At 35.1% G+C, this 72,089-nt stretch overlaps 4 protein-coding genes and 2 non-coding genes across 6 annotated transcripts; 4 read left to right on the top strand and 2 right to left on the bottom strand.

Annotated features, from left to right (window-relative positions):
• Nucleotides 1-16,035: 16,035 nt before the first annotated feature.
• On the bottom strand, nt 16,036-16,142 carry LOC141703982 (small nucleolar RNA R71). Its single transcript, XR_012567775.1, has one exon. It is a non-coding gene; the product is annotated as a small nucleolar RNA R71 (small nucleolar RNA).
• Nucleotides 16,143-38,054: 21,912 nt separating this feature from the next.
• On the top strand, nt 38,055-39,777 carry LOC141703979 (protein VAPYRIN-LIKE-like). The gene has a single exon (XM_074507347.1). The coding sequence runs from the start codon at nt 38,200-38,202 to the stop codon at nt 39,607-39,609; it is 1,410 nt and encodes a 469-aa protein (XP_074363448.1). The 5' UTR covers nt 38,055-38,199; the 3' UTR covers nt 39,610-39,777.
• A 7,944-nt stretch (nt 39,778-47,721) lies between these two features.
• On the top strand, nt 47,722-48,459 carry LOC141703980 (putative histone H2AXa). The gene is made up of 2 exons (XM_074507348.1): nt 47,722-47,988; nt 48,062-48,459. The coding sequence occupies exons 1-2, from the start codon at nt 47,779-47,781 to the stop codon at nt 48,281-48,283; spliced, it is 432 nt and encodes a 143-aa protein (XP_074363449.1). The 5' UTR covers nt 47,722-47,778; the 3' UTR covers nt 48,284-48,459.
• Nucleotides 48,460-52,634: 4,175 nt separating this feature from the next.
• Nucleotides 52,635-54,304, bottom strand: LOC141703978 (uncharacterized). Its single transcript, XM_074507346.1, has 3 exons — nt 54,073-54,304; nt 53,428-54,003; nt 52,635-53,341 (listed from the first exon to the last, which is right to left on the bottom strand). The coding sequence occupies exons 1-2, from the start codon at nt 54,226-54,228 to the stop codon at nt 53,707-53,709; spliced, it is 453 nt and encodes a 150-aa protein (XP_074363447.1). The 5' UTR covers nt 54,229-54,304; the 3' UTR covers nt 52,635-53,341; nt 53,428-53,706.
• Nucleotides 54,305-58,781: 4,477 nt separating this feature from the next.
• TRNAA-UGC (transfer RNA alanine (anticodon UGC)) lies at nt 58,782-58,854 on the top strand. The gene has a single exon. It is a non-coding gene; the product is annotated as a tRNA-Ala (tRNA).
• Nucleotides 58,855-60,410: 1,556 nt separating this feature from the next.
• Nucleotides 60,411-68,945, top strand: LOC141703977 (serine/threonine-protein phosphatase BSL1-like). Its single transcript, XM_074507345.1, has 21 exons — nt 60,411-60,615; nt 60,711-60,771; nt 61,384-61,462; nt 61,570-61,649; nt 61,730-61,824; nt 62,279-62,378; nt 62,676-62,745; nt 63,487-63,588; nt 63,779-63,860; nt 63,960-64,124; nt 64,435-64,609; nt 65,242-65,404; nt 65,483-65,635; nt 65,743-65,981; nt 66,845-66,929; nt 67,092-67,190; nt 67,265-67,464; nt 67,537-67,612; nt 68,054-68,189; nt 68,269-68,408; nt 68,517-68,945. The coding sequence occupies exons 1-21, from the start codon at nt 60,411-60,413 to the stop codon at nt 68,598-68,600; spliced, it is 2,589 nt and encodes an 862-aa protein (XP_074363446.1). The 3' UTR covers nt 68,601-68,945.
• The last annotated feature ends 3,144 nt before the right edge of the window (nt 68,946-72,089 follow it).

Below are 72,089 nucleotides of genomic sequence, written 5' to 3'. Positions count from 1 at the left end.
GAAACTACCTCCTAAACTTAAAGATCCAGGAAGCTTCACGATACCTTGTACCATTGGAAATCTGTCCTTCGACAAGTTTTTATGTGACTTGAGAGCTAGCATCAATCTGATTCCCTTATCTGTCTTCAAGAAACTTGGTTTGCCTGAGCCAAAACTATAACACCCTCCAAATCCGGGGTATAGATTTGGGGTATTATTAATAACAACTACAAACTAAACCTGCACAAGCGGAATATAAATATAATAATTACCCCGAACTACTACTACTCAGGATCTTTTAAGGTTAAGAGTTGAAAACAAGAACAACATACTAACTTTATTACAAACCCAAATAAAAACAATCTGTCTCAAGAACTCTCTTTGTTACAAAACTTTATTCTATCTACATCCTCACCACACAACTTTTATTCAAACCACACAAAACTTTTATTCAACCCAACATTACTACTTATCCTATTACACCTGATCTGGTAACTCAAAGCTCTCTTCGGGAATAGGAAGGAACACTCTTGGTATAAGAGAGTCCCACTGCTTGACTCGCTTCTTGACTACGCGGGTCCTGATGGGTTTCATTCTCTACCTTAACTGTAAAACAATAGGAATAACAATAAAAGGGGATGAGCCAAAATTGCTCAACAAGCCTGTAACAATATATATATATATATATAGTATAAAGAGAGAAGAATAAGTGAACCAATAAGCTGCTGGTTTGAACAACCATCTGTATCTGTATAGGATCATAATTTGCCAACACTGGCGAGTGCTAAATGAACAAGACAAGAAACAAGAACCAACATATGTACTATAACCTGCTGAGCAGTCAGGATACAGTGCAGATCTATACCCAACTGCATAGACCCAACCAACATAAGGAGTACTCAGGCAACTATGGCCTATTAATTAAAGGTCTGGGTAAAACCCAGCCCGTATCGTAACCATCCAGTCCCAAGCTGAGCATCCGGAACAATCGGAATGCTTTTGATGTATCCCAACATCAGGATATATCTGAGTATATGTAACAAGGGTAAAAGTATAGGAATATGAATAAAGGATTCAATAAATTGGGAAAAATCAAGAATCGAAATGAAATAGAAACAAGATTCAATAATTGTGTAACAGTGTATATGAACAAGAATTATCAAAGGTAACTGATATAGGAAAATGGGATATAATTCACTATCTTGAATTTAGAATAGGGGAAAAACTTGTCTTGCGCGTACTTAACCTGGTTCAACTCACCGCCTTCTATCTCTAGCTTGATCGGCCTTGCTGACACTGAACCAATCATAGAAAGATAGTTGTTTAGATAACTTACTACATACACGTATCTCGAATTGATACTACGCAACCCTATCAATCTACCCATGTGTTTCTATCTGACTCGCATATATACACATATAATTACATAGCACGTATGGTTCACATAATCACGTAAAGCACATAGTACATAAGGCACATAATTAATTTTTTGACTTATAAATATTTTTAGAATCGATACTAGACTTATACCTGTATTAACTAACCCTATCTGATTTTATTACAATTTTTCGGGATTTATTTGACTCGATTATACCCCTATTAGGGTCTATAAACAATTAACTAACACAAGACAACTCTATTTTGGAAGAAATTATGACTTAAAATTATTTTTATTAGATTCGTTTCATTTTTCAGAGTCTAGGGGTCTTCGTTTCGCTCAAATCAGACTAACGGTTTAATTATTATGAATTAAACAAGATTTAATTAATTAATAATTAATTATAATTAAATAATTATAATTAAATAATCCTTAATTATATTTTTAAATAATTAATTAATAATTATTATATTTTAAATTAATTAATCCCTAATTATTAGGATTAATTACAATTTATTACAATTATTTACAAATTATTATTACTTACTCGATTAGATTGATTATTTATAAATAACCAATCGATATAATTAACTGATACGCTATTTATCGAATAAATACTTATTACTCGAATTATAATCTGACTCAGGATCACTTACTCGTATAAATATGAGCTACTCGCGATTCTCGAATAACTATCGAACTGCTATTATTATTATAGCTTATACGATTTATTAATCAATTTACGATCAGTATTTAATTATTCGAAACGAATAATTAGTACGATATTCTTCGAATAAATTATCGCTCGAATAATAATTCTAATTATCGAACCACTACTCGTATAGATACGAGTTACCCGTAATATTCAACTAATTATCGAGTTATTAATCATATTATTTAATCCTTATTTATTAATTAATTACCTAATTATTAATTAATTACCTAATTATTTATTAATTAGATAACTAATAAATAATTAGATAAATAATTAAATAATTAAATAAATAATTAAATTCGAATTTCTAAATTAATAAAATAATTTAGAAATTAATTATAATATTTTTCAGAATTTAAAACTAATTTTTATTTACTTTTTAGAATTACTAAAATAATTTTCTGATTTTAGAAAAATAAAATAAATACTAAAAAAAATTAGAAACACAAAAACAAAAAGAGTTTTCAGGTTTGGGGGATCAAACTCGGGTCGATTTCCGGGTTGGAACCAGGTCGAACCCGGGTCACGAAGAACAGCCACCGGCAACGACGTCGGTGGTTTTTCCGGTGGACGAAACGGCGACCAACGACGTGATTCCAAGCCCGTTTCTCTTCGATCGTACTCCCCACATGCCCATCCACGAACCCCCCTCCTTCCTTCGTCCTCCTTTCGTCGAAACGCGGCCGGAAACGCGAAGAACACGGCGGCGACGTCCAAACTCCGGCGACCTCAAAAACGACCCCAAACTCGATGAAACCGGTGTCGTTCGACTCGCAACACGATGATCTACAAGCCTGTACTAACAGAATCATCTAACAAACAACGAATCGAACAACCCGAATTCAAGAAATTAAATCCGAAAATACAAATCAAAAATCGATTAAACTACGCATGAAATTGATAACAGAAATTGATAGAGGATTGAAAGAGTTTCACAACGAGTATTCACATGATCAAATCGGTGCACAGAAACACGTTCAAACTTCGGTTTGATTCCAAGAACTCCAAACCCTAATTTCAGAGAATTGGGGATTTTCTTGATTTTTCTGATTTTTTAATGATTAATTAACTAATTAATTACTAATAATTAGCTATTTATATATATACAAAATAATACCCCCAAATAAAATTAAGGGGCTAATTACACTCCTAATTAAAATATTTGGCCCCAATTTTTATAATTTTTGGGTATTAATTATGAATTTTTAAATATCCAATAAATATAAAATAAATGCTAAAAATTCCCAAAAATTGTGAATATTAGAAAAATGTAAAGAAAAATGATGTATGATAATTTCATGATCATATAAAAATAAAAATGTGATTTTTGTGGGGGTTTTGGTACCCGAAGGGGTCCAGAAAAGTCATTTTTCGCGAAAAAAGTAAATTTGTAAAACGTCTAGGGGTTCAAAATAGCGATATGGTATAGGTTGTTTTTGGCAAAATAGGGCCAATGATTTTGTTTGAAATACGGGCTTTTAAAACACTGTTTGAGCTGTACGGGTTTTGATATAAAATATATAACTTGCGATAAAACATTCAATAAAAATCCAAAACACGTCCGGATCAAAATAGACAACACGTAACACATAGCAGTTAAGGTTTAATGACTCAACACATTTAATCACATAATAATACACATAATTTATCTTTATTATGATATAATACAAGCGTAATTTCTCGATCGTTACAAAAACCGACAAACATGTCCTTACAGTTGGCCGATCGGACCATCACATATCCACGAGGTATAGTGGAGGTTGTCTTGGTCAAGGTGGACAAACTCATCTTCCCTGCTGATTTCGTCATTCTGGATTTCGAGGAAGATAAGAAGATTCCCATCATCTTGGGAAGACCATTCTTGGCTACAAGCCGAACTATGATCGGTATGCAAAAAGGAGAGCTTACGATGAAGGTTCAAAATCAGAAGGTCACTTTTAATGTGTTCAAGGCAATAAAGTTATCCACAGATAAAGAGCAGTGCTTTAAAGTAGAGCGGGTCGACTCTGTCGTGAATACGGAGCTTGAGCAATTTCCAAATTCAGATACCTTAGCGAGATCCTTAATAAGGGAATCAGTTATTAATCAGTTATAGTTGTGGTTCACCCCAAATATCGGATGCATCCTTGTCCCCCGGATAAGGAGCCCCTACCAGATTGCAGGACAAGTGATCTCAGGCTTTCGGGTGCAAAGTGCCGGATACTCCGAAATCTCTAACAAAGACACACATTGACTACAAAGATAGAGTTCCCAAAGTACACACCGCTGTCCACCCCATATCTTCAATGAGGACACTCATTGACTATAGGAGGAGACATTCCGTCCAGCCATACTTTTGGAGGTTTCTGACCACAGACACCTCCTTCCTGTGGTTGCATTACAGAAAGGAGTTTTTCAATAAAGTGCATGCGATAAATTTGTTAGTAATAATAATCTTCTCCTTTTTAGAACATACAAAGAATTCGTCCAAGTAATATGTTGAAGTTCCATTATGTGTCATGTTAACCATTAGGGCGCGCTCTTAGACTCTCAAATATTGGTGCCACCCGATATCATCAACCAAAATATTTCTTCTTTATAACTCGAGGACGCACCTTTTCTTCTAGGAAAGTGAGGGTTTTCCCTACTTTTAAGGCATTGTGGGTGCGCCCTTACTCCTTAAAGACATGGCTTATTCTGACTTCATTATTCTGATGGCGCGCCTTATAGTTTTAAGGCGTCCTTATTCCGTTCATCATATAGGCGCACCCTTTCTTTTTCAGGAAAGTGTACTTACCTTTTCTTTATTTGTACTTAACTTTCTTCCCCTAGTTTTGTTCAATTGACTACCAAATTTTGGGCATAACAACTTGTTTAGAATAAAAGTAAAGCACATAATGGTGATTGTAACTTAAATTTATTTTCAAAATATAGATCAAAATTTTATAAGTTTCTAACATCTATTTTCACCAAATGAATAGTTTCTGTCAAATTTCTACGTATTGCTAAGTAAATACTCTCTCCGTTCCATTCATTATTTAGAAGAATTTTTTTAAAAAATAATCAATTACACTTTATAAAAAATTTAAAGTGCGTACAAAGTTCGTGTCCCCAATATAAAAAATTGAATAGGAGTGAGAAAGTAAATATAAACACAACTCAAATAATATGTTTCCTTTTTTTGCAATTCAATATATTGCTCGACTTTTATCCTTTTCAAATTTTAACCGCCTCACGCAAGATCCCCGAATCATAATTTTAGCACAATTATAAAGATGAACATCCACTTGAAAGAATTTACAACTGACATGATCATCGAAGCAATTTCTGAATCGATATATAGTATTAGCATCAATTCGTACAACTTTTTACAACTCTTCTGCAAATGCAATATGCAATTATTGGTTTTTTAGGCTGAGATTCCAGCATGTAAATATCTATTTTAATGATGTAAATATATATTTGGGCATATGTTTAGGATCAAAAATGTCTAACTTGTCATGTTATCAAATAATTAATAAAGATGTGTAAGAAAATTTAATTTAAAATAAAGTGAATGAGTAGAATAAAATTTAAGGTAAATATGAAATTATTTAATTATAAAATTTAAGTAGTATTATAATGTAAGTGTTATTTTAATGCTAAAAATTATTATTTTGATGTCATATTATAACAATTGGTATAATTATTTTAAATTTAGTATTAGACTTGTTCAAATTTACTCTGTTTTATACAAGAAAAAGAAATGGGTCCGAACTGTGATGGATTATTACATTATTAACATTTGTAATATGTGAGGGTTCTAATTGAGTTTTAGAAATTTTGATAAATTATATCAACATTATTTACTTAAAAACTTTCCAAACCAGGGAAAGTAATTAATACGATTTATAGTCGAATAATTCATCATAAAAGTCATGTGAAATACATGTGCATGAACATAGGTCATAGCAGGCCGGTACTGAAAATTTCCAAACACTAAATGAATGAAAATTTTGCACCCATCTATACTATCTATCTATATTTTATATTATAATAAACGAATTTTAACTTACTCTATTACTTTACCAATTTCAACTGTATCACTATAATTTATATTAAATTTAACTTCTTCTACCAATTTAAATTTTAATTCATATCGAGTTGTATATCATTCTAATTTGTTATTTCGGGCTAAATTAAATTTATACAAACTAAATATAATTCTTAAGATTTGGTTGATATATAATGTGACTTGGGTTAAGATAAAATAATAATACTATCAATCCTCCTAAAAAATTACACTAATGAACTTGGATCCAGGATAAAAAAATACAATATACAATTGATTTAGACTACCACAAAACTAAAATAAAAATACAATTCGACCAACAAAAAAAACAAATATACTAATTATTCAATCTAAAACAAAATTATCTTATTGATCCGGCATTTAAAAAAAAATAAAATTATTAGTTTGATTTGGTCAGTGTATTGGGAATTTAGCTAAAATAAAATAATGTAAACCACTTATCCGAGATAAATCAAATTAGTATTACACTAAGTATAATTCGTATTCTATTGATATGAACAAAAAAATTAAATTTTAATTAAAACATAATACTTTTTTTAAATACACATAGAATTATCAATAAAACTATATCGTTCAATGAGTAATATTGTTTTTTCAAATATCTTTTATAGAGTTATAGTTAATAAACTAATATTTTTTAAGGTCCTAACATAATATTGACATTATATTTTTACCCTCGATAATATAATAATTTCTTTATAATAATATTTCCCCTATACCAATGCTATCACTTTAAATAAGTTTAAATGTTCTAAAGAGTTATGAACATATACGTTTACTAATATAATTATCATGTAGACATATTTTTTAAAATTTTAAATAAACAAAATTAAGAATTGAATTCAATATATTTTTAAAAAATATATATAATATTAAAAAAAAAAATCTGTGCAATCCGTTAAGCTAGTAAATAATACAAATCAAACATATACTAATCCGAATAGTTATTCTTGTAACAATTTTCTAGCAAGATCATTTATGGTAATTTATTCAACCTTTGAAATAAAAGTTGATCAACTTCTAGTTGAGAAAACTTATTTCGCAAGAAGTCCCCCCTAAATAAAAATTTAAAAGAATAACGTCACAAATTTGACGTTTTGTAATATGTTAATTCGACAATGTCACCCACTTGTCTCCCAACATACTTAGAAACATAAGTTGTCAAACTTTTAAAGAGTTTTATGAAGTCTCGTATATATAAACAAGTTTTTGATGCAATATTTAAACATAATAGTAAGATAGTACATAAATAAGGAATCATGAATGTCGATTATATTGACATTTTAGGTGGATTTGCAGTTTGTACCGCCACTAAGCTGACTTTAGTAGTGGATGAATATTAAACAGTAGGTGTATTATTATTATCGAAACTGACACCTGACAGGGGTAAGTTTACAGGTACAATGAATGTGATTGTTTTGTTGATTAACTGTGTCGATTATGCTAATTGGTCTCGTGGTGTTTATTAAGGACATAATTACATTTATTTGACAAGTTACAACATTAAAGACAAAGAAAAGGACATGGTATAGACACAAACACGTATTTATTCTTCCCCCACCGCCACCGCCACCGCCACCGCCCATTGTACGACACCATGGTGCGTAACTGTAACCGGATTCCCTTGCTTCTTTTTTGTTTAAGATGTCCAAGTGTGATTAAGATATAAGATTACACGATAAGTTTCATTATTTCTGTTAACCTTTTAATTTTATTATCTTTACAATTTTTTTATTTCTTTTAGCTTATTTGATTTTTTATCATCAATTTTGATCATATATATAACAAATATTATATAAATTAGAGTAATTATAAAATTTATACGGTCAGGGTATTGTATATCTTTTAAATGTTTAAATATAGAATAAAATTAATTATTGTAATTTGTACAGGCAGGTAAACTTGATTAAAAAAAAACAAATCAAGAATTACGAAAAACCTAGTTGTAAGCTGGTATCAGAATCGAGCGAGCATAAAGCAATGAATCAATTTAACAAAGAATTTACTAGCCAATGACCCAAAAATGAATGAAAAAGACTATAGCGATTATGACTTGGGTTCCTTTTTAAGGAGATCAAATTATTTCAAGCTTTTGATTTTGGAACAAAGACTTTTGAGTTTTGAACGATTTAAGTTATTTACAAACTTTTACTTTGTTAAGTAAGTGCAGTTTGAACAATTTAACACAGTTATTTATATTTACATATTGTATATGAGATTTTGGAGGAGAAACTGTGAATATTTTATCTGAATTTTGCAAATACAATTTTCTTATTTTTACTTATATATATAAAAAAAAAATCTTTCTTCACAAATTTGGATCTCCAGGAGTCAACAAACCGACCAATGCATCATCCAACCCTTTTTGGCATACATTAGCTTACTTTGTGACACACTTCAAAAAAAAAATCATTAATAAATCATAAATGATTATAATATTCATAATAATTAAGTCCAAAATTCAAATACCAGTAAAAATTTATATGTTTAATAATATATAAATAAAGGCAATATTAAAATTACAATATTTTCCACCGGATTTAAAAGGATACCAAGTAATTAGCAAATTTAACGAGATTAACTTATTTAACTTGTACTTCTTAATTATAGGGGACCAATGCATGCATACACCACAACCAAAATACCTAAATATACCACCATATTTCAAAGGACAGGACTAATAGTAAATTTAATAAGTTTAACTTATTTGACTTGTACTTCAACTAGAGGTGGCCAAATGTGCGGGTTTGAACCGGACATTCGGGACCGGTTCGTACGGGCCGGTTCAAACCCGCACAATTCGTTAAATTAACCGAGCCGATTACGAATCCAATATTGGAAAACCGAGCCCGAACCGCACAACACTGACCCGGCACGGCTGCAACCCGCGCGAGCTGCACAAGCTGCACAACCCCCACAGCCCGCACGGCCCGCGGGTGAGCACGCACAGATTGCACAGCAGCAGATCTGGAAATTAGCTTATAAATACATACATACATTTACAAATCTTCACTGACTCTCTTACTCTCTATTATGTTTCTCTCTAATCTCTCTCTAACTCTCGACTCTCGACTCTGCCTCTCTCAATCTCTCAGGTCTCAATTAATTTATATTTTTTTCTTTTGTTTCCGAAATTCACAGACGCACACTCATCACAATTTACAGACACAGACAGTGACACAAGCCAGTGGCAGTTAGGTTAGGAAGAAAAAAAAACAATTCAACCCGGAGCCCTCATCAACCGGCAGCCCGCATTAACCCGCGGCCCGCACAACTCGCTCACGAGCTCAGTGTCGGGTACCAGTTTGCTTCTGTCGGTTCAAGCTCAGTCCGGCCCGATTCGTTTAATTAAAGTGTCGGTTCAGTATTCGTTGTTTCCGGGTTCAACCCGCTTCCGGCCCGGTCCGGACCGCATGGCCCGCACTACTGGCCACCTCTAAATTCAAGCAATGCATACACAACAAACAAAATAACAACAAAAATACTCAAATTTATAAATTCTTTGCGAACCCACACTTTTTTATAAATATTTAAAAAACTGATTGACAATTATTTATTTTATTTTATTCAACTATAAAACTATAAATAAAAAAATATTAGAATATAAAAATAGTTCTCAAAATAATTATAAAATAGCACCTGTCAAATTTTTATTAGAAACTGACATCCCACATTCATATTAATAGCACAATAATTAAATTATTCTATATTGTCACGTCATTATAAATTTTATAACTTTTCTTTTGTATTTTTAGCATTATAATAACAACCATATTTTTTGTAAGAATTATTTTTTTTGTAATTTTTAATAATAAACTTGGGTGCACAAAAGTACAATAAGAAGGGGACGGAGCATCGAAATTTCAAACCGAAATCGAAAGAAACGCAGGTAATGCTGGTTCCTGACTAGAACACGTATAGCGAGCTACACATATAACTTACATTGTTTAGTTGGAAATTCGTCGTCGTGTTCAAACTTATAATTATGGAAGCGGGAGTTTCATGGTAGCGTATATAGAAAACATCAAAGTTTATATATATATATATATATATATATATATATATATAATCGTGTATAATACGAGTCTGAGGGGGCAGACTTCCTACGACATTTTCTGAATTTTGTAAAACTTTTGATGGACAGGAAAACTAAAATCCAGGTTTCAGAAATCCGGATAATACAGAAAGCAAAATATTATAAATGCTTTATAATTCACTAATTAGATTTTCCTCACAAACAAAAAAAAATGGTTGTGCATGGAACCTTAGATATAGTACCAACGATATGCAATAAACTCAATCAATTTGTTGTGCTATATTAGCTTCTTGTAAGATGGTTATTAAACTGGAATATGGAGTCATAGTAGAACCTTAAGGCCTCATCTTTTAACAGTAGAACCTTTTAAAAAAGAGAATTCAGTAGGCTTCAAATTTAAATCATGGTAAAATAATCAATGGTGTGTGTATCAGGAGCTAGGAGACCCAAAAATATTCATGTGGGTTGGAGCTTTTGAAAAATCAGATGTGCTATAGCAATTACCGAGTCTATGGATAGAAATTGTAGGGTCATGAAAAGAAAAGCAAAGGAGTTGGACTTTTCTCATATGTTCTTGCGCATTATTATCAAGTCATCAAGGGTTATATTAATAAGGGGGCATACAAAGTTCAATGATGCTATGTTATAAATTTATGCAGAATCTGAGAAATGGTACATCATACATGTACGGAATTACATATGTTATTTAGGCAACACCGGTGGAATAAAAATATCCATACAATTCTTTAAGTCCTCATTTCAATTTAGTAGTATCATGCATGTATCTTAGAGTAAGTGTGCATCAGTGCATGTCTGCAGAAAGCTTACTTTCGAGCATCTTCTACATAGTGTGTTTTCGAGAATGTACGGGTTTAGGTCTTCGTGGTCCACAAGATAATTAAAAAACCGGTTTCTTGCTCAATAAGAGTCTCCTCAACTCCAGACATTATAATCTATTTCTTGGGTTTGTGTAATCTATTAATTAAACTCATAAAAATAAACTATTCAGATTTAGATATATTAATTTATGGATTAATTTATTTTTTAGATTTGGACTATAATTTGATTTAGACATAGTTTCTTCTATTATTTATACTCATATAATTGTAAATCATAACACAACAAATTGTGAGAGATCAATATAAAATTAGTGCGGCTTGTGGAGTAGAAATTTCTGAATCACGTAATTTTTTTTCCTGTGTAATTGTCATTTATTTTCTTGTTCTTATTTATTCGCTTTGGATTCTGCTTTCGTTGTTGTATACTCAACAACTGGTATCATAACCTAAGTTTTCAGGCGAGTGGGAGCGATGGCAGAAGACGGAAAGGTAAAGATCGAAAAATTTGATGGAAAAGATTATGGGTTTTGGAAGATGCAAATTGAGGATTATTTGTATTAGAAAAAACTACACGAATCATTGAAATAGAAGAAACAGCTTTATTGAAGGATGAAGACTAGAAACTATTGGACAGACAAGCTCTGGGTGTTGTCAGGTTGACTTTGGCGGAGAACGTTGCTTACAATATCGTCAAGGAAATGACAATTGATGGTTTGATCAAGGCTTTGTCAAACATGTATGAGAAGCTAGCTGCTTCAAATAAGGTGTATTTGATTCGCTTGTTAGTTATCGTTAGATTGAATGAAGTCGATTGTGTTGCTGATCATGTGAACAAATTTAATTCTATCCTAGCAAGATTAGCATCGGTGGATATTAAATTCAATGATGAAGTACATGCCTTGTTGTTGGCATCCTCATTACCAGACACTTGGTCAGGTTTTGTCACAACTATAAGTAATTCATCCGGGAGCGGTAAGATGACTTTTGATGAAGTTCAAGATTCGATTCTTGGAGAAGATATTCGTAGGAGAAATTCAGGAGAGTCGCCAGGTAGAGGCAGATGGTTCGAAAAGGGGCTGAAAAAGGGACGTATCAGATTGAAGTCACGGATTGGGGACAATTCAAATATCGTAAGGATATTGTTTGTTGGAATTGTCAGAATAAGGGTCACTTCAGGAATCAGTGCACTACTCCCACAGCTCCTAAAGGAAAGGATAAAGAGGATAATTCAGCTAACGTAGTTGAAGAAGTGGTGGATGACGATACTTTGATTTGTTGTGTTGAATGTTCGGTTGAATCATGGGTTATGGATTCTGGGGCATCGTTCCATGCTACCCCTCGCAAGGATTTGATGTTAAATTTCAGAGTTGAAAATTTTGGTAAAATCCGTCTTGCTGATGATGAGACTTTGGATATTTCGGGTATGGGAGATATTAATCTCAGAACTTCGTTGGGAACTAGTTGGACGTTGAAAGATGTAAGTTACATTCCTGGACTAAAGGAGATGTTGCTATTTGTGGGTCAGTTAGATAAGGAAGGGTATCGGTTACTTTCGGAGACGGACAATGGAAGGTTATGAAGGGGAATCTAATTATTGCTCATGAAGGGAAAAATGGGACTTTGTACATTGTTGAACAATCTAGCTATGAAGCAAATGTAGTTGCTGATGAGATTTAGTCTTCAACTTTGTGGCACCAAAGGCTTGGTCATATGAGTGAAAAAAGGTATGAAATTGTTAACTTCGAAGCGGAAGATTCCAGAGTTGAAGAATGTGGAAGTTGGGTTATGTGAGCTATGTGTTCTTGGAAAGCAGAAACGTGTTATTTTTGCAAAATCAGGGAGGACCCCCAAGGCTAAGAAGTTAGAGCTAGTTCATACAGACGTATATGGTCCAACAGCAGTTGCGTCGTTGGGCGAATCTCGCTACAATTTCACTTTTATTGGCGATTCCACTACAAAGGTATGGGTTTATTTTTTGAAGAATAAATCAGATGTATTTTCTACTTTCAAGAAGTGGAAGACTGAAGTTAAAAATCAGACCGGTTTGAAGGTGAAGAGTTTGATGTCAGATAATGGAGCTGAATACAGTGGTGATGAATTTAAAAGTTATTGCTTGAAATTCAGGATTATAATGATTAAAACTATTTCGGGGACGCAACAACAAAATGGTGTTGCATAGTGCATGAATAGAACCTTGAAGGAGAGGGCCAAGAATATGAGATAACATACAGGGTTGCCAAGATGTTTTGGGCAGATGCAGTTAGCACAGTAGCGTATCTCTTAAATAGAGGACCTTCAAGTCCTTTGGGGTTCAAGATTCCTGAAGAATAGTGGCAGGAAAAATAGGTAAATCTTTCACACTTGCGAGTTTTTGGTTATGTTTCTTATGTGCATGTTAAAGATTCCGACAGGGACAAGTTTGATCTGAAAGCAAAGAAGTGTATCTTTATTGGTTATGGCTCAAATGATATGGGTTACCGTTTCTGGGAGACTAAAAAGGTCGTTAGAAGTAGAGATGTTACTTTTAATGAGAATGCAATGTATAAGGATAAGCTTGTAGTTAATTCTAAGTTTATAAAGAAACAACTTGAGAAAAAGGAAGAAGTGCTTGAAGATATTACATAAACAGATCTAGAAGGAAATAGTGAGAGTTTGGAGAATGTTGATGATAGGGTTCCAGTAACTCCACGGACTGAAGTAAGAAAATCTAGCAGAATTGTTAGGCCTCCACAAAAATATTCTCCTTCAGCATATTATATGTTATTGACCGAGTACGGAGAGTCTTAGTATTATTCAGAGGCAGTACAGGTGGATGATTCAGTTCACTGGATATCAACCATGTTTGAAGAGATGAGATCTCTTGAGAAGAATGAGACTTCTGTTGAGTGGCATTTATGACACTTTATTACGCTCCGTAAAGCTTTGAATTGGTGTATTTATACTCAAGTTATTGGTGTTTTAACGTGTTTTCTAGTGTTTTTGCATTTCAGGCATTAATCTGAGAATCAGGTGAAGTAGCATTGATTTGATACTAATATGGTGTTAGGATGGTGTCCAAGAAATTAAGCTTGCGAAGACCGGCTCAAACCTGCAAGGAAAAGAAGAAGTCAAAGTTTTAGAAGAAGCCCAGCGCGCCCGCGCTGATCAAGCGCGCGTCCACGTCAGCGCGCGCCCACGCTGATCAAGCGCGCGCACGCGCCCAAACATCAGAAAGCCAGCGCGCCCGCGCTGATCAAGCGCGCGCCCGCGCCGTGTCGGGATAGCAGAATCTTGTTTCTACTAGGCTTTTGAGAGAAAGACTTCTACATTGCATGGGGCTGCTATATAAATAACTTTAGGTCATTTTTCATAATATATCAAGTCAGAGACATATCAGAGCTAAGGAGAAGACGACAAGAGACCTATAGCACAAATCAACAAAGGCGAAGACGATCTAGTTTATTCTTGTGAATCTTTGTTTTGAGTTGTAATCTTGGATGCTCATTTCTTGTTTTGTTGAACCTATACTCTTGTGTTAACTTTGTTTAATTATTCGTTATAAAGACTACATTTATTATACCATGCTTTCATCGGAACCCACGTTGATGATGAGTCCGATTATGGGCTAATCGTTATCGTGGGGTTCTAGCGGATTTATTTATGGCTTTCTTTAGTTAAATTGTTTCGACGCCTTAGTGTATGGTGATTGTATGATAACCTAGTATTGGTTGTGCGTATCCGTCTTATGAGCGTCGCGAACTTATAAGATAGTGTGTTAATTCTTAATGAAGCAAAAGTGAATTTAAGGATTTAGAACTTGCCATGCTAGTGTAGGTTCATTTTGTTTGTTATGCATGATGTGTGGCTAATTTTAACCATCTTACTTGCCCTATGTAATCAACATAGATAACTTGTGCTTAAACCGTTATGTTGTCAAATTCTATAGACATATAGGGTCTCAATATAATTGGTGTCTATTCAGCTTATATCTCTTTTGTGGATGTCTGGTAGTATGGTATTCGTGCAATGAAAGTTGGTGTTTATCAGTTTCGTGTTATCTGATTAGTCTCATCACCATTACATGCTAAGGTTAAGAACGAAAAGGCTATTGAATGAAGTATTTAATGAAGTTAGAATCCCATGTTTGTCATATATATTAATTCAATCAATCTTATTCCCTTAGTTATAATTGTTAGTTTAATTCTTAGTTATAAACAACCTCAACTTGTTATCATCTTAGCATTGAATAATAACCATACATTGTTGTTTAAGTTCATAAATTTATTAGTTAGCCAAGCCATTCTCTGTGGGAACGAATCTGATTTACATCTTATACTACTTGCGAACGCGTATACTTGCGTGTATTATTAGCGCGTGTTTAGCGACTAACAAGTTGTTGGCTCCCCTATCGGGGACTGTAGTGTTAATTTTTAGTTTATGTGTTTTCCATCAGTGGTCGTTAAAGTTCATTGACTCGAACATTGTCACTTATTTGTTTCCTTGTCTTATTTCAGGTACTCTAGCGAGGGTGTAGGCATACGCGTTCACGTACTCGTAAGAGAACACTGGATAAAGCCGAGTAAGAAGTTGTGGTGGTTCGAAAGGAAGTTTTTGAAGAAGAAAAGAAGGTAGAAGAAGAAGAGAAAGTCAAGGAACCAGTTTTAGTAGAGATGGGAGATCAAGCAGAAAATCCTAAGGCTTTGATGGACTATTCTCAGCCTAAGATCAATGATATTCAGTCAAGTATCATCAGGCCAGCCATCAGGGCTAACACTTTTGAGATCGTCAAGTACAATTTAGATGATACAAAACTCAGTTAAGTTTGGGGGTTCTCCTACTGAAGACCCCAACATGCACATCAGGGATTTCATCGAGATCTGCGACATTTTCAAGTTCAATGATGTGACTGCAGATGCTATCAAGCTGTAACTCTTCCCATTCTCTCTGAGGGACAAAGCTAAGTGTTGGTTACATTCTCTACCAGCAGGGTCTATCACCACTTGGGAAGATCTTGCTCAAAAGTTTCTCACTAAATTCTTCCCTATGGCGAAAACTGCTGCAATCAGGAATGCTCTTACTCAGTTTGCTCAGCAAACTGGAGAATCTCTGTGTGAGGCTTGGGATCGATATAAGGAGATGCTAAGGAAGTGCCCACACCATGGCATGCCTGATTGGATGATTATTAATTATTTCTACAATGGATTGGCTGCTACTTCTAGACCCATGCTCGATGCAGCATCAGGAGGAGCCTTGTGGGCTAAGAGCTACGATGAAGCTTATGAATTGATTGAACTGATGGCTGCTAATGAATACCAGAATCCTTCTCAGAGACTGACTCAGGGAAAAGTAGCAGGAATTCTGGAGTTGGATGCAGCAACTGCTATAGCTGCCCAACTAAAGGCTTTGACGATTAAGGTGGACACTTTGGCTAATTATGGAGTTAATCAAATCCCCAGTGTCTGTGAGCTTTGTGTTGGTGCCCATGAGACTGATCAGTGCATAATTTCTAGTGAATAAGCTCAGTTCGTGAGCAACTTTCAGCGTTCGCAGCAACCTGTGCCAGCCACTTATCATCCCAACAACCGCAATCATCCTAATTTCAGTTGGAGCAACGCTCAGAATGCGGTTAAACAGCCTTATCAGCAATATCCAGCTAAGCAATACAACCCCCCTGGTTTTCAGCAACCATAATATGCACCAAGACAACAACTTCAGCTGCAACAAGCTAATGAAAAGTCTGAATTAGAGGAGTTGAAGCTTATGTGCAAGAGTCAAGTTGTTTCTATCAAGACCTTGGAAAATCAAATTGGGCAAATTACCAATGCCTTGCTAAATCGTCAGCCTGGTACACTACCTAGTGATACTGAAGTTCCAGGAAAGAGGGAAGCTAAGGAGCAGGTAAAGGCAATCACTTTGAGGTCTGGAAAGGTTGCGAATCCTGAACAAACTCAAATGTTGACTGAAGAAGCTGGGGCTGAGAAAGAAGTAGAGCAGCAGGAAATAGAAGTGGAACCAAAGAAGACTACTGTTCAGCACACTCATCCTGAGGGTAATACATGGGAGAAACAGATCAATCCTCCACCGCCTTTTCCTAAGCGGCTGCAGAAGAAAAAGCTAGACAAGCAATTTGTGAAGTTTCTGGAGGTGTTCAAGAAACTTCATATCAATATACCTTTCGCTGAGGCTCTTGAGCAGATGCCTAGTTACGTAAAATTTATGAAAGGTATTCTCTGTCGGAAAGTGAAGCTAGATAATTTAGAGACAGTCGCTCTCACGGAGGAATGCAGTGTTGTGCTGCAACAGAAGTTGCCTCCGAAGCTTAAGGATCCAGGAAGCTTCACTATTCGGTGTACTATTGGAAAAATGTCTTTTGACAGATGCTTATGTGACTTGGGAACTAGCATCAATCTGATGCCTTTGTCAATCTTCAAGCAGTTGGACTTACCTGATCCAAAACCAACTTATATGACTTTGCAATTGGCCGGACGTTCTATTACATATCCGCGAGGTATTGTGGAGGATGTCTTGGTCAAGGTTGATAAACTCGTCTTCCCTTCTAATTTCGTCATTCTTGATTTCGAGAAGGATAAAAAGATTCCCATAATTTTGGGAAGACCTTTCTTGGTGACTGGCCGAACCTTGATAGATGTGCAGAAGGGTGAGCTCACAATGCGAGTGCTAGATCAGGATGTAACTTTTAATGTGTTCAATGCTATGAAATTTCCTACGGAAAATGATGAGTGCTTAAAGGTGGAGTTGGTCGATTCTGTGATTACTTCAGAACTTGATCAATTGTTAAGGTCCGATGCCTTAGAAAAAGCCTTATTAAAAAATTCAGATAGTGAAGATGACGATGGTGAAGAACAATTACAATACTTGAATGCTTCTCCCTGGAAGAGGAAGATTAATATGCCTTTTGAATCTCTTGGAATGGAGGAATTGAACAAAGCTCCTAAACGCCTCAAGCCATATATTGAGGAAGCTCCCACTCTTGAGCTTAAGCCTTTACCTGAGAATTTGAGGTATGTATTTTTAGGTGATGCATCTACTTTGCCTGTTATTATTGCATCTAACCTTTCAGGTAGTGACGAGGAAAAGCTTATGAGGATTCTGAGAGAGTTCAAATCGGCAATCGGTTGGACTATAACAGATATCAAGGGAATCGACCCTTCTTATTGCATGCATAAAATTCTGCTAGAGGAAGGTAGCAAGCCTACGGTCGAGCAGCAAAGAAGACTTAATCCGATCATGAAGGAAGTAGTGAAGAAGGAAATTCTTAAGTGGCTAGATGCAGGAATCGTCTATCCTATCTATGACAGTTCATGGGTGAGCCCAGTTCAATGTGTGCCAAAGAAAGGTGGAATTACTGTGGTAGCAAATGAGAAGAATAAGCTTATTCCTACAATAACAGTCACGGAGTGGAGAGTTTGCATGGACTACAGGAAGCTGAACAAGGCTACTAGGAAGGATCACTTCCCTTTTCCCTTCATTGACCATATGCTTGATAGATTGGCTGGTCATGAGTACTACTGTCTTCTAGATGGCTATTCGGGGTACAATCAAATTTGTATTGCTACAGAAGATCAGGAGAAGACTACCTTCACTTGTCCATTTGGTACTTTCGCCTTCAGACGAGTTTCTTTTGGTCTGTGCGGTGCACCAGCCACATTCCAGAGATGTATGATGGCCATATTTTCCGATATGATTGGTCAGAATATGGAGGTGTTCATGGACGATTTCTCTGTATTTGGCGATTCTTTTGATGAATGCTTGCAAAATCTTGGACACGTTCTTAAGAGTGTGTTGAGACCAATCGAGTTCTCAATTGGGAAAAATGTCACTTTATGGTGCGACAAGGCATTATTTTTTAGGCACAAGGTTTCTAGTAAGGGTCTTGAGGTGGACAAAGCCAAGGTGGGGGCATTGAGAATCTTCCTCTATCTATTTTTTGTTAAGGGAATTCGCAGTTTTCTCAGTCATGCGGGTTTCTATAAGCGTTTCATCAAAGAATTCTCTAAGATTTTGAAGCCGTTATGCAGTTTGCTAGAGAAAGATGTCCCTTTCAAGTTTAATGACGAGTGTCTTGCAGCTTTTGAGATATTGAAGAAGAGTTTAATCACGACACCTGTCATAACTACACCTGATTGGAATGAACCTTTTGAGATGATGTGCGATGCAAGTGACTATGCAGTTGGAGCATATCTTGGGCAAAGGAAGAACAACATATTTCATATGGTCTATTATGCTAGCAAGACCCTAAATGGTGCTCAACTGAATTATACTACTACGGAGAAAGAACTTTTGGCTATTGTCTATGGTTTCAAAAAATTTCAATCCTATCTACTTGGGACTAAGGTGACAGTTTTCACTAATCACGCTGCAATTTGTTATCTCGTCTCAAAGGACTCAAAGCCTAGATTGATTAGATAGTTTCTTTTGCTTCAAGAATTCGAACTAGAGATCAAGGACATAAAGGGGACTGAAAATCAAGTCGTTGATCATCTCTCGCGTCTAGAGAACCCTAATGCTACTTCATTAGATAAGACATTGATAAAAGAGTCTTTTCCCGATGAGTAGCTGTTTAGAGTGCAAGAAGAAGAACCGTGATTTGCAGATATTGTGAACTACCTTGTGAGTAATATCATGCCTCCCGACTTATCTTATGCTCACAGGAAGAAGTTTCTACATGAAGTGAAGTGGTATATGTGGGATGAGCCATTTCTTTTTTGGCAAGGAGCTGTCCAAATCATCCGGAGATGTATTCCTTACAGCTAAATGGGGGGGATCTTTCGAGATTGCCACTCAACGGCTTATGGAGGATATTATGATGGAGAAAAGACAACAGCTCGTATTCTTCAAGCAGGTTTCTTTTGGCCAACCTTGTTTAAAGTTGCTCATCAGTTCGTTTTGAAATGTGATCGATGTCAAGATGTGGGTAATATGTCTAAGAGGGATGAGATGTCTCTTAATGTGGTTCTCGAGGTTGAGGTCTTCGATGTTTGGGGAATTGACTTCATGGGGCCATTTGTCTCATCTTGTAACAATCAGTACATCTATTATGTTTATATTATGAAACATTTGGATTATTAATTCTGATTATATGGATTATTCTTTAGTAATTTATTATATCTTTATTTTCTGCGATAAGATGTTAGATTAATAAATGTCCTTGGAATATGATATGTAACTTTATATCTCTAAGTACGTGACTTAGAAATGAGATTATGAGAATAATATCGATATTCCTAAAGATCCCTAGTCGAGTATTATTATTAAGGGACAATAATAATGCATTAAGACTAGTGTGAATGTTGATTGATGATCACATCTCATTGATCATAGGTATAGTGATACTAAAGTTAAAACACAGGCACATGTATTATATACATGGTGCTGGAAGACCCAATGTGGGATTCTACATGTATGTTATGTCATAAGTAATTCTCACAGTGGTACTGATGTATTGGTCCTTAGACTTGAAATCATTATATTTCTATATGAGAATTAATATACTTTGGTTGCATTAAAAATTACCTTTGACCGGGTGATGCTAAAAGTGTATATTGGGTATATTATGAATCATATGAGAAATATGAATGATCTAGAAATGATTTAACCCTCCTATTTTAGGAGTGATATTATTGGCCTCTTGTTTGAGTTAGACTATGAAATGCATGGCCATGCTCAAATGTTGATTTGATATTATAGTCTACTCATCGATCAAGGAAACATGGATTAAATTATGAAGAGGATGACACATAACATGCCTCGAGTTTAATCTATAATATATAGTTAAAAGGATTATAGTACATTGTACATTATACACAAAAGGTTTAATCGATCACCGATTTAATTATTATTACTTGGATAACAATGATGTATTACTAGATGCCGCTCATTGTTTATGATTTTAAATTAGATTTAAAATTGTTGCCAACGTAATAATAACCTAAAGGGTCACACAAAGAATGATTGGAGGATAATTTAATTTAAATTCGGATTTAACTTAAATGTAAGTAATTCGAATTATTTGTTATTAATTAAGTGCGACTTAATGAATTAAATAAATAGGAAATTCGAATTTAATATTAAATCCGAAATTAAGTTATTGGATGATTAAGTGAGACTTAATAATACAATAATTAGAATTTTGAATTTAATAATAATAATAACTCTAAAATTAAGTTTAGGGTTGGAGGCTCATTAGCTCTTGCCTATATAATATCTTTTTCTAATAGAATTAGGGTTACATGTTTTATTTGATAAAATATAAACCCTAGCAGCTTGAAGAGAGATAGAGAGAGTAAGAAGGCGGCCTCAAGAACGTGCTAGTACACACCCATCCTCCGGGCGATTATTCGTGTGGATACCTTCAAGGCGTAGATCGTTCCAGCGACGGGCTATGGTGATCATTCAAGACCTCCATATTTCCATTAATGTAAAGCTTCTTAAGGTAAACATACTGAACTACGAATTAAATATTATTTTTCGCATGGATCCTGCGGAGGGTTTCGATTTTTTAAGAATTAAACTTACGTTTTCGTTGCGTTTATATGCTAAAAACCCGTCAATGTCATCAGAGTTACTTGCGAAAAGTTTTTAATTCGTTTATGTGTTTAACCGTTTTCGATATATGAGCATGTACGTGATTCGCCATGATTTGATGTTGATATAATATGCTTGTATATGTATGGTTTTGAATATATGATATTCATGTGAGTTGTATAATTATAAGATGATTATGTAATCTGTATATATACTGATATATACATAATTTATGTTTGTTCTAATTATGAGAATCATATTAGATACGGATTCTAAATTGGCTGCTACAGATTTGCTGAAATCTGGGTCTAGTGTCCGATTTACGCAAACGAATACCATATTCCATAGGTAAACGAGCGTATGAACAAAACTGATAGCTAAAGCTATCAACGACTCGTCTGTGAGGCGTTTGACGTCGTTTACTGCCCGTAAACAGTGATTCTTGTTTTTCTGATTTGATTCTGATTTTTCTGATTTTTGTCATATTTTTTTTATGATTAGATCATGGATAATATGACATGTTAAGATCAGATTATGTGTTTTAACATGCTTTTATGTGTTGTAGAGCATGGTGGATGGTTATGGCCTTTCGACCTTAGTGTAATGGTTTTGGTTTTGGTTTTGAATATGACTTGCATGTCGTCAATCTTTGTAATCATAAATCTCGAATGTAACTCGAGTTATTCTTGTAAGTTCATTAGATTAGTTTTACTTTCAATCATATAATGTAATTGAAGACTCAAGAAGGCTATCCAATGGAGGTGATTCAAAGAAGAAGACAAGGCATACAAGAAGTCTAAACAAAGAAGAAGACTTATGTAATAAGTAGTTGTATTTATTTCCATCACCATATTAGATTGACCTTGATCTTTATCATGAGCTTGATAAAGATCACATAGGATGTGGCCATAACCAAACACATTTACTTTATTGCACTTTACATATTGATGTATGAATGTATGTATAGAATAGTTAATGATGCATGCTTTAATTAGATTAATCATGCATGAATGTATGTATTAGATACGTCACCCATGCCATGCCTAAACAAGATAAAATCTGTAAGGACTCAAGATTTTAAAATTTACAAACGATTATGAGATTCTCGTGTTTATGAAACACGGAATGAAATATGAATCTTCTTTATTTCCGATATGGGGCGATTTTGTCAACAACGGGGTCATAGAACTTGTAAGGCTGTGGGTTTTAAGCGAGACCGATGTGACTCCTCCACTACCTAGAAATCAAACCATTGACGAGTATTGATTTGAAGTATTTTATTCAAGGAAAGATTGGGAATCTCTTTATGATGGGATCATGATCGTTATAATACTAACAAAACCATAATATTTATATTAAGTTATTTAGATGCCTTCCAACATATCCAACGCGTTAATCCCTAGATCGATAAGGAGTGGGTTCGCCAGAGCGAAGTACTCCCGTCTATCGTGGGACGGCGTGTTGAAGTATATGATACTTTTTAAACCTTTGGGTTTTAACTTAACTAAGTTACCACAATAAGATTGTGAACTTAGAGGCATAGAGTTTGGTGAGATTTATTGGATAAATAAGAATAAATGTTGTTCCACTAAACTGTCCAAGAGTTATATAGTTGATATAATTGACAAATGTTGTCTACCTTATTGAATCATGTTTTAGGAGTAAAGCCAAAGCTGAACTAAAATGTTGTGAAAAATTGGATTTTGGCTCACTAGAAAGTATATAGAAGATACTCTTTCTGAATTAATAGTTAGAGCTATTAATTTGATAAAATAATGGGAGATATATATTTTGAATATATATGAATAATCACTTGAACATAATTTAATAATCCTTTATAAACTAATTTATCTTATGCATTTTAAACATTGTAGATATCAAATGACAATCAATTCAAACAACTTCTCTGTGCGATCAGTCCTTGAGAAGGACAAGCTGACGGGAACAAACTTCCTTGACTGGCAGAGGAACTTGAGGATTGTCCTCAAACAAGAGCGCAAACTCTATGTCATAGATATCCCTCGCTATGAACCTCTCACTGAAGGAGCATCCCGTGCTCAACATAATGTTTATCAGAAACATATCGATGATGACACGGATGTTCAATGTCTCATGTTAGCGACCATGAGTGCTGAACTTCAGAAACAACATGAGAATATAGATTCTTATGATATGATTGAGCACCTTAAATGTATGTTTGAAGGACAGGCTCGTCAAGAGAGGTTTGATACTTTCAAATCGTTGCATGCATGTAAGCAGGGAGAATGTGATCCGGTTGGACTGCATGTTCTAAGAATGATTGGGTATATTGAGTACCTTGACAAGTTGGGTGCCCCAATTGCTGTGGAGCACCAGATTGACCTAATTTTGTAATCTTTAAACATCAGTTATTCTCAATTTGTAATGAATTACAATATGAATAAGATAGATAAGAACCCCACCGAACTGTTGGCTATGTTGAAAACTGCTGAGACCAACGTTCAGAAGACATCCCCTGCTCCCATGTTGATGGTGAATAAAGGGAAGGCCAAAGGAAAGGGTAAATGGAAAGGCAAGAGGAAGATGGGATCTAAATCGAATGCCAATCTGAAACCTGATCCGACCAAGGCTTTGAAGCCTAAAGGTGGTGTTCCAAAGATTGGTGATTGTCACTATTGCAAAAAACCAGGTCATTAGAAGAGGAACTGTCATGCTTATTTGGAGGGTCTGAAGAAGAAGAAGGTTGTTGTTACTGCTTCTGATTCAGGTATTTATGTTATTGAAGTCAATTTGTATACTTCTACATCTTGGGTATTAGATACTGGATGTGGTTCTCACTTTTGTATAAATGTGCAAGAACTGCAGGGAAGTAGGACATTGGCGAAGGGAGAAGTCGACCTATAAGTTGGCAATGGAGCAAAGGTTGCTGCTTTAGCTGTAGGGACTTATCGTTTATCGTTGCCCATTGGGCTTGTTGTAGAACTAGATAACTGTTTTTACGTGCCTGCGATTTGCAGAAACATTATTTCGGTTTCTTGTTTGGACAAGAAAGGTTTTTCGTTTTTGATTCAGAACAATAGTTGTTCATTTTCATTCAATAATGTTACCTACGGGATTGCACGTTTGTTTAATGGTTTATATGTTCTTGATTTAGATACTCCTGTCTATAACATAAATAATGATAATAAACGTATTAAGATAAAAGACTCAAATCAAACATACCTTTGGCATTGTCGTTTAGGTCACATAAATGAGAAACGCATTTCCAAATTACATAAAGATGGTTACTTGGATAAGTTTGATTTTGAATCATACGAAGAATGCAAATCTTGTCTCATTGGCAAAATGGCTAAAGCTCCTTTTACCAGACAAGGTGAAAGGGCCACCGAACGATTAAGACTTATACATAGTGATGTAAGTGGTCCAATGCGTACGACGACAAGATGTGGCTTTTACTACTTCATTACTTTTACTGATGATTTCAGTAAATATGGATATGTGTATCTTTTGAAGAACAAATCTGATTCTTTTGAAAAGTTCAAAGAATACAAGGCTGAAGTGGAAAAGCAAATATGGGAAAGTATAAAAGTTCTACGATCAGATCGTGGAGGAGAATACTTAAGCCTCGAGTTTAAAGGTTTCTTGAAGGAGTGTGGTATCGTATCACAACTTACTCCTCCTGGAACGCCTCAATGGAATGGAGTTTCTGAGAGGAGAAATCATACCTTATTGGACATGGTGCGATCGATGATGAGTCTAACAGATCTTCCAATAAGTTTCTGGGGTTATACTCTAGAAACGGTTGCATATACACTAAACTGAGTTCCAACTAAATCGGTTCAAAAGACTCCATATGAGATATGAACCGAGAAACGTCACAGCATGTCTTTTATGAAAGTATGGGGATGCGAATCGTTTGTGAAACGCTTGGTGTCTGACAAGCTGGGACCAAAATCGGATAAATGTTATTTTGTGAGATATCCTGAAGAAACTAAAGGGTATAGTTTCTATAATCCTACCGAGAACAAAGTGTTTGTTGCTCAAACCGCTGTATTTCTTGAAAGAGAGTTACTTTCAAAGAAAATTAGTGGGAGGACTATAGATCTCGATGAAGATCGAGTTGTACAAAATAATATTGAACCAGAGTTGGAAAATGGGCAGGAAGTATATCAAGATGTTCCTGCTCCGGAAATACAGGTTGTTCGTAGATCTAGTAAGGCTCGTCATGAGCCAGAGAGATATTATGGATTTCTCTTGACTCAAGATGATGATGTAATGCTCATAGATAATGATGAGCCTCTTACCTACCAAGATGCTATGAACAGTCCAGACTCCGAGAGATGGCTAGAGGCCATGAAATCCGAAATGGAATCCATGTATCAAAATAAAGTATGGACTTTAGTTGATCCACCTGAAGGGGTAAAACCTATAGGGTGCAAGTGGGTTTTCAAGAAGAAAACTGACATGGATGGTAAAGTACAGACCTATAAAGCGCGACTGGTGGCAAAAGGTTTCAAACAAGTTCATGGTATAGACTATGATGAGACCTTTTCACCAGTTGCTATGGTCAAGTCCATCAGGATTTTGCTAGCAATAGCTGTTTACTACGACTATGAGATTTGACAAATGGATGTCAAAACCGCTTTCTTAAATGGGAGCCTTGAAGAGGATGTATACATGATACAATCTGAGGGTTTTGTCGATCCCAAGTTTGCTAAGATGGTCTGTAAGTTGCTTCGATCTATTTATGGATTGAAGCAAGCCTCAAGGAGATGTAATCGTCATTTTGATGAAACAGTCAAAGAATTTGGCTTTATTCAAAATGAAGATGAACCGTGTGTTTATAAGAAGGTTAGTGGGAGCCACGTGGCATTCCTAGTACTATATGTAGATGACATATTACTAATAGGGAATGACATACCTTCTCTATAGGCTGTTAAGACTTGGTTGGGAAATAGTTTCTCGATGAAGGACTTAGGTGATGCTACCTATATATTATGGATCAAGATCTATAGAGATAGATCAAGGAAATTAATCGGCCTAAGTCAGAGTACATTCATTGACAAAGTATTGCATCGTTTTGGGATGCAAGAAGCAAAAAAATGATATGTCACAATATCTCATGGGATATTGATCTCAAAAGACAACCGCCCTAAATCACTAGATGATAAGGGCCGTATGAGCAAAGTTCAATATGCTTCGGCAATTGGATCTATAATATATGCGATGATATGTACTCGACCTGATGTTTCGTATGCCTTGAGCATGACGAGCAGATACCCGTCTAATCCTGACGAGGGTCACTGGACAACAGTCAAGAATATTCTTAAGTACTTGAAAAGGACTAAAGATTCATTCTTGGTGTATGGAGGAGATGATAAGCTGGTTGTAAGCTGGTTGTAAAGGGTTACACTGATGCCAGCTTTCAGACAGACAGAGACGATTTAGTATCTCAGACAGGTTTTATGTTTTTCCTTAATGGAGGTGTTGTAAGCTGGAAGAGTTCAAAGCAAGAGACAGTAGTTGATTCTACAATGGAAGCTGAGTATATTGCTTCCAGTGAAGCAGCCAAAGAGGCTGTTTGGATACGAAAATTCATAACGGGACTTGGTGTGGTTCCATCGATCACAGATCCAGTTGATCTTTACCGTGATAATAATGGAGCCATCGCGCAGGCTAAAGAACCAATGTCCCATTCTCAGGCAAAGCATATACTTAAGAGATATCACCTCCTTCGAGAGATTAATGAAAGAGGAGATTTACATATATGTAAAGTACATACTGATGATAATGTTGCAGACCTATTGACTAAGGCTTTGTCGCAGCAAAAGCACGAAGGTCATACTTGTTCCATGGGTATTAGATACATGGGTGATTGGCTCTATTGCAAGTGGGAGATTGTTAGTGTTTGTGCCCTAGAGACAACACTATTATGTTTATATTATGAACCATTTCGATTATTAATTCTGATTATATGGATTATTCTTTAGTAATTTATTATATCTTTATTTTCTGCGATATGATGCTAGATTAATAAATGTCCTTGGAATATGATATGAAATTTTATATCTCTAAGTACGTGACTTAGAAATGAGATTATGAGAATAGTATCGATATTCCTAAAGATCCCTAGTCGAGTATTATTATTAAGGGACAATAATAATGCATTAAGACTAGTGTGAATGTTGACTGATGATCACATCTCATTGATCATAGATATAGTGATACTAAAGTCAAAACACAGGCACATGTATTATATACATGGTGCTGGAAGACCCAATATGAGATTCTATATGTCTGTTGTGTCATAAGTAATTCTCACAGTGATAATGATGATTGGTCCTTAGACTTGAAATCATTATATTTCTATATGAGAATTAATATACTTTGGTTGCATTAGAAGTTACCTTTAACCGGGTGATGATAAAAGTGTATATTGGGTATATTATGAATCATATGAGAAATATGAATGATCTAGAAATGATTTAACCCTCCTATTTTAGGAGTGATATTATTGGCCTCTTGTGTTAGTTAGACTATGAAATGCATGGTCATGCTCAAATATTGATTTGATGTTATAGTCTACTCATCGATCAAGGAAACCTGGATTAAATTATGAAGAAGATGACACATAACATGCCTCGAGTTTAATCTATAATATATGGTTAAAAGGATTATAGTACATTGTACATTATACACAAAAGGTTTAATCGATCACCGATTTAATTATTATTACTTGGATAACAATGATGTATTACTAGATGCCGCTCATTGTTTATGATTTTAAATTAGATTTGAAATTGTTGTCAACGTAATAATAACCTAAAGGGTCGCACAAAGAATGATTGGAGGATTATTTAATTTAAATTCGGATTTAAATTAAATGTAAGTAATTCGAATTATTTGTTATTAATTAAGTGTGACTTAATTAATTAAATAAATAGGAAATTTGAATTTAATATTAAATCTGAAATTAAGTTATTGGATGATTAAGTGAGACTTAATAATACATAAATTAGAATTTCGAATTTAATAATAATAATAACTCTAAAATTAAGTTTAGGGTTGGAGGCCCATTAGCTCTTGCCTATATAATATTTTTTTCTAATAGAATTAGGGTTACACATTTTATTTGATAAAACATAAACCCTAGCAGCTTGAAGAGAGATAGAGAGAGCAAGAAGGCGGCCTCAAGAACGTGCTAGTACACACCCATCCTCTGGGCGATCATTCGTGTGGATACCTTCAAGACGTAGATCGTTCCAGCGACGGGCTACGTGGTGATCATTCAAGACCTCCATCTTTCCATTAACATAAAGCTTCTTAAGGTAAACATACTGAACTACGAATTAAATATTATTTTTCGCATGGATCTTGCGGAGGGTTTCGATTTTTTAAGATTTAAATTTACATTTTCGTTCCTTTATGTGTTAAAAACCCTTCAATAGTTGCATGCAGTTGCATAATAACATGATCCCTTAGATGATTTTCCCGATTAATCTGTGATATTGATGCTAGTGTAGTGATGTCGTATTTAGTGATGTTAAGTCTTATTGAATTGATTTGCATGCTAGAGAAAAATGTATTTCACTAAGTCTTATAGGTTGCTAGAGTGCTAGATCATGGTCATGGTTTATTTATTTGTCGAGGTTTAATCGCTTGTTTATATTTAGAATTTAGAATATTATCTTAATAATAAATTAGCATGGATTTTTAAAATTGGAGAAAATTGGATTTCATTGCTAGTTGTGTGACTAGGTGTCAAATGGCTAGTAGCCAACTCATTTTATATGAGTAGTCTATGGTTGAGCGAGATTGAACGAAACGCACTCGTTCAGAAATTTGAAAAAAATATGTGTTATGTATAATTGATCATGAGTGGGCTCATTAGTACTTGAGTTATTAAGTTCTTAGGGGACTTTGTGCCTAGTGACCTAAGGCTTTTATAGTCTGAGATCCGCTAACCTAACGCTCGCTATATCGGTACTATTGTATAAGTCTTTTGTGGACCTCACTCATGGCACGATCAAATAAGCATATTTGTGTTGTTTTCTTGTGAATAAACGCGTGAATCCATATTAAACTCCGATATAAGAATTGAAGTGTTATAAGTTATTTTGAGTCTAGCTTTTATTCAATTTATAAAATTTATATTATTTTGATAAGTAGTGAGTCATGATAGCTGATCTAGTTGCGATAGTATATCTACAAGCAGTTGCACACACGCACGTCTTTGGTTTGTAGATTGATTTGTGAGAGTTGGTTGATCTTTATGCGAATAACTGCATTTGCTGAGGTGTTGCTTGTTGATTGGTTTAGTTATTCTATGGGGATCGTTGCATTCATTTAGTTGTATTCATGCATTTTTATTTCTTATTTTTTAGTCTGTTTATGCTTGAGGACAAACATCGATTCAAGTTTGGGGGTATGTTGAGTGGCATTTATGACCTTTATTACACTCCGTAAAGCTTTGAATTGGTGTATTTGTACTCAAGTTATTGGTGTTTTAAAGTATTTTCTAGTGTTTTTGCATTTCAGGCATTAATCTGAGAATCAGGTGAATTAGCATTGATTTGATGCTAATATGGTGTTAGGATGGTGTCCAAGGAATAAAGCCGGCGAAGACCAGCTCAAATCTGCAAGGAAAAGAAGAAGTCAAAGTTTTGACAGAAGCCCAGCGCGCCCGCGCTGATCAAGCGTGCGGCCGCGCCCAAACATTAGAGAGCCGGCGCACCCACGCTGATCAAGCGCGCGGCCGCGCCGTGTCGGGATAGCAGAATCTTGTTTCTACTTGGATTTTGAGAGAAAGAATTCTACATTGCATGGGGCTGCTATATAAACAACTTTAGATCGTTTTTCATAATATATCAAGTCAGAGACATATCAGAGCTGAGAAGAAGACGTCAAGAGACCTATAGCACAATTCAACAAAGGCGAAGATGATCTAGTTTATTCTTATGAATCTTTATTTTGAGTTGTAATCTTGGATGCTCGTTTCTTATTTTGTTGAACCTATACTCTTGTGTTAACTTTGTTTAATTATTCATTATAAAGACTACATTTATAATACCATGCTTTCATCGGAGCCTACGTTGATGATGATCCGATTATGGGCTAATCGTTATCGCGGGGTTCTAGCATATTTATTTATGGATTTCTTTAGTTAAATTATTTCGATACCTTAGCGTGTGGTGATTGTATGATAAACTAGTATTGGTTGTGCGTATTCGTCTTATGAGCGTCGCGAACTTATAAGATAGTGTGTTAATTCTTAATGAAGCGAAAGTGAATTTAAGGATTTAGAACTTACCATGCTAGCGTAGGTTCATGTGTTTGTTATGCATGATGCGTGGGTATTTTTAACCATCTTACTTACCCTATGTAATCAATATAGATAACTTGTGCTTAAACCGTTATGTTGTCAAATTCTATAGACATATAGGATCTCAATATAATTGGTGTCTATTCAGCTTCTATCTCTTTTGTGGATGTCTGGTAGTATGGTATTCGTGCAACGAAAGTTGGCGTTTATCAGTTTCATGTTATCTGATTAGTGTCATCACTGTTACATGCTAAGGTTAAGAATGAAAAGGCTATTAAATGAAGTATTTAATGAAGTTAGAATCTCATATTTGTCATATATATATTAATTCAGTTAATCTTATTCCCTTAGTTATAATTGTTAGTTTCATTCTTAGTTATAAACAACCTCAACTTGTTATCGTCTTAGCATTGAATAATAACCATATATTGTTGCTTAAGTGCATAAATTAATTAGTTAGCCAAGCCAGTCTCTGTGGGAACGAATCTGATTTACATCATATTACTTGCGAACGCGTATACTTGCGTGTATTATTAGCGCGTATTTAGCGACTAACAACTTGGTCTTTACCAACAGGAAAGAAGGATTTAATAATAAGTGGGTGTTCAGGATCAAAGAAGAACATGATGGCAACAAGAGATACAAGACGAGTATTGTGACTGCAGAGGAGTTACATCTAGAGCAACTAGATGTTAAGACCGCGTTCTTACATGGTGATCTTGAGGAAGACATCTACATGGTTCAACCCGATGTAGATGGGAAAGAAAATCTTGTTTGCAAGCTTATAAAAAGCTTCTATGGTTTGAAGCAAGCACCAATACAATGGTACTTGAAGTTTGACAGTTTTATGATGAAGAATGGGTACACGAGGAGTGCTATGGATCATTGTTGTTACTTTAAGCAGTTTGATTCATCTTATATCATATTGTTGTTGTATGTTCATGACATGTTGATAGCAGGATCAAACATGGGGGAAATCAACTGGTTAAAGAGACATATGTCTGCGGAGTTTGAGATGAAGGATATGGGTGTAACAAAACAGGTACTTGGTATGAGCTAGGGGTGTAAACGAGCCAAACTGTTCGTGAGCTACTCGAGCTCGGGTCATAAAAAAATTGAATTCGACTCGTCGAGCTTTTTCTTATTTTTAACCGAGCCGAGCTCGAGATTCAAATTATTCGGCTCGTAAGGTTCGCGAGCCTTATCGAGTCTCTATTATTTTTTTATTTTTTTATTATAAATATATTTTATGTAAATATTTAATATTTTTTATATATTATTTATTTTTATCAAGCCGAACTCTAGCCGTACTCGAGTCGAACCGATCATATTTCGAATTTTTGTTAATATTTAGTGAATTAATTGGAGCTTTCAAGCCGAACTCGAGCCTACCAAACCTTTTACGAGCCGAGCTTCGAACTTGAAATTAAAGGCTCAGTCGAGCCCGAACTCGAGCTCGAGCCCGATCTATTTTAATCGAGCTTGAGCCGAGCCTAGCAGTATTCGGCTCGGTTCATCTCGATTACACCCCTCTATGAGCATCATAAGAGATAGAACTGAAGGTACTTTAAAATTATCTCAAGAGAAGTCCGTTGAGAAATTGTTGTAGAAATTCAGTGTCCAGGATGCGAAGACCAGAAGTACACCATTGGCGAGTCACTTTACCCTCACAAAGAAGCAATCACCTAAAACGGATGAAGGCAAGATAGATATGGCTAAAGTTCCTTATGCATCTGCAGTTGGCAATTTGATGTAGGCTATGGTGTCTACAAGGCCAAACGTTGCTCATGCAGTGAGAGTTGTTAGTAGATTTATGTCTAATCCAGGAAGAGAGCATTGGGAAGCAGTCAAGTGGTTGTTACGCTACTTGAAAGGCACATCCAAGGTTGCACTATATTTCAGTAAGAAAGATGTTATCTTGGAAGGGTTCTCTGATGCAGATTTGGGTGGATGTTTGGATACCAGAAAAAGTACAACGGGTTATATTTTCACTTTGGGTGGTACAACAGTTAGTTGGATGTCTCGACTTCAAAAGAGTATTGCTCTTTCAAGAACGAAAGCAGAATATATGGCTATCTATGAAGCTATCAAGGAGATGATATGGTTGAAGAATTTTCTAGAGGAGTTGGGAAAGAAACAGGAAGACAATGCTTTGTATAGAGACATTCAGAGTGATATTCATCTTGCAAAGAATCATGTATTTCATGCTAGAACGAAGCATATTCAGCTGAGATATCACTTCACAAGAGAGTTGATAAATAATGGTACTTTGTCCTTGAAGAAAATTATTGGTTCAAACAATCCTGCATATATGTTGACTAAGGTGGTTATGAATGAAAAATTGAAGTTTTGCGTAGTTTCAACTGGCCTTCAGAATTGATTCAAGAGAAGGCGCTGCACTGGTTAGAGTTATTGATTGAAGTATTGATTTTACTAGATTTACAAGAGTAAAGTGAAGATGTGGTCAGACTCCAAGTAGGAGATTGTTAGGTTTGTGGAGTCTATTAATTAAAACCATGAAAATAGATTATTCAAATACATATTCAAATTATTTTATGAATTAGTCTACTTTTCAGATTTTGACTATAATTTAATTTATGCCTAGTTTCTTCTTTTAAAAATACTCATGTAATTGTAAAATCATAACACAACAAATTGTGAGAGATCAATACAAAATTAGTGCAGTTTGTGGAGAAGGAATTTCCGAACCACGTAAATCTTTGTCTTGTGTGATTGTCGTTTATTTTCTTATTCTTGTTTATTCGCTTCGGATTTTGATTTCGTTGTTGTATACTCAACACCACTAGCTAATGAGTTAACCCACTTAAATACTTAATTGTTGTCAAGAACTAATAACTTGCTTAACTGATAAATATGCTCTCAAGATTATGCATTCGCATTCATAATAATTTAATATATACAGATAAATTACAAGACTTGGTAAACAAGTTTAATATCTTGGTAGCTGCTGCTGTCTATGCGGGACACCTAGAGATGCACAAAAGGCCCATTGGGCCTGGTTTTGTCTAGGCTTTAAAAAGCCCGGGTTTTGACTGGGCCGAGCTTTTCGGGTTTTGACTTTGACAGGGCCGCGCCGGGCCGGGCCGAGTTTTCTGAAAATGTCAGAGCCCGTTTGGGTCCTCGAAGCGGGCCTAACCGGGTTTTTTTCGTGCCGGGTTTTTTTCGATATAAATCGGATTGAGTTTTATTAGAGATTCCGAAGATTACATATATTAGCAACTAGATTATCGTAAAAATGTATTAGTTTGCATGTAATATTTTATGAAAACATTACTTCGTTGAAAATATTTAAGTTCGACAAAAAATAAACATGTTTATAAAATAAAATATTTTATCAATGTTATCCAAATATATATATAGTGTACTTACTATATTTTCTTTCATTATTCCTGCAACAAATTATATAAATAATATTATTAATCACGAATATGTAAATATATATGTGTTTAAAATATTATTTATATTTATAGTAATGTAAATTCATAAATATATAAGTAAATATATTAGAATAATCAAATTTTAATCGGGTTTTTCTGGTTTTAAATCATGCCGGAAACTAAGTGTTGGGCCATAAAGCCCAAATATGAGATAATTGTGTAAAATAGAATGTATTTGGAGGCCCAAAATGAGGAGGAAAGCCATTAGGGGCTTCCCTACATCAACTTTGTATTAAATAAAAGAGTGAAGAATCCTATTTATGAGTTCATTCTTATAGATTGAATCCATTGACTCATTGTTAAGTAATTATTGGCATGTGGGAAGTTGACTCATTGAATCCTAGTGTTATACTCCTTTTTTATTTTATGACATTTGATTTTTTACACACACTTTTAACTGCTTTGATTGCATAGTTTTTTCTGTCAATAAAAATATATAACTAAAACTTTAATTTAGAAAAAAAATTAAAAAATTATTTTATCTATACGGTCAAAGAACTTAGAATTAGGGGAAAAAAGTAAGAAAAACAGAATATATGATTCCTGTTGTATTGGTTAAAGAAGTGACACTAAGTTGATTGCATGTGGGAAGTTGTAATTCTTGCTCATGACGAAAGGAAACACGACTTGGCTTCTGCAGATGCTGAAATTAGAACCCACACATGGAAAATATTGCAGGCAGCCGAGCACAGTAACTTTAGTTCACTTTTCTTGAGTCTAGGCATTCATTTTGGGCCACGGATATTAGCGCATTTCAGGAAATCTATTCTAATCAGCCTACTTATCTTGAAGTTTAAGCATCTTATTTTGCAGACTTAACATTTTGGTATATATCAAAAAGAGAATCAGACATATCGTTCAAGATGTGACCCCGACATATTTAGTCATCATTCTCCAATTTGCAGCGTCTTCTAGTCTGTTCTAAAGTTTCCTCCTCAATCATTTCTGGCATTGAGTACTCAAAACGTACACAACTTTTAATGTGGTTAACAAGAAATGCATCTTCTTTTGTCATCTTCTAAAGTCATGTCCCTCAAACTTGTCTAGTTTTGAAAACTTGCTAGTCATGTCTTTTACAGATTCGTTGTTCGCCATCTTTAGAAAACAAATTTATTTCGATCTTTGTTGTATAAAAATAGAGGATAACTTGGATTATTCTGAAGTCTTGACAAACAATTTCAGATTGAAATAATTTGGTGGTTATCCAAACTTTTCAACCGGATAAAATCAGAATGTAAGAACGGAGAATGATGTATTTTGTGTGAATTCAACAACCAACCTTTTGTTTTTTTTTTCTATCTCCATGACCAAATCTGTTGCAAATATTATATAGGTGTCCAAAAGACATGTCCTAAGACACGTCCATACATGTTCTAAGACACCTCCATACATGTCCAAAAGACATGTTCTAAGACACATCCATACATGTCCTAATACACATCCTTTGAGGTATGTGGTTGTGTCTAAAAGACATGTCTTTTCACATTAACACGAACCCCCGCTAATACCGAAAATCATAATAAACTCAAACAAGCATGCACTACACACTCTCCCGACTTGTTTGATGAAATATTACAATCACATTGATCAACTAGTTAATCCAATTACACTAAAATATCTAACAGTTTCGATATTTGAAACCTGCTCCACAGTGGAGGGGGCAGTTGAACAATGTCCAACTTACTTTATAGAAATGTAGTAGTTGGTTGTTACTCTTTTGTGAGCGAGTGTCTGCCATTGCTTCTGTCTGTATATTTCAATCTTTAGCAAGTGCTTACTAATTATTATTTTCAAAAAATTGTTTGCTACCGTGCTTAAAAGATGTCACCCCGTGAGTGAGCCAACTTTGTATGAGATTTTATAATAATCAGGCTGGCGTCTGAATTCAATTGTTAGACCACCAATAAAATAGCCTGATATCACTTGTGAATAATTTAATATCCGTAGACTGATTACTGAAACTTGTCATTAACCTGCAACTAGAGATCTCACTAGATTATAGAATAATCATAGTTGGAACCACATATATGATTTTCATAGTCAAATTAAAGTTCCACAATCAACTTAACAACACAGGTGTCATCAACAAGATTAATTTGGTTTTCTTGTTTATAATGTGCAAGAATTGTAGTTTTGCAGTTAATTTGCTTTCTACTAAATCTCGCTTAATTCTGAAAATTGTAACTTCAAAGGAAGTTCATTGATTGTTTGCAAGCTATTTATTAGTGCTCTTAGTAAGGCTTCACCATCCTGCTTAGTATAGAATGTTTTGCGTTTTTCCATCAACTTGCCAGTTCTGGGAACATACGCATATATTCTTTAGGTTTCGACATGCTTCTGTTGTTTCTGAGTTTTCGATCCTTGTGTGGTGGTGATTCCTCCCTAGATTGTCCGTCCCTCTCATTGCCTTTACAAGTGAAAAAAGTATAAATTACGTTCTTCAGGTAAACCTGTTTATGAATAATATTGAGTAGTTAGTAAAAGGGATAATGTTGTAAACTGGTGATGCCTACTTTACAACAGAAGTGTTTGACTGCCGATTGAATGGTTTTCTTAGTTGATATTAAAACATAAGTTCCTTGTCATGTTTATATTCATGCTCTTCTTTCACTTATAATAAGCCATTCAATTTATATTTTTTATGTGTGCATATGATGTATACTGCAGAGCACTATCACACAATTTGATTTTGTTAAACTGTTTGCTGTACGCAGTTAGGTGATGTGCCATCAGTTTTGTCTGGCCCTTAACTAGTATATTTAATTAGTAACATTTCCTATCGTATTAGTCCTTGTGTTGATTAATTATACTGTTTGCATCGATATGTGATGTACCATGGTATAAGGTACTTACAGTTTAACATGCAGGCATAGCTGAGATCATCAAGGCACAAGGTTTATATGAGCCTAGTTGGCTAAGCCTTTTTAACTCTAAAGTCAGAATCCATTGTCAAAAGTACCTGTAAGCTTAAAAGTTTCGTGAAACAGACTCGTGGTTGTCGATTACTACTGCTGCTTGTCACATTCCCAGGCTGGGATTTCGTTATTAATCATCTGATGTCAGCTGGCTACTAAAGATGGTTAAGATCCTCATATCTGCAGAATATTAATGGATATCTTTGTAGTTATGCTTCTGAACTTGGTGTGAAGCGTATATTAGTATAACACGTTAATGGGGTAACTTGATAGAGCCTTTTCGCCTGATTTAAAAAATATGCGTAGACCAAGTTTATTAATTTCAGTTCAAATTAGGTTCTTAGAATATAGTAACCACATTCTGCGGCCTGCTTTTAACCTCAGAGGAATGAGTGAAACACTGAAACAGACAATGAGTTTGTCAAGCTACATGAGAACAGTGGAGAGGCATACCAAATGAGACGACACTATACTACTGGTTTCTTAGATCTGCATGCTTTCATTCCACTGCTAAAGAAATTAAAATGAGACCATACAGTTGAAATCGTATGAAAGTTTTGTTCATTTCTTTTAGTCCACTAAAAGTCTAAGCGGATATTGAAGGTCTTTTAATCGTACATAGTTTTGTGCACATGATACGAACCCTTCCATGCACAATGTTTTTCGTGGTCCCACTCCAGAATCTTTACACAACTGGTCATTTGGTCCGGTCAACAAGTTGAAATATACTCCAACTTGTAATTTTCCTTGCACCTTCCATGGATATGCTCTTGCCTCTAACATCATCCAAGTCAAGATTTCAATACAAACAAAACTGCAACTTTCAATATTATTTGTATATTAACATAAATAAACAACTACCAAAAAATTAATATCCAATGGTGTGAATAGATCAAATCTTTCACCATCATAAGACTCAATTAATCCTCCTCTTCTATATTTCTTAATTCTTATCCTTGAGACCAAACAGAGCAAATCCTCTGAGTTCATCCAAGAAAACTCCATGGACAGGCTTGTGAAGCCAGATGTAAAGGAAGTGAATATAATCTTTAACAGGCTCGAAAAATGTTCCACCGCCTTCAGGCTAACCAATCTCATGCACACTATGAGTGTGGCTGTTTCTCTGACCACCTCAAATCCATCTCTACTCTCTTTTGCAACTCCTCTTTGTATCCTATCACCTCTCTCGACATCATCTTTCACTCTTAGTTTATCGCAGCTGTGTGATCACCCTCCTCTATCCACTCCCCTGGATAATATTATAGTGAAATCATCTATGCTTGTCACCGGAAAAGCCAACCAGGAGGAGCTTCATCGTCTGTTTTCAAAACCTGGACCCCAAATATTCAAGGATGCCATCATTCCCATCTCCTTTGTAGGTCCTCAAGTCGTCGAGTTTCTCCTTAGTCCTTCAAGTAAACAACATAGTGCTTATATTCTATCAAAGGCAATTTCAGCGTGTGATGGATCACAACTTTTTTCCTTATTAAGATCAGCTGTTAAGTGTTCAAACTGTTACATTACTTCTACGTTAATAGAAGCTGGAGCAGATGTTAATAAACGAGATTCAAACCAACGGTCTGTGATGTCATTAGCTATTCAATCGGGAAATTCTGATCTGCTTGATATATTGATTGATTCCGGTTATGTTGTTGATAATTCGGTAGATCGATTATTGCATGATGCAGCTGCAATGAATCGAGTAGATTTAATGGAAATCTTGTGCTTAGGATTTTTAGATATCGATGTGAATCTAGTTGATTTACATGGTAGAACAGCTCTTCATGTTGCTGCAATTTATGGTCATGTCGAAGTTATTGAATTTCTTGTGTCCGTTGGAGGTAATCCTGATATTGCAGATCAACACGGGTGGACTCCGCTTCACTGCGCTTCAATTGCAGGACATGTAGAAGCAGCTGAATTTTTGCTGAATTGTTCAGTTTATGTGAAATATGCATTGACTAAAGATGGAAAAACTCCATTTGATCTAGCAGTTAAAAAGGGTCATTCAGATTTATACGATATGTTACGTTTAGGGGATGCACTGCATAGAGCTGCAAGAATAGGCGACGTTGCTGAGATCAAGCGATGCCTTGTAGAAGGAGCAAAGGTAAATGGAAAAGATGAAAATGGTTGGACCCCTTTGCATAGAGCTGCATTTAAGGGTCAAACTGAGAGTGTTAAGGTTTTGCTCAGCAACGGAGCTAATGTCGATATGGTTGATAACTCAGGCTACACACCGCTTCATCGTGCAGTTGAGGCTGGACATGTGCAGGTGGCCCTGGCTTTGATTGGAAATGGTGCAAAAGCAAATATGAAGGGTCTTAAAGGTGTGGTTCCTTTGCATTTGGATTCTTTCAAGAAACATCTTTCTCTTGTAACACCTTTGTGTAAAGATAAAGAAAGAGCTTGATCCTAAGAATACAAACACAAACTAGCATGTCATGTAAATTTTTATGTTTTGTACAATGAGACCTTAAGGTCTTGCACAACTCTGGAATTATAGTATGAGTTGTGATCAGTTTTCGGTAGATTGTAAATAAGAGAAATAGACCTTGTGCCATTTTGATATATTTTCTTAGTTACTGCATCAGAGCTGCTTGGATTTGAAATCTATAAAAATGTGTAGCATAGAGATGCAGTAATCTAGTACACAAAGTTACTTTGGTTTTTGTTCATTTTTGTAAGATGAACAATGAAGAAAATAGGCAGATAGAACTTGAGGAACTTGCAGATTTAGACCAGCTTAATGTCACGTCGCCTTTATAGTTCGTCTCATTTCCAAATGAACCACTAGACTCTAGGCGAAAAGATCACATAGTGCTGGCAATAAATCTGTGATCATCATCGAACATTCGAACCCCACCTAGGGATCAAAATTTCAGGCCATCAATTTGAACCAGAGTTGAGAAGAAGCGTGTATTCACTTGGGACTTTTTGGCCGAAACAGAAAGGTGGTATGCCGTTCCCTTTGATTTTAACACAACTCGATTTCAATCCTAACCGTATCCATATACACGTATATATCATTTTATGTTTATAATTTTATAACTTACAATACTTTTATTCTATAGCCACAAACTACATTTTCATTTAAATTTCAAATAATCATTAACTTATCATATATATCAACCAATTCTGTATAAAAACTGTTATAACGAAAGTAAGAAATATTATGTTAACCGTAACGAAAAAACACAAATAGATAAAAGAGAAGAATTTTATTGATTTATAGGATACAAATTACAACATACGTTTAGATTATGTCTTATAGAGTTTATCTAGTACTTTCTAGGCGAGATTCCCTAATCCCCGGCGTTTGGGCATATACTGATTCAAGACATATTCTAACAAATCTCCAGCTTAACTTGAATGCTCTCACAAAAAAAAACATGATGTACCAAATGCGCCATAATAATGCTAGATGTACCAGAAAAACTCTTCTGCCTCAGATTTTGTCCTAAAGGGCAATCAACAACTCCGAACATTTAGTAAGTTCAAACAATGTTGCAACTTGCTATGTGGAACCGGCTTGATGAGCATATCTCTGGGTTATCAACATTACCCACTTTTCTCACCTTAATTCTCTTCTCACTTCTCATGAAATGATATTTTACATCTACGTGTTTAGTCCGCCTATGATGGACCTAATCTCTGGCTAAATAGATTACATTGAGACTGTCACAATACACGGTAGCATGATCATGATGTTGACCCAAATCACTGACTAGACATTTCAACCAGATTCCTTCTTTTGCTACTTATGTCAATGCCATGTACTCTGCTTCCGTAGTAGACAAAGTCACCGTAAATTATAGAGTAACTTTCCAACTGACAATTAAACCACCCAGAGTGAAAGCATAACCAGTCATAAATCTTCTACCGTCAACATCTTCAGTATAATCAGAGTCTGAAAACCCTGTCACCAAACATTTTGTATCACCTCCATAAATGAGACCAATATCAGACGTACATTTTAAGTACACAAAAACCCTCTTCACACCTTGATAACGCTCCTTGCTTGGATCACCCATAAACCTGCTAACAACACTGATAAATTATGCAAGATCGGGTCTAGTGCAGACCATTGCATACATCAAGTTTCCTACTGCATTAGCATATGAAACACGAGACATGTACTTATTCTCCTCAACAGACTTAGGTGCATAAGCGACGGACAGATGTACATTTGCAGCACTAGGAGAATATATGGGCTTTGCTGTAGACATGCTGAACCTTGACAAAATCTTCTGAATGTATCCCTTATGTGACAAGAGGAGGTTTTTTTTTGCTTTTATCCAAATAAATTTTCATTCCCAAAATTGTCCGAGCCGCACCCAAATCTTTCATTTCAAACTCGGCACTAAGAAGACCCTTCAACTTCTGAATATCAGACTTGTCCTCTGCTGCTATTAATATATCATCCACATACAGGACCAGATAAATCAAAGAACCATTTGTTGCCTTACTATAATAAACACAACAATTATATGAACTCTTGATGTAGCCAATACCTATCATATAGCTGTCGAATTTCTTGTACTACTGCCTCGGAGATTGCTTTAGTCCATACAGAGACTTCAACAACTTGCAAACATAGTCTTCTTTATCAGGAACCTGAAAACCATCTGGATGAGTCATGTATATCTCCTCATCCAGCTATTTTTGTATAAAAATTGTATTCACGTCGAGTTGTTCAAGCTCCAGATTCTGATGTGCAATTATTGCTAGAAGCACCCTGATGAAAGTATGTCTGATCACTGGCAAAAAAAAATATTGTAGTCTACCCCCTCTTTTTGAGTGAACCCTCGAGCTACTAATCGAGCTTTATACTTGATACCATCAACAAATATTTCTCCTTTCTTCTTCTTGTTGACCCATTTACAAGTGACAATCTTTCTGTCTCGAGCCTCTTGACCAATTCACAAGTCTTATTCTTCTGAAATGACTCTATTTCATCTCCCATTGCAGCAAACCATTTTATAGACTCATTACATTTAACTGCTTCTTTGTAAGTGGATGACTCATCAGAGTTAGGATCCGCCTCTTGAGCAATCTGTAGTGCATATGCCACCATATTTCTTTAGAGGAACTCACTGCTGATAATGATGAAACTGAGATTCTGACAATGGTTGTTGAACTTCCTATTGTGGTTCACTCTCATCTTGAGTTCTCCCTGCTCCACCTATTTCTCAACACCACCACTTTCTGAAACAATAATAGACTTCATAGTAGAGTTAAACATAGAATTTTTATCAAAAACTACAATTCTACTCAGTATAACCCTATTTTCAGATGGAGACCAGATTCTATAACCTTTAACTCCATCCCCATAGCCTACAAATGCTTCCTGTTTAGCTCGTGGCTCCAATTTAACCTCATTTACATGATAATAAACAGTACAACCAAAAACTCTTAAATCAGAGTAATCAACAGGCTTACCAGACCATTTCTGACGCATCACGGAAGTGTAGGAGAAGCTAGCGCTAAATCTCACAAGGACTCTTGCACGAGAAATCCTTTAAAATCTTGAATCCACAAGAAAGAAAAAAAGAAAAACTCTTAGGGTTTAATTTCAATAAAAGATTATTAATACATTACATCATAAGACTGTTTGTATAGGGATATAAAACCCTAAAATAAATAAAAAGAAATAATAATTAAAAGCAGCGTGATCATGCAGCTTTGAGCCCATGTCTTCCATCTGGCCACCAAAAAGCTATTGTTGTTTTTTCCACTTTTGGCATGGTCATGCAATCCAGTGGTATGAGCATGTCATCATATATCCTCAATGGCGTGACCATGCAGTTCTCAGCGTGATCATACCTTTGCTTTTCTCACACTCACCACACCCTTGATATGTTCCGAAAATCCTCCTACGTCAAACTCCTCCACTTCAAAAGAACTCGACCTCGAGTTCTCATCTAGAATAACAATTACGCCGACTTGTTGTTTATCTTGCCATGACAATACTTTTAAATAAAAAGGCCTTGCTGGAACTTTGTACTTTACATCCTCCACCAAAATAACTTTTAAGCATAAATGTATCACTAAAACCAGCTCGAACTAACCATGATAAACCTTTGTCAGCACAAATTTGGAATCGACATCACCGAACTCATGTGTTGTACCAAGAGACAATACATATTCATATGATTGTTTCAAAAAACCTTTATCCCCAAATGGATAAAAGATATACTCCACGTTATCATTTTCAAAGTCAATTGTCTTAGCCAAAATTTTATGACAGAAATTCAAATTAAACTGATATGGCCTACCAATTACAAAATCACATGAATCAACACACAAATTATCAAAAACCGCAACATCCTTGTACTTCATACTAACAATGTCAATTACATAATTAACACTTGTAGTAGTGACAACCAATAAGTTATTTCAAATAACATTATATGGTGCTACGTGAATTTGTGGAGTCAATTTAATTTCATTAACCACATCTTTTAAATTAAAGATATCTTGATTTGACAACCCACCACAATCTCACAAGTTCGATGACTCGCCTTGTATAATCCTCGCAAGTAGGATTAGCGATTGCTTCTACTTCGCCCTCGTTCGACTTCAGTTGGCATCAGAGCAGTCTATATCATGTCTTTTCGTTACCTGATTCATTATGGGAAAACCTATTACCAAAGAAGATTTTCGAGAAATGACGACGGCTTTAACCGCATCTCTGAAGGTTTTCACAAATCGAGTTGATACGTTGCCAATTCTAGTAAAAATCAATAATAAGCAATATAGAGGTTAAATAGAAAATCAGAATCGAGTCCCTTGAAATGGGAAGTATCATGTTGGTGAGAATTCTGGCTTGGAGTCAAATACTAGTAATCAGTGTAATAACAATGATTATGGTGGCAGTGCGATTAATGAGTGCTACTTCCATATGGTGTGATGAGTGTAAGAAAAGCAAATATATGATCACGCTTTGAACTACATGGTCACACCGTTGAGGATATATGATGGCATGCTCACGCCACTGGATTGCATGGCCATGCCAGAAGTGGAAAAAACAACATTAGCTTTTTGATGGCCAGATGGAAGACATTGCATGCTCATGCTCATGCTCAAAGCTGCATGATCACACTGCTTATAATTATTATTTATTTTTATTTAGGATTTGTTTTTATTTTATAAACAGTCTTATGATGTAATGTATTAAAAAACTTGTATTGAAATCAAAACCCTAGAGAATTTTCTCTTATCTTTCTTGTGGATTCAAGAAAACCCTTGTGGATTCAAGGTTGGCCTTATGGATTCAAGGTTGGCCTTATGGATTCAAGGTTTTAAAGGATTTCTCGTGTAAGAGTCCTTGCGAGGATTATAGTTTGCTTATCTTACGGTTCGTGTAAGTTAGTATTGGGTAGATCATATTAGCTTGATTTGAACTTATATCACAGAAGTAGGGAGAAAATAATTGACAATGATGGAGGGTATACTTTGTATCCATTGGAGGATATGCTTGCCCGTAATCCCTCTTTTGAATATATGATGTTTGTTCCTGTAAATATTGGGTGTAAAGAAGTTGAAGTTGGTTTCAGTTTTAAGTCGACAATGGTTAACTAAAATGTGGTTGGATTAACTAAAGTGTTGTTTTCAAAATTTGTTAATATTGAAGAGGAGTTCAGGTACAAAGTTCCAATAAGGTTGTTGCCTTTAAAGGAGTTTTGAGATGAATACCTGTGTGAGATCCACGATTTATCAGATAACACATTGTACTACCGCTTCTGCTCAAAATCTTCTAGTTAGTCCCACATTAGAGAGCATGCACCTTACTCTCTCCAAAAGTGTCTAATTCATACGTTCTGCTACACCATTCTATTGTGATGTATCCCTAACTGTATGATGCCTATAAATACCCTCATTGTTGCATAATTCATTAAACTCAGATGAGCAAAATTTCAGGCCCTTAATCTTCTTCCCTGTTTGATTTTCCACTAGTGCCTCCCACTGCTCGAAAATCTTAAAGGCTTCACTTTTATGCTTTATGATGAACACCCAAGTAATTCTTGCGAAATCATCAATCATTTTCAATCTCAAAGGACGCAACAGAAACATAACCTGTTAACGTAAAGCCTTAAAGAAGATACAAGGTATCACGTTTAACATCTTTCAGAACCCTTGCAGTTGTAGACATGTGGAACTCCACCTTCGCCTTTAAAAGTGAAACCTTTATTGTCTAAGATACTCAGAGATATCAGATTCTTTGTCATAAGTGGGACACGCCTAACATCATTTAATATGAAGAAATTACCATCACGTGTCCGAAGTTTAACCGAGCTTATTCCAACCGTCTCACAAAAAAAACTTTTAGCTACATAATTTTTTCCAATATCTACTCGCTCTTAGGTTGTGAACCACTCCCTGTGCGAACATATATGGTAAGATGCTCCAAAGTCAAGATTCCACACATCAGAGTGATGCGTGTGATTGATAGCAACTAGAGCAATATCTTTTTCAAAATTAACACCAACTACAACAACAGGACCCGCCAATTTATCATGTTGTTTCTTTTTTTGGGACGGTCAGATTTTTAGTGCCCCTTCTCTTCACAATAATTTATAGACATCATTAGATTTCGAACCCTTAGGAGTTGGTTTCTTGGATTTATACTTCCACGACTTACCTTGTCCGGTACGCCCGCTGGCTACCAACCCAACAACCTGATTATTTGTACCTGTACTAGCCGCCTTATGGCACAACTCTCTAGAATGAAGAAAAGATCTAACCTCCAATAATATCTTTACCAACAATAAACGATTACACAAAATTCTCATATGATAATGATAAAAAAAAACTAACAGAATTAAAGCGACATCCTCGTCTTCAACTTTAACATCAATATTACGCAATTCTAATAAAATTGTGTTTAACTGATCTAAGTGACCTCGAAGAGGCATACCTTCCTGTATTCTCGGACTAAACAAATTGCTTCAGAACCAATTTATTTGTTAAAGACTTTGTCATGTAGATACTTTCAAGCTTCAACCAGAAACACGCGACATCCTCCTCCGCGTTTTCAGTAATAATATCACTTGCAGGGCACAACAAAATTGTCGAGTGCGCCTTTTGTTCGAGACTTGCCATCTCAGTGCTTCTAGAAACAGCCAATTTCGTATTGAACGATGCCAGAGCCCCTATTACTTTAACAAAACACGCATCTTGATTTTCCATAGACTGAAACTGTTTCTTCCATTAAATTTGTCGACGTTCACGTTAATATCACCAAACATCCCAGACATCTTTTTGCCTGAACCGAAATTCAAATCCTAGAAAATAGAACCAAGCTCTGATTCTAATTTGTTATAATGGAAGTAAGAAATAGGTAGAAGAAAGAACACAAATTAATATCAAGGATACAAATAGGTAGAAGAAAAAAAGTTTTTTAATATCGAGGATACAAATTACAACATACTTTTAGGCTATATACTATAGAGTTTATATAGTACTTTTTAAGTGAAGTCCCAGCGTTTGGGCATATACTGATTGAAGGCATATTCTAACAAAAACAAATGCCGAAATCTTTTTTTGTTATTTTCGCATTCAACGTTAATTTGTTGCAGCTAAATATTAGTCATTTGCGATTAGTATACAGTGATTAACTTTGTTACAAAAGGAATAATTATTTTATTAGTTATGCGCATTTTAAGAGAGAAAATTTAAATTGAAGAAATATTAATTTGTATCCCGAGTTCATTGATAAATCCATGTATAAATCGGCAAAATCCGTTAAACGAGACTTACTAAAATTGAACAGAGTTGTTTTATTTATTTAGGTTATGATATTCGAGTTTGTTTGAAAATTTTAAAATCCCAATTATACAGTTTGGTTCTGATTTAACATTTAATCTGAATTAAATCGGACTGTAGTCAATTTTATGGAACATGTATATTTGGGTAGATTCTGCTCTCATTTTTTTCCACATGTGCATCTATTAAATTAGTAACCTAGCCATATCTTTTATTTACTTAGTATCAAAATAATTAATAAAAAATCCCTTACTTTCCTTTAATTTTTCCTGAATTAATAGTTATAATTGTATTTAGTTGAATAAAGCTGCAAAATAGTTACTTTATAGAAAAATATCTATGTTTTTTATTACGGAAATTAAAGTTAAAAAGTAAAATAATTTACAAACAAGTTTAAAATTTACAATAATAAAAAAGATCATGAAAATAGAAATAACAGAATATTATTCCGAACACAATATTTTAAAAATTTAAATTTGGGCCAGTATTTTAGTTTAGTCACTATATATAGTGGTCTATAATCCATGTATCCATCCATCAACTGTTACAGAAACGATCCACTCTTTAAAAAACCCAGCCCATACGGAAACATAAAAAGTTCAAAAAATTCACCAAAACTTAAATTAAACCCCCAAAAATTTAAAAAACTCCCGGGCACAAAACAAAGCCGTCCACGCTGGCGATCCTCGTGAACTCCAATCCACCAATCACAGCACCTTAGCCTCCTATATAACCCTCCTCACGCCCTCCCCCAATTCTCATCCTCAACCTATAAACACAAATTACAAATCTCTCTACATTTTATTTAGTGAAAATGAGTTCAACTGGAGCTGGCAAGGGTAAGGGTTTGGCTGGAAGGGGCAGAGTCAAGGGGACTAAAGCGGTTTCAAGGTCTCAGAAGGCCGGGCTTCAGTTTCCGGTGGGGAGAATTGCTAGGTTTTTGAAGAATGGGAGGTATGCTCAGCGTGTTGGATCTGGTTCGCCTGTGTATTTGTCTGCTGTTCTTGAGTATCTAGCTGCTGAGGTGATTAATCTCTCTCTCTCTCTCTCTCTCTCTCTGCTATGTGTTTATTTATTTGTGTTTTTTCTGTTTGTAGCTATTGGAGCTTGCTGGAAACGCAGCGAGAGACAACAAGAAGACAAGGATAATCCCTAGGCACATTCAATTGGCAGTGAGGAATGATGAGGAGCTCAGCAAGTTGCTTGGATCGGTGACAATTGCTAATGGAGGTGTGTTACCGAACATCAATGCTGTTTTGTTGCCAAAGAAGGTTGCCAAAGGGAAGGGTGAAATTGGATCTGTTTCTCAGGAGTTTTAAGGGGTTGTCTGGGTTTTGAATTGGATTAGTATGGGTAGGTATTAGTATGTAGTTGATGATTATGGAAATGTAATGTTTTGTTGAATGATTGGATTGTTGATAGTAGTGAAGTATGTAATCACAATCTTATGAAGTTGGTTCGTTTGGGTTATAAAAATATATGAATCTTTTGCTAATTGCTACATCTTCATTTTATTAGACATTTGCTTCTCCAGCTTGATTTTATTTTCAATTTTGAACTTCACCAGATCTATTGGTATGATGTAGGAATATTTAATCAAAAGAAACAAGGAATATCTTGTGTTTGGAATTTGTTAATACAATTGTTTAAGATCAATCTAAATGAAACATCTAATGTTTGAAATCTGTGTATACAATTATTTTATGATTTGTCTAAATGAAAAAAGTGTTTCAATTTTCTTGTCAATCATTAGTTGAAGCCAGTAATTTTGTACATAGAACTAGTGTTTTACTTTTTCAATTCTCTGAACTCTTTCCTGTTGGAGATTGTAGTGCGGTGAGTCCATTTCAACTCAAGCAATATGTTATTCAAATGGTGTAATTTGATTTTAGTGACCTTTAAGAAATCAATTCAATTAGGGGATGTAGCTCAATTGGTAGAGGTTCACTGCACCGAATGTGAGATGGTTTGGGGTTCAGTTTCCTGCATTCCCACCTTTTCCTTTTTCTGTCTTAAGTGAGATGACCTTAAAGATTCAATTTCAATTCTGGGATGTTGCTCAAGTAGTGGAGGGTTTGCCTCTTCAATTGTTTGTATATCTGGACAAGTTTCAAATCTGTTTATATAGCACATGCCATTGACAATATAGCAGGACCTCATTTATTTTGCAATCTGACCTTTTCATCATAGCATGAAGCATGAGCTCTGTATTAATATACTAATGAACATTTTGTCTCAAATTTGTTGCTCCAGTTTTATATCCATGGACCACTGCAGCTTAGCCACTGGTGTCTACAAACGAGGAGCTTTTTAGCAGTGAAGTGTTTTTCACAATCATAGAATTTTGTTGTTTTGGATGGGATACATCCCTGATTATTTTAGTTATAATCCTTAATTAGTTTGTTGTTTAGTCTCATTTGAGTGTCTTAACTATGCTGTCATAACTGGAATGAAATCTTTGATGAATTGTTCAATTCAAAATTCTACCAAGCTTTGCCTTCACTTCCAACCTGGTACATTGGCTCTGCGGGCATCAAGGAGTAACTAGATGCTTTAAGTTAGGTTACAGATTTGCCATTTTTTTTGGCAGTCTGGCTCTTTATTACATAAAGTTCCTCTTGATAGAGCAAAATTTTGTCCTGGTATGTCAGGTGTGTCGGTCTTAGCAAATCTAACACAATATAGTCTTCTGAAGTTCACTCGTGAGTCAAAAGTATGTGAAATATTTGCGTTGATTTGTTATGCATAATTTGGATGCCTTTGACTCTTTCTCGTAGAATTCCTACAACTTGCTTTGCCAAGATATGATTCCTGGATTGGCCATCATGAGTGCTTCTATTTTTTTATGGTATGATCTTGTGCGTGTGGTTTGCTTTAATGTTACTCTCTGCAGGACAGGAAATTATTCAACAACACCGCAATCAGAAAGCTCTCAAGTAGGAATACATGATTTTTATGGTACATCCAAATCTTGCAAATTATAAAAACAACAGTATTAATAATTTAAGCACTGCCATTAGCCATAGATGGCATTTCGTAGCTAAGTTTGTTTGTTATGGTATCAATAACTATATTTATTCTTACCTTTACTTGGAGAAGATGCAGCCATACTAGAAATTTTTTAACAATTTTCAGAGTTCCTCTTGTTGATTTTCATTTTTAGCATTATTGCTTAAACTCTCTTAGTGATAAAATAAATTTATGATTTTAAATTGTTAATGTGAAACTTTTAGTTGTCACTGCAGGAGAGTAATATAGTAGACTTAAAATCCTACTTAGTTTGGGAAATTTTTTGTTGCATATCGAGTAAAATAGCTCCAGGTGTTGATGCAGCCGTGCTTTGCAAAATCATTCGCTTTTATGCTTGTCCAAACAGGCTTGATAGCATAGGTTCTTGCTTATTGATCTGATATGGATTAATCTACCAAAATGCAAGTCTTGGTTCAATTTTATTATTAACGATCCTTACAATCTGTTATTGGACATTTTTAGAATCAGCTTAGCGAAGGGTATAATTCATTTGGTGCTTGATAACTCTCAGCTGATAAGGGGCTAACAGAGTTTTATTGTAAATGGAAGGCATCCAAAAGTTTCTTGTTTGGTCCTCCACTCTTCTGCTTCTTGCATTAATATCTTTTTATTAGGATGACTTGTTTGTGAAGACCATAGCCTGTCCAAGTAGTAACATGTGTCTAAGTTGTTCGTATTCCTGCTTCAAGGTACCAACTTCCAAAGCATTTTGAATCTAAATGCACCTCTCATTTTTTTTCTTTCTGGTAGTACTTGCTTTCATGAGATCATTAAATTAATGTAGCTGATTAACCTAGAAGATAAATCCATCAAGTCGATCTAACACTACCTTGGCCATGGATTAGTTTTTGTTTCTAGTTGTGCTAGTTTTGCATGTGAAACACTATAAAGTTAACTATATTTACTGGGAAATTGCTCAATCGGTAGAGTTTTATGGCAGTGCCTGTAAGAGGGTTTGGGGTTCAATTCCTGCGTAGCTTAGTGAAGTGCCTTTAAGAGGGTTTGGCGCAGTGCCTCCAGTTTTATATCCATTGACCATTGTAGCTTAGCGACTTGTGTGTACATATGAGGAGCTTTCTAGCAGTGAAGTGCTATCATAGAATTATGTTGTTTTCGATGGGATACATCCCTGATTATTATGCCGTCCTTAATTAGTTTGATAAATTATTCAATTCAAAATTCTACCAAGCTTACCCTTTACTTCCAACCTGGTAACTCTGCGGGCATCAGGGAGTAACTAGATGCTTTATTTTAGGTTACAAATTTGCCTTTTTTGCAGTCTGGCTCTTTATCACATAGTCTTCCTCTTGATCGAGCAAATTTTTGCCCAGTTATATCAGGTGTGTCGGTCTTAGCAAATTTAACACCATATAGTCTTCTAAGTTCACTCGTGAGTCATAAGTAGACGCGGGTTTCCCTGAATAGTGAATAGTATCTGTGCAGGTGTTTTTTTAACAAAATTCTAGTTCCGTAGTGAGACCTCTCCCACAAATTAGCCCCCTAGATACCCACATGAATTACAGTTTTTCTTTGATACGTTGATTGGTTATGCACAATTTGGAAGCCTTTGACTCTTTCTCATACACCTCCTCCAACTTGTTTTTCCAAGATTTGATTTCTAGATTGGCCAGTTAGTAGTCATGATGAGTGCTATTTTATTATGGCATGATCAATTGCGCGTGGTTTGCATTAATGTTGCTCTCTGCAAGACAGGAAATTATTCGACTGCACCACTTCTTAAATATCTTTACGCTTTCACAATTACTAAGGCTGAACTTGAACTGAAATTTCAATAATTCTGCAATCTGAAAGTTCCCAAGTAGGAATACACAACAGCATTTAAAATTTAAGCACTGTTGTTAGACATAGATGATATTTCAGCAGATAAGTTTGGTTATTATGGTATCCAACAGCAAACTATATTCTTATCTTTACTTGGAGAAGGTGCAGCCATACTACAAACTATTTTACACTTATCAATTTCAACACTGTTGCCTCTATTACTCTGTTAGTGATTAAAAATTTATGATGTTCAAATTTTTGTTGTTTGGGTAAAATATTGTTGCATATCGAGTAAAATAGCTGCAGGTGTTGATGCAATTGTGCTTTGCAAAATCATGATCTTTTATTATTACCGTAACAGGCTTAATAGCATAGGTTCTTGCTTATTGATCTGATATGGGAATAATATACGAAAAGCGATTCTTGGTTCAATTTTGTTATTAACGATCCTCAAGATATGTTATTGCACATTTGTAGAATTAGCTTAGCTGAGGGGCATACTTTTTATTTTGCTTGATAACTCTCACCTGATAAGGGAATCCGTTCATGTTTGCCGATGTTATAAGTTGGTTTTCTACTTGTATCCATCTTTTCATTCACTTTCTAAAACTACTCACCTTTTAACTTTCTCTCACCTCTCTCTCCAGTCTTTTGTGCACAGCCCCCATTTACTTCCTTCATTTTAATTTCTATTCATTTTCTTTTATTATAAATTATTTTTCTTATTTAATTCATGTTCAACTAAATTCAAAGTATACTAAAATGAATAAATAATTTTGATTTTATTTATTCATTTAAATATTTTTAAATTAGTTAAATGAATTTTAAATATATTTAATTAACATAAAAAGCACTACATAAACAATAAAATAAAGTACATTATACTAAAAATAAAATCCATCGCAAAATAAATAAATTACAAATTATTATTAGACATGGAATGTTAGTGACCATATTGAGGGCATTTTGAACTGCGTCTTGTATGCCCATCTTATCCACATCATCCACAAACAATCACCTTCCGAGAATTATCCATTTCAGTTTTAATATGCGAGCTTTGGCCTCTCTGTCCACGTTTCTTTTTCTTTTTTCTTGTGCCTTCATCAGCAATAAAAACACCATATGCCTCCCAATTATTTGCTAGTGGAAATGTCCAATATGCTTGATTTGGAATTGGGTTAAACTCGTACTTGTACATATCAAACAGTGATGATATATTGTGGTATGGCCCAATGTACTGCTTCCAGTGTAGGTTGCATGTCAAACAACCCACAACAATATGTGAACATGAAAAATGATATCGGCTCCATTTTCCACATGAGCAAAAACCTCTACACACATCAACATTATGTTTGTTACCACCTTTTCAAGATCCATTCTTGGTTCTGTATTGTGCAGTAATGATTTCGAAGACTCCCCTTTGTTCATTGTAGGGAATTGCTTTGTGTGCTGATGCCTTTTGCTCGATGATTTCAAATAATTCCCTTGTAACTAACATGATAGTTGTACATGGCTACAATTTGACTGTGAATGTTGTTTACTTTCAGAGTTGGACTCTCTATAACCTGATTGACACAAGTTTAGTATTATAATTAGTAATATAACATAACATAAACACTACTATGTAAAATAAATTAATTATTTCACTTACTTGTTGTTTTATTGCATTTGCAATCATCGTGGATGTGAGTTTCTTATGATCTCGTTGGATTGTCCTCAAAGAACAATTATGTTCAGCAGTTAATTTTGCGGTTACAAATAAACCAGATCGCTTTGATTTCATAACACGAATTCTCCATGGACAATCTTCCACGACACATGTTGCCTCGTATCGTGTTGTATCACTGTATCGTGTTGTATCACTTTTTATAACACGATAATTTCGAGAATATTTTATATGATTTTCTTTTATAGCACTCATTGCGATTTGCTAATCTGGAAAACACTGACCTTCAAATAATTTATCGTCAAGTGAGTTAACATTTGAACAATTACTTGAAGAACCATCAATCTCTTCTGTGGTAAACCAGGCGGCAGTTGGAATATGTTCACCATCATTGTCGGTGCTATGATCTGAATCATCTTGCTCGTCATCGTCTTTTTCATCATCATCAGATTCATCCGCTTCTGACTCATAATGATGATCTTCTTCATCATCCTCCATATTACTTAAGTTAAATATAGCATTTGATCTTGCCATTTCATTTAGAAGAGATAAATTATCCATCTGATATAAATAATATAATTAGTATCGATTTAGTACATGAAATTTATAAAGAAAAACGAAAAAGCTTACCTTGTAACTTTGTTTAATTTGGGGTGTGGAGGTGGGTGGTTGTAAAACAGGTCGGGTCCGGGTAAACGGGTCTTGATGTGGGTATGTGTTTGGTGGTGGTGGGTATTGGTTGTCGTTGTGGCGGTTGTGGTTGGGGTGGCCGTACGGATAATCCATGGTTTTGATCGGACAAGAAGAGTGAGTTTGATTAGTTGTTGAGTTGAGAAGATGAAGAGGTTCGAGAGTACTTGTGTTTGTGTTTGATTGTGTGTTTATATAGTTACTACTGCATCACAGTTGGACAGTTGTAGTGATGAAACTGATCAGCTACCAAAATCTAATTATGTGGGGCCGGGTTTACAAACGTGTGTGTGACCAGAAAATTTGATTTTGAATTCTTTAGTCGGCCAATTATTATTTTTTGATTAATAATTATTATGGATTTTCTTAGTAAAGTTAAATCTCTTTGAAGTTAATACCGCGGAGTGATAGTTTGAATTGACAAGACACTAAAAAATTGAAAATGACAATTCACTAAAAAGGTGAAAGTGATAATTTATTGAAAAGTTGGACTTGACAAATTACAGAAAAAAATTTATTTTACAAAACAAAATTTATTTTACAAAACACTGCAGAATTAGATTTGACAAGGCACTGCAACTTTATCAACAATAATGAGAATTCAATTTTTAAAATGATTGTATATGATTTTTAAATGATTTTAATATTCATATAATACATTTATATTTTTTAATTTTTTAGTTTAAAATCCAATTACGTTCGATGATATATTTAATCAATTATTTAAATGAATTAAATAATTTATTTAATTTATAAATAAATTAGATACATAAAAAGAGATGACACAAAAAAACATGGGTTCCTGAGATAGAAGAGAAAATGAAAAAAGGTGGATAATTTAAAAAAGTGAATGAAAAGGTGAGTAGAAATAGAAAAACCAACTTATAACATGGCCAGAACAGAAACCTGGATTCCGTGATAATGGGCCAACGGTGGTTGTTTATTGTAATTCTCAATGCATCCAAAAGTTTCTTATTTGGTCCTCCACTTTTCAGCTTTTAACATTAATATTCTTTTTATTACGATGACTAGTCTGTGAAGAGAATAGCGTGTCCAAGTAGTAATGTGTGTCTAAGTTGTCCACATGCCTGCTTCAAGGACATGCCTGCTTCAAGGTTCCAACTTCCAAAATATTTTGAATCTAAATGCATCTCTCATTTTTTATTTCTTGCAGAGTTGCAGTATTTGCTTTCATGGAATAATTTCGTTCATGTAGCTGATTAACTTAGAAGCTAAATCCATCAGGTCAATCTAACACTACCTTGGTCATGGATTAGTTTTTGTTTCTAGTTGTGCTAGATTAGCATGTGAAGTACTCTTAAGTTTACTATATCATTATCCCATTTGGAAGCTACATTACACAATTAGTCAATTGTGCTTTATGTTTTCATTGTCAATTTTCTTAATGTTGTATTGAGATCCTTTTTGCTAGTACATTTTTGGATAACCAAAGGCAAGGCAGCTCCAAGAAGAAATTAAAGCATTTGAGGTTGAGCCCAGTCCGGAAATGAGCTAAGATTTTGATAGGGTTCATTGGAGGTTCCAGAATCCCAGTCCCGACCAACATTCTTGAGTTTTTGTAATTCTGTCACTTATATTATCCATGATATCTTATCAGATGATACTCCTTCATCTCCAGAGTTCAGTAGATACTCCATCTCTAGAGTTCAGCAGATGACTAGAAAGCAGGAATTTTTCACTTGTCTGTCGCACCGTGCACCAGATTCTTGGGGATTTTCCGGACAAGTTTCAAATCTGTTTATAACACATGCCATTGATGATAGTAAGTTTCAAATCTGTTAATATAACACATGCCATTGACAATTGTAGGACCTCATTTATTTTGCTTCGTGATCTATTCATAGCACGAGCTTTGTATATATATACTAATTTTCATTTTGTCTCAAATTTCTTGCTCCATTTCTATATTTATTGACCATTGTAGCTTAGCTACTGCTGTCTTCCTATGAGGAGCTTTCTAGTAGTGAATGCTTTTTGCTATCATTATTTTTTTGTTGTCTGTTTGTTAGTCTCGTCTTAAGAGTATTAATTATGTTGTCATAATTGGAATGAAATCTTTAACAAATTATTTAATTCAAATTCTACCAAGCTAAGCCTTTAGTTCAATCCTATCACTTTGGCATCGTGGGCATGAGGAGTAAGTAAATACTCTAGATTAGGTTAGTGGTGATGTACAGATTTGTTATTTTTGCAGGCTGGCATTCTTTTTCACCTAATGTTCCTCTTGATAGAGCTAATTTTCTCCCTGTTATATCAGGTCCGTCAGTCTTAGCAAATGTAACACCATATGATCTCATGAAGTTCCTAAATCAGGTGTTGTATAACTTAATTCTACTTGGCAGAGAGCCCAAATCAAAACGCCTATATTATTCCAATTGAACTACTCTTTTTGTTGCTTTGATGTTAAATTAATGCATATCTCGGATGTCTTTGACTCTTTCTCATGGTACTTCAACAACTTGCTTTGTGATAATTTTATTTTTAGACTGGCTGAGCGTTTGTGGAATGTAGTCATCAAGAGAAGTTCCATTTCTATCAATTTGATGTGTTTTAAAATTCTTCTACATTCCTAGTATAATCATGTGTGTGTGGTTTGCAATTGATGTCACTCTATGCCTTCATAACTCTGGGAGTTAAAAAAATTACTTGAAAATGCCGCTTCTCAGTTTGGATAAAATATAGTTGCATATCAAATAAAATAGCCATGAGTGCTGATGCAGCTGCGCTATGCAAAATCATTTGCTTTCATGCTTCAGAAAAATATACGAAAAATATTTCTTCTGGTTCAATTTTGTTATTGATGTTCCACACAACAACATTTTATTGGACACTTTTTAGTTTAGAATCAGCCTACAGTCTTCTAGCAATAGAAATACTTTCTTTTAGTGTTTGACATCTCTCACCATAAAGGGCCAACTGGGGTTGTTATTATAAGACAATAGGTATTTCAAAATTTCTTATTTAGTTCTCCACTTCTCTGATATTGACAATAATATTTGGTTTATTCAGATGACTTGTGTGAGAAGACCTTAGTCTGTGCAAGTATTAGCTTGTGTCTAACTTGTTCATATGCTTGCTTCAAGGTTCCAACTTCCCAGAATAATTTGAATCTAGCTAGATGCACTTCTCATTTCTTGCTAGCAAAACTTGCATTTCATGAGATCATTAAATTCATGTTGCTGATCAACCTAAATGTAAAATCCATTAAGTGTATCTAACTCTACTGTGGTCTTGGATTGGCTTTTTATTTCTAGTAATTATGCTATATTTGCATATGAGATGCTTCTTATATATAGTATTATTGTCCCATATCGGAAGCTTCCACACTTGAATAGTCAATTGTTCTTTACGTTTTCATTTATCGAGATTCTTGTTGCAAGTGCCAATTTTAGAGAAACAAGTGTAGGGCAGCTCCTGAATATGATTAAAGCATTTGCGGGTGATCTTGTTCAGAAAGAAGCTAAGATTTTGACTGGTTACATCTGAGGTTCCAGAATTCCCTTCCGGACCAGCATTCATATGTTTTTGTGACTTTCTTACATTTTAGTCCATGTAATTCTATCATTTGATACTCCATTATCTCCAAGACTTTCCTTTTTCTTTTCTAAATTCAACAGTGATTTACTTGGTTAGTCTAGAAGCCTATAAGCCTCAGAAGTTCCTTATGATTACGAGACAAAAAAAGAGACTAAGATGATCCTGACTCCTGAGGCATATTCAATTTGAGGCGAGGAACAACGAGGAGCCAAGTAAGTTATTAGGATCTGTGACGAATGTTAATGAAGGCGTTCTGCTGCATATTAATTCGGTTTCTAAGTTGGACAAAGCAGTAGTGTAGCAAAACCAGTTAATGAAATGCATTGATCTCATTGTCTGCAGTAGGGAACTATGCAATGACCATCTTCCGTAGATGATCCGTCCGGTTATAGAGTAAATAGCATAATTGTAGCAGTATGTTACCCTCATTTACAAAAAAGTGGTTAAATCTTACTCTTCTTAAGAAGTTGCTAATTTTCGCCTGTTAGGTCCATTGATTTTTTAGCGGTAAACTACTAATTTTATAGGAGATACCCCACTTTTTTACTTAAAGTACAGCCACTTTTTGAAAATCAATGTTAATATCTACAAATATGCTATATTTTTTTTATAGAATTAGCAGTTATTGTGTCTGTAGCTTTTAGAGCTTGAAGGAGTTTCATTGTATTATAATTCATTTTTCTGTATGATGTATAATGTTGATTTACGTAAGTATGTACATTTTATGTGTAGATTTTGGAACTCGCTGGTAATGCAGCAAAACACAACAAAAAGACGAGGATTAGCCTGAGGCACTTGCAGTTGGCTGTGTTGAATGATGAGGAATGTTACTATTCCTAATGGAGGTGTATTATCTCACATTCATTCTGCTTTGTTGCCTCAAAAGGCCGCGAAAGAGAAATAAATAGGGTACCAACCATCTTCATTTTTTATAAGCTTTTTGTGCCAAATCTGAAAATTGCAGGGTTTAGGTCTTGTTCTATGCAAAAATGGCGATTTAGGCTATAAGCTTTGTCTGCTGATTCAATAATATAGAAAAGCTTTGTCTGCTGATTCAATAATATAGAAACTTAAGAATTTCCACTCATCTTGGGGATGTAGCTCAAATGGTAGAGCGCTCGCTTTGCATGCGAGAGGTACAGGGTTCGATACCCTGCATCTCCAAATTTTTTAACATGTTTTAGCCTTTCACAATACGAATTTTGATCCCTGAATTTCCATGTTTTTTCATATGCGGCCGGTGTAACCCTTGATCACTCTAATGTTTAGGGGTGTACACGGTTTGGCCAACCCGATCAATCCAAATCGAACCGACCCTATTTTGGCCGAACCAAACCGATTTTTTTCAACCCGATATATAGTTGCATTGAAAAAATGTCAACCCGATTTAATTGGGTTGGATATGGTTTTCGATAATTTTAAATCAATCCAACCCAACCCGATTAAAATATATATGTACATGCTAATAAGTTAATCCAAAATTATGTTTAGGCCATTTACATAGATCCATATATCTCTAACTCTAAATGTAACTGATGACCTCCGTGTTCATAGTTCATTTCGTAACAACAATAGATGTTTGATTAGTGTTATATTATTTGCATTTATGATTCATTCCAATATTTAAAACGTAAGCAATATTATTAGTACTTTTGATGTCGAAAATTAGATGCTTAAGACTATTCAATGTGGAGGATTGTAATATTATTTTGAACTATTTTCAAGTGTTTTAAACTTTGAAACCTTATGTTTTATTATAATTTTTTATATTAATTTTGTATATTTAATAAACCGATCAAACCGAACCAAACCGAAGTATACAAATTGGTTTGGGTTACAAATTTAAACGGTTTGGGTTGAGTTGAAATTTTGAAAACCCGAATTAATTGGGTTGGGTTGCTAAATTCTCCCAACCCGATCCGTGTACCCCTACTAATGTTAATGACTGTATAATGAGGGTGGATAAAGTGACATGCAGTATTACTCTGTCTGATTTATAATCTATAGGATCCAAAATAACCTTTTCCCAAAATGAAGGCAATCTAAAATGTAAGTCAGTCAGTCTTTTCTATATCATATTCTAACATCCATATCACCTCTAAAATATTGTTGGTGATAGCCAATGATATACATTTGTAACAAAATATTTGAAATTATTCATCCAAAAGAGAGAAAATCCAATGCATCTAAAATTCCTATAGAATTAAATTTTATAGATATTATCTTGATATGAAATGAAATTAGTGGGGCACACCAAGATACCAGTGAATATATTTAAGATATTGATATTACATTGCAATAACGAAGTGACTTACAACTGTCGTAACAAAGGGAGATAAATCTAAAATTAAGAACAAGATTTACCTTTTTTTTTTTTTTCATTTTTAATCATTAAATAATTAATAATTATTAAATTTGATTATTTGTCAACCACATGCTAACACCACCTTGCAGCCTATAAAACTCCCGTCCCCCATTGTCAAAAATCTCAGTTTCGAACAACAAAACATTCCTCAATCTCCCCCAAATCTCTCCCCCCACCTTTACATACACCAAACATAAACGTTTAACCACCTCTCCACTCTCATTTCTCTTTACAGATAGAGGCAGCGGGACTAATCTAGACCGAAGTCGTGCAGAACCGAAAATTTTAGTAATTTTTTTAATACAAAGAAATAAATAATATTTGTCATTTATAAAATTTATATCAACAATAAAAAATGGTTTTACGTAAAGGGTGGCAGCCACCAGCACCGGAGTACCATCGTTTCGAGTGCAATTACGGTAGAGACGAGGATCATCCCGGTCCCCGGTGTGCGCACACACTCACCGCCATTGCACCGACTAATAATCATGGTGCGAGGCTCATTCTGTTTGGCGGCGCCACTGGTGTTGAAGGCCAAGGGGGTGGGGCCACTAATCTTCGTATGTTAAAGCATTGTTTTTATTTACTTCTTGTACAAGTAGTGTTTTGTTTTTGTTTTGTCTGATCAATGCTTTTTTTTTCTTTTGGTTTATAGGTTTGGCTGGCTTGAGTAATGATGTGCACTCGTACGATGTGGAGTCCAATAAATGGACCAGGTCTGTGTCTGATTTTCATGTTGTGTCACTAAATCTCATTACAATGTTTTTGATTCGGACTTTAATTATCTGTTATGCTTATATATGTATTGTGATTTAATAATTTTTATGAACATTTTGTGTCAATTGATGCTTACAAATTTTAGTGTTTCTCTGATTCATGATGTAATTTGTTTAATTTTTTTGTACACATTTAACCTTGTTTTGATTATATAATTACAATTGTTTTTTACTCTTATTGTTTCCAGAATACAAGTTTAACATACTTATTTTTGTTCAAAATTCTTTTATTAAATATTTATTTTAATTTTAATACACCTTCTATCCCACACTATTTTTTAGTGTCCTAAAATACTAGTGCTTTTGACTTTTTAAGGTGTATTTATTATAAAAATGATGGCTCTACATATTATATATCAATTTATTTTTTCTCAATAAAAGTGTTAATATTAAAAAAAATTTCAGAAAAAAGATACAAAATAATAACAGGTGGGGCTGAGTTATTCCAATTACATTAAAATGTGTAGAACAAATATATGTCCTGGTTCTGGTCTGAAATGAATTTAAATAGAATGTGTGTGTAATGTTGTATGTTGTGTTTTGATTATTCAGGTTAAGACCGTCTGGTGAGGCGCCTTCACCTAGAGCAGCACATGCAGCTGCAGCTATCAACTCAGTGCTTGTGTTTCAGGTGCTTACAATTTCACATTCAAAAGATTCGTTTTGTTTTTCTATTTTTTCAAATATTGAATTTAACGTTTTGGCCTAATGTTTGGTATGTTTCTGCTGCATTGTTAGGGAGGAGTAGGGCTTTCAGGTCAACCGATTGATGACCTTTATGCGCTTGACATGACCAATGACAGGTGCAAGTGGTACAGGTAGTCTTCTTATATTACTACTCTGTTTCAATTTTGTGTCGAGATCTTTAAATTTTAAGTTGATTTGTGTTGTCTTGTAGAGTTGTTGTTCAAGGACAAGGTCCTGGGCCTCGATATGGCCATGTAATGGAAGTGGTTGCGCAGAGATACCTTGTTAGTATCAGTGGAAATGATGGTGAGTTCAATCTATTTTCTCTTTAGTTTTCGTTCTTTGAATAGTAATTTGGAAATGGATCTCAATTACTTGACTCTTAATGGAGTTACTAGGGTTACTGTACAGTATAAGTTACATTAAATTGCATTTATAAATCTCTCTGGAATGTTTTTACTTTTCTGCCTGATTGCTTTATGATGCTGTTCGTTGCTTTGACAAAAATATATTCAGACGTGTGTGTTAGCAGTAATTAATAATTCCCTGTCAACATATTAAATTTCCATGAACCAACAATCTACTTGACGAACTTGCACCAACTTTTTATCTTATAATGTGTGATTTTCCCGAATAACTCATCTATCTACATGTCATCCTTATTGCAAACATAAATCAATGAGCATGTGACATAAGAGAATATGTTTGTACATGAGTTTTGTGCCTAGCAGCTGTCTAAGTGTGTTAATTTTTTCCTCAGGAAGAAGAATGCTCTCAGATGCGTGGGCTTTGGATACTGCTAAAAAGCCATATGTATGGCAGAGACTCAATCCACAAGGCAATAAACCATCTGCTAGAGTGTGAGTTACTGTATAATCTAATTACGAAGTTTGCATTCAATTGATTCTGAATATTTATTTTGCTTGAAATTCCTATATGAACAAATTTCTTCTGTTTATGGATACTAATTCTGATCAATTATATATGTACACGGATAAATGATTATATCTCTTTGTTTCTTAACCCGGAGCAACATCATTTTTTGTATTTTGCAGTAACTACATTGCAACATAATCCAAAAATTTTAGTGTTACATCTAACGAAAAGTTATGAACATTTTATAGTCCTACCTGTATATTTAATCATGTTTCATGTAGGTATGCAACAGGAAGTGCTCGCTGGGATGGCATGCTTTTGCTTTGCGGGGGACGAGACACCTCTGGCACGGTATGGTATATTAGTGCTTTCAGAGCTTCGCCTTATATGTATATTGATGTTATGTGGTATTTTATGTATGTTAGTAGCTTGATTTTCTCATTATTATTGATCTTTCTGTCAAGTAAGTCCATTAAGTAATACATGAATATAAATATGTAATGAAGTTTTCCTAACAGTAGTACACAACTAACTAACATCATAGAATAGTTATTTGTTGGTTGCAAAAGACATGGTTCTCTTTAAAGCAACTTATTTGTGTTAGCATGTTCTCAGAAGTATGCTAATGTAAACTACATGTTGGAAAATGTGGGTATTGAGCCCCATATTGTCAAGTCATTTTGAGCCGTTCTTGAGTGGGTGTCGCTTGGAGTATGTTCTCCTCCGTGAGGGCTTTCCGAGGCACTTTGAAACACTCAAAATGGTTAATGGATGAATGAGATACGATCATTCAAAGTTGGTCCCTTGAAGGTAGAATTGTAGATGTGAAAACTTGTATCCCACATTGAAATGGAAAAGGGGTTTCCATTGCTTTTTATAGCACAACACTCTAATAGTTTTTAAAAGTGTTAGTAAGGTGTTGCTCCATCTTCTACGAGAGAGATGAAATAGCTTTAAGGAGACGGTTCCTTTCAACTGGTATATTCGCACACACTGTTTTGTTTTAGTTGTATATATTAATCGCAGATTGTATTCACACTACAACAATAGACTTATTTACTCAATATAATTGTACCTGAATGTCTGTTGCAGCCCTTGGCAGATGCTTATGGTCTGCTATTGCATACGAACGGCCAGTGGGAATGGACTCTTGCACCAGGGGTTTGTCCTTCAGCAAGGTATCAACACGCTGCGGTAAGCATTAGTTGCTGAATTCAAAATTTCTTTCTTACTTTCTTAATTCCTCTTTTGACAATTTGTATATGGAAGTAATGAGGACTCTACAAGATAAACCAATATTTTGCGATGCTAGTTCGACATATAAAATTTTCTATTTATATATGTGAGGCTGTGGTATCCAACCTGAATTTATGTTGCTGGTTAGGCCTTCGTAGGTGCTAGGTTGCATGTTACAGGAGGTGCTAATAAGGGTGGACGGGGAGTTAATGCCGAAGCAGCTACTGTAGGTACATTCGTGATACTTGTTTCAGCTCAACACCGTTACTGATACTTGTGATTTGATATACTCTGATATTCTCTCGTGGATAATTATTATGTTACGGAAGTTTTGGACACTACTGCCGGAGTTTGGCTGGATAGAAAGGGACCGGTGAGATCATCATGCATCAAAAAGCATCACCCCGAACAAGATCCTCCTTTCTTGCGTCGTTGTCGCCATGCAGCTGCATCTGTTGGTGCTCATATATATATTTATGGAGGGCTCAGAGGAGGTAATTTATTAGGAAGTAGATGTGTAACTTGATTGATTTGCTAAAACCTGGATTCAGAAATTAACTTCTTATTATTTGTCCGAGTGACCACAACATATGTACTTACGTGCAGAATTCAATTTTCATATATGTGTGTATTTATTCACAGTCCTGGTACACATGTTTATTGAATTCTTCTCTGAAGCAGACTTTTTACAAATGCATATTCAATTCATTGAAATAATCTTGAAAGAGGACTTAAAATGAACTGCCTCAACACTCGTATATGTTCTTCTTTAAGATTATATGTTATCTTACCTTCCATTTGCAGATACGTTGTTAAGTGATTTTCTTCTTGCTGAGAATGAACCTCAGCAGTTCAATACCAGTTCCCCTGCTTTGTCGTCTCAGAGGGCTTCGTATAGAACAAGTGACAAATTAAATCAATACAGTTCTACACCAACTACCAATGACAGATCTGAGAGACCCTCTTCTGCCGGCTCAAGGTTTACTAAAATTTTATTTCTTCTTTTTATAATTTGTTTGCGTGATGATCAATTCAACCCATATATTATTGTTTTACCGCTTGTTACGATTGATTAATTAAGTATCCAAATGCGTACATAAATTTATAAGAAATAACTTTTTTCCTTAATTGAACTATAAACACTGCTAGCCGAGATCATTGTGCACCAGGTAATGTCTGTTTAGCATTTCAGGTTCAATATTCATAGTTAGCAATTATATTGAGACTCCACAATCTAACCCTATTTTTTGCAAATTAATTTGAAAATGCCTTGTGCAATTTATGTTCTCATTTTTATGTTACTAACATCTGGGTGGACAGCCTGTTTATTGACTGTAGCTGTTTTACTGCTTAGTACACTTAGTCAGGCCAAGTTATCACCCAATATCTAATTTTCTAGTTTACCTGTAGATGTGTTATTAGGTTCATTTTCGGTTCTTTTACATAGGTACAGCTCTTATAGGGGCTAAATATCTAGTTTAACGACACATGAACGTTTTCAATTGCTAGCATGAAGCTTTCTACTGCTGTTTTATTTCCATTCCTAGTCACCCTTTTTTCATAATTTGTGATATATCAAATCAGCTTCCTGATCATGTTCACATTTACCAGCATGGACTGGAATTCAATGGAGAAATTGGGTGCTATCTCGCGAGCTGTGCAGTCGGAATATGGCACTTACGAAGGAACATCTGGGTCAGACAACTTACAAAGAGAAGAAAGGCCTTTAAACAGAAGTGATACAGAGGCGGGCGTTCGTCTCCACACTAAAGCTGTAAGCATCTTCTTCACTTAAGTAGTTCAGAATTCTTTCATCTAAAAGCTGCATGTTATAGTATTTTTGATTCTACAGGTGGTTACTGGGAGACTAGGTGGGATAGTAAGACATTTACCCCTGGATCAGTTCCAGAATGAGAGTAGGCGAGTTGCTGCACTGTATACTGACCCGTCCGAACCTACAAAAAAGTTTACAAGGCAGAAATCTTCTGAAGGCTTGCATAAAAAGGTTTTAACACTAATCTGCTGCTGGTCTTGGTGTCCCCATTACTACTTTCTCTAAAAAAGACAAGAAATGTCCTCAAAAATATTAATGTTTGTATGTATTCTTGGCAGATTTTATCTACGTTGCTTGCGCCTCGAAGTTGGAGACCTCCTGCGAACAGGAGATTTTTTCTAGATATCTATGAAGTTGGCGAGCTTTGTGATGCTGCTGAACAGATCTTTATGCATGAGCCTACAGTTCTTCACTTGAAGGCTCCTATAAAAGTGTTTGGTGATCTTCATGGTCAATTTGGTGACCTGATGCGGCTATTTGATGAATATGGATTTCCTTCCACAGCAGGAGATATAGGGTAAGTTGCGGGTGAATCTTATGAAATATTTAGAAATTTCATTGTACCTAGTTTCTTTAAGCTTAGCCAATCAGTACTTATATTTTATGCTTTCCTGATTTATGATCTTCCAAACCATCGTAAGATTTGAAGCATAGAACTGTATCTTCTCCTGTTATTATTTTGATTATTCATTAGGGTGGCTATATGGTGTCACAGGGCTATTAAACTTTTACTACTAACACTAATATTTGTGATGAACGACAACAACTAATTTATAAAATGAATCTAATTAGATTTAGTATTTTTTTAGAAATCCTGGTTTGATCTCGAGGAAATTTGAGCCTTTTAAGTCTTTACTCAATCTATCTTGTGTAAAGTATTCTGCAAAGATTGTTGACCTAGACTCTATATCAGCTTTCATCTGATAATTTTTTTGGAGAAAATTACTTTTGTTAGGAGGAATATTACTCTGTTCTTCTATGTTGCATAAACTGTCCAGATAGGTAGGTACTTATGTTGGCAACCATCATTCCAACATGGATATGAGCTATGCCCTATATCTTTATCAGGCCGCGGCACTGAAAACTGGAAATTAATGTAAACAGATTTAGAAGTATCACATTGACATCGGGATGTCTTGTATTGCATGTAAATATTTTTAATATGGTATAATTTTGCTCAAGGAATTCTGTGTAGCTGCAAGCTTTAGTCGATATATATTCCAAAATAATTTTCCCACATTTTTTTTAATGTATTATGTATAATTTTTTCATGACAAGCATGAAAATTGCTAAGCTACACAGATTTCATTATTTGGATGCTCGCACCTATTAGCTGCAAAGCTTATTTCTCAATAGACTTACTCTTATATTGTGTTGCAGTTACATTGATTATCTTTTTCTTGGGGATTATGTTGATCGAGGACAGCACAGCTTGGAGACCATCACTCTTCTCCTTGCACTAAAGGCAAGTTTCTACCTTAATAATTCTAGTTTCGCATGTAAACTTGTTAGATAGCGTGATTCCAAAGATCTTTTTCCTTTTTTAATTACTGTCATAATATTATTTCGAGTATAAAATTCTGTGTTGCATTATCTTATGATGTTGCGTTTATTTGATAATATTCAGATCCAGTATCCTGATAATGTTTATTTGATTCGAGGGAATCACGAAGCTCCGGAGATAAATGCGCTATTTGGATTTCGTGTTGAATGCATCGAGAGAATGGTATAAATTGACTTGTACTTCCATTTTCTCTTTTTGGAGATCACATGATGTTCTTATGTTAAATTCATCTGTAGGGAGAAACGGATGGTACTTGGGCGTGGAAGCGGTTCAATCAGATTTTTAACTGTCTCCCCCTTGCGGCCCTTATTGAGAAGAAGATTATCTGTATGCATGGAGGCATAGGGAGTTCAATTCGTTCAGTAGAGCAGATAGAGAAATTAGAGAGACCTCTAATCGTGGACACTGGATCTTCAGTTTTAATGGATTTGCTATGGTAATAATTAATTCATCTGCATATTCAAGTTTCATTGGGGTGGTGCTTACAATCATTATATTTATCATGCAGGTCAGATCCCACTGAAAATGACAGCGTAGAGGGATTAAGACCGAATTCCAGGGGTCCTGGTCTTGTTTCATTCGGGGTATGTGTTACTTATTAGTTTGTTGTCTAAATGGAGTCTATCTTGATTTTATGTTCTTGGCCAATAATGTACCTAGTTGATGTGGATTGTGTACTAAATGAAGCTTCTTCTTGCTCTCAAATTTGATGCTTACTACTACTAATTAAATGATTGGTGGTGTTCAAGCTCTTTTTGTAAAGTGAAATTCCCGGTGAATTATTTCTTCAACAAATTTAATGAGCAGGACGGGAATAGTCGTATGGTCTCAGTTTTATGTGAATCAAGAGCTTGTATTTTTCAAATACACCTACTTTCCTTGGACGGTTGGTTTGTTAGTGACCTTAAATATTTTCCAAAGGAAAAACTGAGCAAAATGAAATTAAAATTGAAGAGGTCACTGTACTGTTTTGAAGTTCTTGCAGTGTGTATATAGATAATATATGATATTATAATTTCTTGCAGCCTGATCGGGTGATAGACTTCTGCAAGAGGAATAATCTAGAACTCATTATAAGAGCCCATGAATGTGTCATGGATGGATTTGAGCGCTTTGCCCAGGGGCAATTGATCACCATTTTCTCCGCAACAAACTATTGTGGTAAGTTTTAATAATTTTGGTTTTTAGCACTTCTATTCAGTTTAATATGAATTTTATATATGTACATGTATTTATTCAGGAACCGCGAGAAATGCTGGAGCAATACTGGTAGTCGGCAGAGACCTAGTTATTGTGCCAAAGTTGATTCATCCCTTGCCACCTCCCATGCAATCAGAAGAGGAATATCCAGGGCGAATGACAGAAGATACATGGATGCAGGTTATTTTTTTTTAAATTTTATTTTATTATTTAGGTTTAATTATTGAATAGAAGTCAGGGAAGATGTCGCTCCTCCATTTACTTCTAAATTGTTTATGACCATTGCAGGAACTTAACATTCAAAGACCGCCAACTCCTACCAGAGGTCGTCCGAAGCCTGCACTTGATAGGTATTCACTTGCATACAAGTAACTGCAGTTAATCCCTGTTAGAGGTGTATCTTTCAATTAGCTGGAAACCTGCCTCCAGATTTCTACATGGTTGAGCCTCAAGTCAAGCAGAAGAAATCGATCATTTTGGCACATCACTGTAGGCACATTTCCTTCTGTTGTATTTTACATGTGAAAATCTGGTGAACTTTGATGATAGAGTATACATAGGTTGAGATTGGAAAGTGGAACAGTAGCTGTAACTATTGTGGTGACAAATCATTTTGCTTAAGTTGAAGTTTTTGTGAAATCAGGTCTGTTGGCAGTTGCCATGTATATCTGACAGTTATATCAGTTGTCACTGAAGATTAATTTTATTAAATTTATCTATGCATACAAGATTTTAACCTATAATGGAGGCCATCCTTTTGTTGGAGACTCGGAGACCAAATCTTGAACAAATCAGTTGTATGTAGATAAAACATCATGTGCTGCAAAATAAACACCAAGTCCTGCAAACAATATTCAAAGTCCTGCAATTTGAACCAGGCAATGGGTATTTCTGTATTTGAATGTGTAATGCAAAGACAAACAATATTCAAGATGTGTACAGCAAGGTGCATTCACAATCTAAATTTTTAAATTTCAAGATTGGACTTCAAATTGTCTTCTTGTCTCCTCACTCGTCGGTCATCACTATCTGACCAAACCAAATCAAATCAAATCAAACGTAATCGGTATATCCCGCAAAAGAAGGGTTTGGGATATGATATACACAGCCTTCCCCTCGTTCAAAATAACGAAGAGACTTTTCCCAAAATACCTCCGACTTGTGTGTTCACATGTGTAAATATAAATATAGATTAACTATAAAATGATATAATACGCACTACCGAATAGTGACTATTTGTAATCACTTTTATCCCACATAAAAACACTTTTGATATCTTCAACCCAATCTTGATAAAGAACACTCGCAGAACTTCTAATATATAAATCAAAACTCCGTGTTCAAAAAAGACAAGACATTCTATCTACAAAAAAAAATGATTAGTGCCAATAATGTATGAAATCCATAATACAATAATAATAGAATTAAGTACCTTAACAGAATGAATAAACTGACACTATATGTTAATAACACTGTATGCTACTAACACCTCAAAATACAAGATCAATCTATCCCATAAGTTAATCAATCATTCTAATTCGACGCCTCCAAGACCTTCTATCTAATACCATATCCCCCGAAGGTTTAAACAATACAAATCTAGTGAAAGTAGGTTATCCCAAGTTCTTCTCGGTCTTCCTTTCCTTCTCACACCCGGCAACACTAAATCTTCAACTCTCCGTACTGGAGAGTTCAACACTAAAAACACTTTTGATATCTTCAACCCAATCTTGATAAAGAACATTCGCAAAACTTCTAATGTGTAAATCAAATAACTCCCTGTTCAAAAAAGACAAGACATTCTATCTACCAAAAAAATGATTAGTGCGAATAATGTATGAAACCCAGAATGCAATAATATTGTTAGGAATATATGTGCATTAGTTTGATGATATGTTTAACAAAACACTTAAGTAGAAATCTAGTGTTTGTAGCCTCAACGGATAAGACCATTTTGGCTATCCGTTGATGGTGTAGCTTTACTTAGAAATAAGTCTAGTGTTGTAGCACATTTCAGTCTCTGAATTTGAGATATAAATTCTTAAATGTTGAGGGAAATTATAAGTCATGTTGACTACTAGAGGATATGCAGATAGGAAGGCCAATTGTAAGTATTTCATGCCTTGTAATTTTGTATAAATGAAATGGTGTCAACGGATAACTTAAAGACCTTCAACGGATGAGAAACAGAGCTTCAACGGATGTCTCTAAAGCTTCAACGGATAACATCCTTCAACGGATGAGTGCATCAACGGATAGAGCTTCAACTGCTAACACATCAACGGATAAAGCCATCAACGGATGAAGGCTTCAACGGATGTTCTGTTAAATAGCAGTTGACAAGTGGTAGTTGTACCTACAAACAGAGGCACATGGGTTGACAGAGACAACTGAGATGTGGTAGCCTATTTCAGGAACATCAGAAAAAGCAGCCGTTCTACTCTAGTATAAAGAGGCAATAGTCAACAATGCACTGGAGTAAAATGGAGAAGAAACAAGTGGAGAACTTATTTTATTATTGTACTTTTTATCTTTGTCTTCACTTGTACACTTGGTGATATATAAACCAAGTAGCAGCTAGTAATTAGATGAGAATTTTTCCAGTGCTGTTTAGAAAAATCTTGAGAGAAAAATTATCTAGTTTGTACTAGGACGCAGCTGTGATCAACTTCTTGAATCACAGATTTTCTGAAATACCATCTCTGGTGGAACAACAATCCACCAGAAAAGTTTTTAAGGTCTGTTGTGTTCTTTACATTAGTGTTTGAATAAATATCTGTCTGTATTAGCTTAAAGCAATTCACACACTTGTTTATCTTGAACACAAAGCCTTTAAAACTGCTCAAAACTTGAAAAAGTTTTGAGATTTACATTCAACCCCCCTTCTGTAAATCTCATTGTTAGTCCACTAGGAATAACAATTGGTATCAGAGCAGGCTCTTGACACACAAAGAGTTTAAAGTTCTTGGAAACTAACAAAGATGAGTAAGAAGGATATTGGAGTAAAAATCCCAGTTCTTGACAAAGACAGTTATCACCATTGGAAGGTGAAAATGCACCTTCATCTACTCTCCCAAGATGAAGGTTATGTAAACTGCATTGAGAATGGTCCTCACATTCCCCACAAAGTAGCCACAGTTGCTACGGCCACAATTGCTGTTGGTCAATCCATTCCAAAACCTAGAGCAGAATGGACAATGGAAGACACAGAAGAAGTCCACAAGGATAAGAAGGCTATGAACATTTTGTTTAATGGTCTTGACAAGGATATGTTTGATAATGTGATAAATTGCACAACTGCCAAAGAGGTTTGGGACACAGTTCAGCTACTGTGTGAAGGTACAGAACAAGTAAAAGAAAACAAAATGCAGCTTCTCATTCAACAATATGAGTATTTTCATTTTGAAGAAAATGAATCTTTAAATGACACATTCAATAGATTCCAAAAGCTGTTGAATAGACTGAAGCTGTATGGTAGAGTGTACCAGGTGAAGGATTCAAATCTTAAATTTTTAAGATCCTTGCCAAAGGAATGGAAACCCATGACTGTCTCCTTGAGAAACTCTCAAGATTATAAGGACTTCACTCTTGAAAGATTATATGGAATCTTGAAGACTTATGAACTAGAGCTGGAACAGGATGAGGTATTGGAGAAGGGAAGAAAGAAAGGAGGTTCAGTTGCCTTGGTAGCTGAAAATGAGAAAGAATACAGATAAGAAACTGTGAGATCTACATCAAACTCCAAAGATGGCACAAGCAAATCAGAATCAAGCAAGGGTAAGGAGCAAGTTGCTGAGAATGAAGACAACTCCAGCCAAGATGACTCTGATGGTATTGATGAGCATCTTGCATTTCTGTCCA

The sequence above is a fragment of the Apium graveolens genome, unplaced genomic scaffold (genome assembly GCF_009905375.1).
Source record: "Apium graveolens cultivar Ventura unplaced genomic scaffold, ASM990537v1 ctg7274, whole genome shotgun sequence".
Taxonomy (NCBI): Eukaryota; Viridiplantae; Streptophyta; class Magnoliopsida; order Apiales; family Apiaceae; genus Apium; species Apium graveolens.
The sequence above is the reverse complement of the archived record's forward strand: the minus strand, read 5'-3'. Positions and strand labels throughout refer to the sequence as shown.

Coding starts and splice junctions, on each gene's coding strand:
- LOC141703979 (XM_074507347.1), top strand. CDS start 38,200: ATGGACAGGCTTGTGAAGCCAGATGTAAAGGAAGTGAATATAATCTTT.
- LOC141703980 (XM_074507348.1), top strand. CDS start 47,779: ATGAGTTCAACTGGAGCTGGCAAGGGTAAGGGTTTGGCTGGAAGGGGC. Junction 47,989..48,061: donor TTGAGTATCTAGCTGCTGAG/GTGATTAATCTC, acceptor TTCTGTTTGTAG/CTATTGGAGCTTGCTGGAAA.
- LOC141703978 (XM_074507346.1), bottom strand. CDS start 54,228: ATGGATTATCCGTACGGCCACCCCAACCACAACCGCCACAACGACAAC. Junction 54,004..54,072: donor AAATTAAACAAAGTTACAAG/GTAAGCTTTTTC, acceptor TATTTATATCAG/ATGGATAATTTATCTCTTCT.
- LOC141703977 (XM_074507345.1), top strand. CDS start 60,411: ATGGTTTTACGTAAAGGGTGGCAGCCACCAGCACCGGAGTACCATCGT. Junction 67,191..67,264: donor TTGAATGCATCGAGAGAATG/GTATAAATTGAC, acceptor ATTCATCTGTAG/GGAGAAACGGATGGTACTTG. Junction 67,465..67,536: donor GTTTTAATGGATTTGCTATG/GTAATAATTAAT, acceptor TTTATCATGCAG/GTCAGATCCCACTGAAAATG.